The sequence below is a fragment of the Selaginella moellendorffii genome, unplaced genomic scaffold (genome assembly GCF_000143415.4).
Source record: "Selaginella moellendorffii unplaced genomic scaffold, v1.0 SELMOscaffold_36, whole genome shotgun sequence".
NCBI classification, from domain to species: Eukaryota; Viridiplantae; Streptophyta; class Lycopodiopsida; order Selaginellales; family Selaginellaceae; genus Selaginella; species Selaginella moellendorffii.
The window spans coordinates 1,080,014-1,148,828 of record NW_003314297.1 but is presented as its reverse complement, the minus strand read 5'-3'; the positions used below and the strand labels follow the sequence as shown (position 1 = coordinate 1,148,828).

The following is a 68,815-nucleotide window of genomic DNA, read 5'->3' as shown; positions in this document are numbered from 1 at the left end:
GTGCCAACGAGCCTTCTCAGATTACTTTTGCCATGGATGAAGTTCTATTAGATCAAGGGTTTTTGCTATGGAGCTTTTCAAAAGCAGGGTACTGACACGAGCGCACATGAGGGCACTTTTGCTCTTGGAATCTAAACATGTGATGCAGCTGGCTTGTATAGAAATGCACTCGGAAAAGCACGAAGGGTGAACACCGTCTCGGGCGTGAACACCATCTTTGGTATGCTCAATTGTTTGGCCTCGTTAATCTGCTTCCGGCCTTAACAGACATTGCACCGCCATAACTTGGAAACAATGCTTTAAATTCACCCCGTTACAAGGAAATCCATTTGAGGTGGCTCTTGTGTTCTTCAAAATGTTGCCGGGCTGGGCTGACAATCTTTGCGTGAGCAGCAGGCTTTGGAGGATAAAGTTTTCAGCTGAGCGCAAGAACACTGGATGAGGTCAGTGTTTTATGTGATTTTCTATAGCGTGTTTATTCTGGTTGATTTGCAGCATCTACTGTGCCAGGAAAGATTTCATGCACGCTCGGAATGGGTTAGCAGAACTGAAATGGTTGAACAAAAGTGGTAAACTTTGTCAAAGCTCGATTGGAATGGGATTAACCAAATCCTTTCGATCAACGCTACCGACCATCATTTTTGATGAGAGCTTTGTGGCCAGAAAGAAGGTAACCAGTAAGTTTTTCGTTTGAAAACCACCTCCTAGATTTGACTTCACTGCCACGAGATTTTCTTTTTCTTCACCACTTCCATCTGCCAATTTTCATTGAGTTTCCTAGTGACTGACAATGGTGTTCTTGCGAGCTCAAATTCCGCTGATTCCAATCTCCTGGCTTTGTTCTCCTGAGCTGAGTGATCAGCTTTTTCTTATCTCTTTCTTTTTTTTCCAGGTGATAGCACTTCCATGTGCTCCTCCTGCTCCTCGGCAGAGCTATTGTCCTTTGAAAATCCGCTTGATCAGCATTGAAAAGAGCTTCTAGAAGATGGTAAGTCCTTGAAAGCTAGAATAATTTTCGAGTTGTGGAAAAAACATTCTTTTTTGACTCATTTGGAGTTTGACGAAAGAGCACGAGGAGGAGGAGTGTGAGGACTTTGAAAACTTCAATTGCCACTCGAGCTAGAGGCCATTGTGGCCCCAGAACATCATTGCTAGTATCTGGGGGCCATTGCAACCCGAGATTAGCAAAGTTGCCAGTAGCCACTTGAGTTCCAAAAGAAGATAAAAGTAAGTCTGTTTTCACCCTGTTATCATTGCAGTTTGAAAGAGGGGGAAAACTCTTACTCTTTTCTTCTCTTTGCCAGACATCCAGTTATGACGAGACTGTGCTGGATTCTCCTCCTCGCACTCCTCCTCAGGCACTTATTCTTTCTGTAACTCTATCAGCATTTTCAACTTTATGATTGGCAAGGCCGAAATGAGCGTGAAAGGCAAAATTTGGGGAGAAATGCATAATCCAGCACTCTCTTACGTGGCTCCTCGCAATATATAAAGAACTCGTTTAGGCATTCATGTAAGTTATCTCTTGTTTGACCCGCACAAGGCTGATCACAGTGAAAGCATACAGGGGCCCCATATCTTGCTTTGTATCGGTTGGAGTTGTTCAACAACTACTACCAAGAAACTCTTACAAGTGGCATCACTGTTGCACAAGCCATAGAGACTCTTTTTAGCAGGTAAATTGATTGTGCTTGGTATTGTGCTCAGCATTGTGCTTGTGGGGTGAAGAGTTAAGGTGGGTATTCGAGTAAGAATTCAAGAACTCATTCGACTTGAGGATGAGAGAAAAAGATTGAAAGAGGAAAGAAAAAATGAGGAAGACTGGGACTGGGATGATGAGGATGAAAGCATTCGCACAATTCAGGTAAATAATTTCTTTTAAAAAAGAATTTTGGTGATCGGTGTTTTGACAGGATAACGAGTGGCTTCCAGAGTTGTACTCAAATGTAATTGTCCTCAAGGGAAGTCACATAGCCGTGAGTGGACCTGCTTTTCTGGTTGCACTTGTTGGAGGCAATCGCTTCAGGGTATGGTAGAACACAGCTAAATTGTTTCTTATTCTTATTTTCTTTGGCAGCGGCTTACATCTAAAAAACTGGAGGTGGTGGAGGCCGAGATTCAACCTCAGGATCTCTTGATAGTGTCCAGTTGGTCGCTGGAAACGCTGTGCGTCCCCATGATTAAACAAATCATTATGAGGGAAAGAGACAACATTGTAAGTGCGGCAGAGGCCTTGTTGGCTGCGGACCCAGATGAGGAGTCGACCGTCCTTGCTGACATGAATGGTATGCCATGAGAAATCTAAAGGTTTACTGGCTTTATGTTATGAATTAAAGAAAGAAATAAAGAAGTGTGAACCATGTTGAGCATGTGAAGCTCTTTAGGCTCGTTGAGCAAGATCGATAAAATGCTCCTCAGTTCACATGAGTGCTACTTGTCTTGAAACAAGCACAAAGTGTGAGGTATCTAGGTAGTCACTGCATGTGATCCAGGCGACCTTTTGTTGGCAGGAGCCGAGAGATTCTGCAGCAATCTTTGTACCCAACAGCAACCTTCACTTAACTTCAGCCTATCTAAGATCACGACTTGAAAAATATGAACTGATACCATACAGTCCACAGCTTCACCAACAAAACCATCACCTGTCATCTGCAAAAGAGCGCAGTGCATCCTTTCCAAGGGTATGCCCACATGTCAAGAGGCCCTGACAGCGAAACATAAGCTATGGAGGCAAGCTTGAGCTAAAAGCTTATTGGAGTTCGATGCCTTGTGGCTTCTGTCAATCAACATTGCACACTAAAGTAGTTTCCACACACCTTGACCTCACAAGCCTCACGCAGGCCTGAACATAGAACAAGCCAAGAATTATAATATTTTGGGAATTAACTCACTCATGTGCAACTTTTATATAGGGATTAAAGTATTCCTAGTATATCAGCCATTTAAGTAGTGGGGATTAGAATTTATGTTTGATTTAAAACAATGATAAGATATATTCATGTGAGATAAAGATTGGACAAATGAGTGATAGTGATGAATAGTTTTGGATAAGGTTCTTTCAAGTACTTTCACCTATTCAAATTATATATTGAAATTGTTCAAGTGTAAAGATTTAAAGAATTTGACTTTAAAGTTCTTTTTGCCATTGGCAACATTATTATAGTGAGAAAAGTTTAGCTATAAATTTAACACCCTTCTCACAAAGTCACATTTCATGATTGCTACTACTTACTTTATAGCAATTCAAGGTAACAAAAATGAATTCATTTCTTTTGTGACTTTTATGGTTTATAATGATGCCAACCACTTTTTTCTTTAACTTGAATTTTATTTGTTGCAACTAAAAACCACACAAAAGAAAAGTTTTAAAATTTCTTCTCAGAAGGCATAAAACACAAGTTGGTGAAGTTGTTATAAATATCCACACTTCCAATCAAGTTGAGTATATAAGGCTTTGATTCACAAAAAAATTAGGAGTTAAATGGTTGATATTAGTGATTTTAAAATGATTATGAATCAAGTAAGTAGAAACTAGAAGGTTAAAAATCAAGGCTTAGTGATTTTCTCAAAAGATGTCTAAAAAAAGTTTTATTCTTTTGACATTTCCCTACATTGATTTAAACCACCTTCATGCATGAAATTCCTTTATAAAAACTCATGCAAAATCTCATCAAAGTCAATTCCAACCTTTTCATTTGTAATAGCTTTAAAAATAGCAAAATGATCAACAAATTAACCATTGAAAAACCTAAGGAATTTGTGGAAAAAATTTCATTCTAGAGAAAAACAACTTTTACTCATTACATACATACCCAAAACATCCAATATTGGTATTTACAAATGTTAATAAATACCAAAACTTGATCACAAAGACTATATCTTTAAATATCCATACTATACTTATACTCTTCTTAAATCACCTTCAATATCTAGTATGAAGCTAAAACACTAACCAAGAAAAATGATATGAAAAATCAAGCTTTAAAAAGTATTTATCTTCACTTAATATAACAATGTAAATGCTAGCAATATCAATATCTTAACCACACACCTTTTCTGTATAACAATCTATTCCAAGTGTTAATAGATTCATCAACAAGTTAGCAAATGAATGCTATAACACTTTCTATAACTTGATAGGCAAATTCTCGGTCAAACAATAATCAACTCTAAAATAGTTGATGGTGAAAGTAATCTATTTAACTATTGTTCGCATACGCTAAGATAATTCCATTCCATGAAACCATATCCTACCTTATTATTACCTCAAAAACACCACCTTTGCCCCTTGAAGGTATCCACACCTCAAACTTAAAATCAATCTAATATTAAATTATTCAAGGAGTAATAGTAAGGTTTTCTTTGAAAATAATTAAGCATTACAATTTAAACTTTTTAATAGCATGCCTAAACAACATAGTTTAATTTTTCACTACTATCTATCCCACAATTCACCACTTGTAAACCAACATGCAGTGATGTAGGGATTTTCGATTGCATAATGTGAATACGAGTAATGAGATTACACTTTATTCAAATCATGTCCCTAAGAAAAGATTATATATTTAATCCTTTATTTTTGATGAATCTCTTTTCAATCTCAAGTTTGACTAAACCTTAAAATTGCATTCACACTGCCTTTAGTCCAATCTGAGAAAAGTGTAGAAGAAAGTATAATCATAACTACTTGAACCAATAGACTAATCTTTACAGTCTTGATTGATCATGTCTAGGTTTTGCAAATTATCCCTTAAATGCGAGTCTAACGCAACACAACTATACCACCATCCTTTGTGGAATTCATAATCAAGGTGGATAGAGTTAATGATTGCTGCCATGTGATTCCTTTTCGGGTGGTAAGGATAATTGCATTGTTTCTTTCCATGCTTGTACTTCCATTGGTAATAGTTCTGTCATACATAGAATTTCATATGGCATTATGCATTCAGTTTTAAAGTTGTGATGAAATTCACGAAGAGATTTCGAGATACTATGCAATAGTAAATGTTGTAATGATAGAGTTCCAAGACAAAGGTCATATAGCATTCATTACAATTTTGACTTCAGTAAATAGGTATATATATTTCTTCTTTAGATTTTTTATTGACATAATTTTTCTTATGTAAGCAATATGAAGATGTGATAGTCAAAACAACTCTTGCACATATGATTATGGTTGTGTAAAACATTTTTTAAGCAGATGCTAGTTTATAAATTATAGATGGGCTTACAGATGAGGAAAAGATGCAATTGAATATGATAATAGCCAAAGAAAAGAGGTACAAGAAGTACAATAGTTATGCCAAGCTCCCTTGATATATTTACATACACATCTTATTTGAGGTATTTAAATTTGCTAAAGTACTCATTTCAACTTTTTTTTTGCTTCTTTAGTATGATTATAATAAGGACTTCGAGAGATTGAAGAATAAAAGCCTTAATATTGATGTTGATGTTATAGAGGAGTACAAAATCAAGCAAAAATATACACCAAAGATAACAAAGTTAATCAAACTCTTGTATCCAGATCTTGGGGAGGAATGGTTTAATGTTGTGACGAGCTTTAATACAAAGAATCTATAATATAAATAGTGCATAGTCAAAAAGCTGAACATAATAAATTTAGTATAAATTCTAATTTGTACAAGCTAGTGGTGTTCAAAGAGTTAAGAGCAACTAATGGATCATTTAAGGTTGTCTACTTCTCAGTTCTGACTACTAATAAGCTATTTCAAATTTGGTAAAGGAAAAAGTGATGAACATTAAGGTGGTGGAGAAAGTGATTGGGTTTGTTGTAGAGGTGGGTGAAGAATTCTTCTTTAAAGCATATCGATCAAAGTACAAAATAATGTTAAAATATTACAATATTTTGACATTCTATAAATTTGGCTACAACTTCAAGAAGTATCTAGTAAGGCCAAGATTGAAGAAGATGACAATGAAGACCAAAGGGATAAAAAAAATGATGTAGTAATGCAAAAAGTTGGCTAGTGTTTTGCATATAAGTAACGCTTTCATCACTTTGTACTCTTTAAATTTTAATTTTATTTATTTTTCAGGTACTATCTTTGTGGAAGGTGATTTCAAATATTATTAAGCCATGGTTATCCCTACCTTGCCTACCTATATGTATGGGGATGAGAAGTTGCCTAAAATATATTAGAGTCACAAATTATGAGTGGGAAAATTGTCCTTAGTGGTTAAATTTTCACGTTACTATGGTGCTAAAGGTAAAGTAAGAAATGTGGAACTTGCATATGCAAAACTGATTTAAGGAGAAGCAACTTACAACCATTAAAAAAGAATTTTTGATGGAATTTAATGATGTTGATGAGCCTGCCAAAGTGAACATACAGCTAAAAAAGAAAAAGAGAATGAAAAACACCAAAGGCATCTACTATATTTAATAAGCCCATGAAATTTCTTTAGAAAGATGTTACAAAGTTTTGCCATAATTGTGACACATATCAAAAATATAAATTAGTAAAGTCATGAATTTCATCTTATATATCCATATGAACCATTTTAGAAAGAAGACTTAGATTTTGTTAGACCAATCATGACAAACAGCAAGAGAAATGAATATTTGCTAGGTGCTATTAATTATGTTACTAAATGGGTGGAAGAAAAACCATTTAAAAATGCTAATGCTAAAAGCACAATAAATTTCATCTTTGAGAATATAATTTCTAGATTTGGACTACCTTAAGAAATTATGACTGAAAAAGGAACTCAATTCATTAATGAGACAATCAAAATTGTGATTCAAAATTTTTTGGCAATCACTGTACAAGCTGATCTTTCCACCAAGTGCTTAACTGTTGTCCACAAGCTCATCACTCAATCATTATGTAAGCTAATCTTTGTGATGTCCACAAAATTTTATTATACTTGAAGGGGAAGGGGATGAGCATCTTTTGGATTCACAAGAAGCATTAGGAGAGAGTGAAATTTTTCTCCATCATCCTTGAGGCTAAGAAGAATCTGAAAAGCATCAACATCAATCTTGCACAACTTTACTAGCTATTAAACAAAGAAGAGTAGGTGGATTTGGTTGAGCAGATTCATGACAAATTTCTAAATTTCATGCGAGGAGTTCAAAAAATCTTGAGTAGTTGCAAGCCAAGAAAAACTATAGTTTTTCTCTACCTTGCTCCACTGTACAAGCTAATCTTTCCACCAACAATTTAACTAATGTCAATGCTTCCTCCCGAAGTAACACAACCAAACTACAATAATGGTACCAACACTAGCGAGGATGAGGATCTTGTAGCGGTTGAGCTCTCCACTAGTGAGGAAGAAACATTAACTTCACTAAAGAGGCCGAATATGCCATGTTTAAAATAGACTTAAATGGTTACCAAAAATCCCAGAGCCAAACAAGGAAACTAGACAAGTCTTGTGAGCAACCAAGACGATCTACACCAACAAAAACCATGGAGAATGAGGAGAACTAAAAAAATTCCAAACAACAAAGGAGAAGGGAGTGGCACTAAAAACTCCTCCTCTTAAACTCATCGGATGAGAACAACAATGAAGTAGTCTATAATGATGTAAATAGCTCCTTCTATCACAATTTTGATGAGGTGCCACAATTAGACAAGTCAGGGGATTTGACACTCGCAAAAAATTCCTGACTCAAGGGATTGTCCAAGTGAAAGGCCAAGAAGATCCACCACTTGACCAATCATAGCATAACAAACATCAAGAAAGCCACCCTCCAGCAAGTAGCCCTCCTCACTTGCAAGACCCAACACTTGCAAGACCCAACAGCAGTAGGAGTTTCAACCTGAGCTTCTCGACTAGCAATAGTCAAACATAGGAGGAGCACAACACAACAGAGGCAAGTTGCTTTACTTTTGCCATGATGACAACAAATAAAACAATAAAGGATTGAAGGTGAGGATAAAGTGGTTAATGACCTTGTTCTTGCATTAGTCAAGTGCATGGATGGTAGTAAAAAGCCCGAGTGACTAGCAATCACCTTGAGGTCTTTAGCTTAGGAGCTTAATGACATGGGCTCCTTTGTGGCAAGCAAGGTAGCAATGGAAGTCTTCATCAAGAAGTAATTTATTGGAGCTAAAGACCTCTAGGTGATTGCTAGTTGCTCAGGCATTTTACTGCCATCCGTGCACTTGACCAGTACAAAAGCAAGGTTGTTAGCCACTTTGTCCTCACCTTCCATCTTTTATTGTTTGTTTTTGTTATCATCATGGTGGAAGTAAGGCAGCTTGCCTTCGTTGTGTTGTGCTTCTCCCATGCTTGATTGTTGCTGGTCGAGAGAATGTGGAAGCTTGGGTTGAATCTCCTACTACTCAAGTGTTGGTGTAAGCCACAAATTTTTCCTTTCCAATTTGCCAGCTTACCTCGTCTATCCGTCCAACACTGCCTTGGCTTTTGCTAAGTTCCCTTGCCAAGGTTCTCGCCTATGGTACCAGCTCCTACTTGGTTTCAGCTACTCACTGCACGAGCAACGGAGTGTTAGCCATCCTTCCACGGATTCCCAAATCACTCCCAATCCCCCTCCCCGGGTTAGACTGGACTTAAGGTTCGGCTACACTCCCCGCAAGCACAAGCAGCCAAGCACACCAAGCTTCCAGGTTCCTAACATCCCTTGGTACCACAAGACTTGATCATGGGACTGTAAGCCACAAATTTTTCCTTTCCAATTTGCCAGCTTACCTCGTCTATCCGTCCAACACTGCCTTGGCACCGTAGCCTAACGGCCCGGTATGGGTACCCCTCGCCCCCCACATCCATCCCGAAGGAAGGCCCAAGCCCCTAGGAAGGGCGAGGACCAATGAGCCGCATGGTACTCAAGTGGGGCACCACTCCACATGAGCCGGGAGCACCGCAATCGGTTTCCCTTTCGGGAGTGGGAGCTGCTCTTGAGCACTTCCTTGGATGGCCCCTCCGGCACCAGCCAAGTCCATGCTCACTCCCACCCAAGGCCCCTTAGTCCCAGTCCCAACCTCAAGTCGGTTTGGAAGCCCAACTGGAGAGTCCCTTCAAAACTGGTTCCTGGACCTCACTATCCCTACTATACTTTTGGAACCCCCTGCAGCCCCCCCCCCCTGGGGGACGCACGCTTTGGGCTTTCACCCCTTGACCCGTATTAGTATTTGGACTTAGTCTCTGGCTCGATCTCGGATCCGATTTCGGATCCGACTTCGGATTCGGTCTCGGACTCGATCGCGGACTCGATCTCGGACCCGATTTCGGATCTCGGACTCCGTCTCGAACTCGGTCTCGAACTCGGACTCGAACTCGGTCCCCGAGTCGGTCTCGGACTCGATTCCGGACTCGATCTCGAACTCGGTCCTAGAGTCGGTCTTGGACTCGATCTTTGACTTGGTCCCATCCGATGAACTCTTTGTCATTTTGGTCATGCTTTCGGGGTTCCCTTAGCCTACGACACCTCGGCGAGTTGGTTCCTCACAACTCCACCACCCATAGAAGAAGTTCGATGCCCACATCGAACGTCTCTTTTTTATCCTACGACTTGTTGACCATGTCTCCGGGGGCATCCCCCCACTTAGCGGTGTGCCTAAGTTAGCCTCCCCGGCCAAGAGCTCATGACAACGGAATATAGGTGTCCCTATACTCCACCCCTCACCACGCCCTAGTATGGGGTCGGGACTTGAACCCAGCCTTGCTTTACTAGGGGGTTGGGACTCGAACCCAACCTCCGTAGAATACGTCTACGGTTTCGACATCCCCGCAGGGAGTCGGGCGTAGCTCCCTACGCCTGGTCGACCTAGCTAACCCATGCTAATTAGCTCACCTTTGGCGCGCCTTCGGGTCCCAACATGTGCCACTTGCTCAACTTTGCAAATTGATATTTTTAATTGAACTTTGCATAAGTACATAGAGTTCTGCCTTGCAGAAATTCCTCCACTAGATCTCGCGCGTTCGCTAGGTTCTCCTCCGGTTCCCATGTTGCTTCGCAGTGTGGAAATCCTTTCCACTTCACATGGAACTCTCTCACCTCGCGTCCTTGTCGCTTGCTCTTGCGCGCATTGAGGATGGCCTCGACTTCGTATTCCTCTTCCCCTTGGATAACCTCAGGTAAAGGTCTTACTTGGTCTTTGCGAAGCGGATCCTCAAAGTACGGCTTGAGTAAGTTCACATGGAACACTGGGTGCATCTTCCCCATCTCTCGAGGAAGTCGGAGTCGGTAAGCCACTTTACCGATTCGTGCCTCAATCTCGTAAGGCCCCGCGAACCTGCTTAAGGAACTCAAGATCAATTCATTTACAGGAATACATGCATTTTTACCTTTGGGTCAACTTTCGGCTGATCCCACTTGGTAGCCTAAGGTTCTTGGTGTTCAGCCACACCTTCTCCCCAGCTTGGAACTCTACGTCCCGGCGCTTTAGGTTCGCGTACTTGGTTTGCCTTTGTTGAGCCCGTTCCAAGGAATCCCTCACTAGATTCCAAATGTTGAGTCTTTCCGCCGTGAATGCCTCCACTGCGGGTAACTCTCCATGATACTCGGCCACGCCGAGTTCCACAGGACCTTCAATAGCTCGCCCATTGATGACTTCCCATGGACTCACCCCGATACTCGAATGTGGTGAGTTGTTATAACACATTTCCGCAAGTCCCAAATGACTTACCCAATCGGTCTGGTCTCCCGAGACATAGCATCGCAAATAATCCTCCAGCTGCCTATTCACCCTTTCCGTTTGTCCGTCTGTCAAGAAGTGTTAGGACCACCAAACTTGACTTAATACCCCATACCTGTCTGTGGGTGATAGGCTGTGCTGAATTTCAACTTGGTGCGATACTGTTCCAGGAGGGTCCTCCAGAACCTACTAGTGAAGATCTTATCTCGGTCTGAGATAATCTCCTCTGGCCTTCCCCGCACTCGAACCACTTGTTCGAAGAACAGTTTCGCCACACCTTCCGCATCCACCTCCGTTGTGGTGGGTATGAAATGTGCCATCTTCGAAAATCGGTCCACCACCACGAATATCGCATCGAACCCCTCGCTTGGGGGTAGTCCCGTGATGAAGTCCATCGTGAGACATTTCCACGGACGATCTGGAATGGGGATGCTTTGCAACAAGCCCCCACTAGCCTTAGTCACGGCTTTGACCTGCTGACATGTTGGACATGTCTTTACATAGTCTTGAACGTCCTTAGCCATATCTGGCCAATGGTACTTCCTCTTGAGTAAGCCCATCGTCTTGGGCACTCCGCCGTGTCCCGCAAGAGGTCCGTCATGACACTCTTCTAAGGCTACCTTCCTTAGTCCACCTTCTGGAACATACACCCTCGTTTGCTTGTAATAAATGAGTCCATTGCGTTCCGCATAGCCCGTTTTCTCTTCCGTTGGCGGCTCACCTCTCTGGTGAGCTTCCCGTGCCTCCAGATTCCTCAACAACACTTCTTGTGCTAGACCATCGTTCTCATATGCTGTCCGCACATCGTCCCAGAAGGTTGCTGTTGCGCTGGAGATCGCCAACCTCAAGCTCGCTTTTCGACTTAGCGCATCTGCCACGATGTTGCTCTTCCCAGGCTTGTACAGGATCTCGCAATCAAACTCGGCCAAGGCATTGGCCCACCGACCTTGTTTCCCTCTCAGGTCGGGTTGTGACAAGAAGTGTTTCGTTGCCACATTGTCCGTGTAAACCTTGAAGTGTCTCCCAAGGTAGTGTCGCCACTCCTTGAGCGCCTTGACCACCGCAAACAATTCCTTCTCGTGGGCAGGCCACTTCCGTTGAGCCTTGTCCAGCTTCTTCGAGAAGAACGCTACTGGATGGTTGTCTTGCTTCAAAACTGCGCCTAACGCAAAGTCCGAAGCATCCGTGTCTACCTCAAAGTCCTTACCAAAGTCCGGTAATGCCAACACCGGAGCCTTCCTCAACTTCCCTTTGAGGTGGACGAATGCCGCCTCGCATTCCGCTGTCCATACCATCTTCCCTTTTCCCGTTTGATCCGTTAAGGGTAGGGCTACTCTCGAATAGTGTCTGATAAACTTTCGATAGTAGTTGCATAGCCCCAAGAACGCCCTCAACTCATGTACATTCGATGGTCGCTCCCATTCCTGGATCGCTTGGACCTTCTCCGGGTCCACCTTGAGCCCGTCCTGGCCCACCACATGCCCGAGAAACTTTACCTCTTGCTGAGCAAAGTCACATTTGCTCTCTTTAGCATACAGTTTATGTTCCCTTAGTTTCTCAAACACCTTCGCCAAGTGTTCGGCATGCTCCTCTAGCGTCTCGCTATAGATCAGGATGTCGTCAATATAGACGACCACAAAGTGATCCAGATAGGGTACAAAGACGTGGTTCATCAACGCCGAAAACGTTGCCGGCGCATTGCACAGCCCAAAGGGCATCACCAAAAACTCAAAGCTCCCATACCTCGTTCGACAGGTTGTCTTCTCGACATCTTCCTCGGCTACCCTGATCTGGTAGTATCCTGACCTTAGGTCAATCCTCGAGAAGTATTTTGCCTTTCCCAACCTATCGAACAGGTCCTCAATCCTTGGCAACGGGTACTTGTTCTTCTTGGTATACTTGTTGAGCAACCGGTAATCTATGCACATGCGCATAGATCCATCTTTCTTTTTCACAAATAATACCGGCGCCCCATACGGCGACTTGCTCAACCTAACATACCCTTTGCCCACCAACTCCTCTAGTTGGCACTTGAGCTCCTTGAGTTCTTTTTCGTTCAAACGATAGGGGGGACGAACCACCGCCTCAGCGCCCTCGACAAGCTCAATCTTATGTTCTATCGGTCGTGCGGGGGGCAACCCCGCCGGTAGCTCCTCCGGCATGGTATCCTGGAATTGGTCCAACACTCGCTGGATCACTAAAGGCACTTCTTCCGTTCTTGTCTTTTTGTCACTCTTCACCGAGAGTAAGCACAAAAAAGCTGCCTTAGTTCCTTTAGTGAGTTGTCCTCTCGTGGACACCAGGTTCAAGCATGACTCTTTGGCCTTGCTTTGCCCTACCTTTAGATCCTGGGCCTCCACCCTAGACCTTCTTCCTTGGGCATTCGCCAATACCACAAGGTTCCTACCTTGTCCATGCAGGGCTACCACGAACCGATTAAACCAATCCATTCCGAAGATCACGTCAAATCCCGCCATATCCAAGACGGTGAAATCCATGTCCACTTTCCATGTCCCCACTTCGACTCTCGCTTGTCGAAGTACCTCATCGGTGCTTTGGCTACCCTGAACAAACTCTATAGTCCTTGGTTCGCCTAGCCGCTGCACCGTTAGTCCGGCTTGCCGGACTATGTCTGCAGCCACAAAATTATCCGAAGCACCCGTGTCAATAAGGATCTTAACAAAGCTACCTCCGAGCTTCCCTCGGAGGGCTAGTAGATGTCGCGAACGACTCTCTACCAAAGTTGCTCGTGTAATGAGTAACTTTGAGTTAGGGACTGGATCACATACCTCAGTTTGGACTTCACCCGACTTGATGGCCATATTGGCTCTGGCCTTCTTCGGGTAGGGACATTCCCTCGAGAAGTGTCCCGCTTCGCCGCAGTTGTAGCATACGTTGTTTCCCACGCTGCTATACGACTTGACCTTCTTATCCGTGGGTTTGTCCTTTTTCGCTTGACTCCCCCACGTACTCGCTCGCTGGCCACCGGATTTGCCTTTCCGGAACCCCGAGGACTCATTCTTAGAGAAACTCCTTTTGAATTTCCCCTTGCTATACGTTCCCCTTGGTTTGGCCCCTTTGCTAAATGTGGATCCCGACCCCGTCGTGTTCCCCTTTCGCAGGTTATCATTGAAATGCACCTTGATGGCCGCATCCAACGCTTCCTTGTAGTTGGTCGGGTTCCACCTCATCACCTCGCCGCGAGCCCAGGTTTGCAAACCTGATATGAAGGCATGGAACGCATCCATATCCCCCATGTCCGTGACAAGTATCCTCTTTGCCATGAACCCATTCACATATTCCTGGATGGTTCCTGTCTGTTTCAGCCTACTCAGTTCATCCCTCAGATGCAGAGTGGCATTCGGAGGAACATATGTTGCGCGGATCCTCGCCTTCATCATGTCCCAAGTGACCACCGGTCCTTCGTTGGCCTCCGTTGTTCTCCACCAAGACTTGGCATTATCTGCCAAGTATGGTTTTGCACATGGGACCTTCTCCGAGCTTGGTAACCGCAACGCTCGGAAGTAGTCCTCCATATCGTAAAACCAATCCTCCACCACCTTATAGTCATTCACTCCCTTGAAGACCGGTGGGGGCTTTGGTTTGTACTTGGGAACTGCCTGAGGGACTGATTCCACTTCGGTCTGTTCGACCTTGTCTGGTTTTGCCTCAGTCCCGGCCGAAAGATCCGCACCTTCTGCGCTGCCAGCATCCGCAGTCTTTTTCTTTTTCTTCCGCCTCTCGTCACGCTTTAGCTTGCGTACGAGAGTTTCCAGCAGGGCATTGGTCTGTGCCAACTGTCCTTCTAGCACGTCCAATCGAGCCTTGGACGACCGAACCTCGCCACCGGACTCCTGTTTGGAGGTTTCCTCACTGGAGTCCTCCTCATGCAAAGATTCCTCATCCATAGCCTCTTGTTCGACCCGAGGCTCCAGCTCTGGCGGAGGTTCCGTCTCCGCCTGGGTTCGCTTACGCCCTGCCCTTGCCATCTCCCAGCAATCCGCCTCTATCCTTCGCTAGAACTGAGGAAAAGGCTCCGATACCAAATTGTAAGCCACAAATTTTTCCTTTCCAATTTGCCAGCTTACCTCGTCTATCCGTCCAACACTGCCTTGGCTTTTGCTAAGTTCCCTTGCCAAGGTTCTCGCCTATGGTACCAGCTCCTACTTGGTTTCAGCTACTCACTGCACGAGCAACGGAGAGTTAGCCATCCTTCCACGGATTCCCAAATCACTCCCAATCCCCCTCCCCGGGTTAGACTGGACTTAAGGTTCGGCTACACTCCCCGCAAGCACAAGCAGCCAAGCACACCAAGCTTCCAGATTCCTAACATCCCTTGGTACCACAAGACTTGATCATGGGACCCTCTAAATCCCAAGTCTTGAGTGCAACACTTGCTTCGGGACGCCGGGGCGAAACACCGTGGCCTAACGGCCCGGTATGGGTACCCCTCGCCCCCCACATCCATCCCGAAGGAAGGCCCAAGCCCCTAGGAAGGGCGAGGACCAATGAGCCGCATGGTACTCAAGTGGGGCACCACTCCACATGAGCCGGGAGCACCGCAATCGGTTTCCCTTTCGGGAGTGGGAGCTGCTCTTGAGCACTTCCTTGGATGGCCCCTCCGGCACCAGCCAAGTCCATGCTCACTCCCACCCAAGGCCCCTTAGTCCCAGTCCCAACCTCAAGTCGGTTTGGAAGCCCAACTGGAGAGTCCCTTCAAAACTGGTTCCTGGACCTCACTATCCCTACTATACTTTTGGAACCCCCTGCAGCCCCCCCCCCCCTGGGGGACGCACGCTTTGGGCTTTCACCCCTTGACCCGTATTAGTATTTGGACTTAGTCTCTAGCTCGATCTCGGATCCGATTTCGGATCCGACTTCGGATTCGGTCTCGGACTCGATCGCGGACTCGATCTCGGACCCGATCTCGGGCCCGACCTCGGACTCGACTTCGGACTCGGTCTCGGACCCGATTTCGGATCTCGGACTCCGTCTCGAACTCGGTCTCGAACTCGGACTCGAACTCGGTCCCCGAGTCGGTCTCGGACTCGATTCCGGACTCGATCTCGAACTCGGTCCTAGAGTCGGTCTTGGACTCGATCTTTGACTTGGTCCCATCCGATGAACTCTTTGTCATTTTGGTCATGCTTTTGGGGTTCCCTTAGCCTACGACACCTCGGCGAGTTGGTTCCTTACAACTCCACCACCCATAGAAGAAGTTCGATGCCCACATCGAACGTCTCTTTTTTTTATCCTACGACTTGTTGACCATGTCTTCGGGGGCATCCCCCCACTTAGCGGTGTGCCTAAGTTAGCCTCCCCGGCCAAGAGCTCATGACAACGGAATATAGGTGTCCCTATACTCCTCCCCTCACCACGCCCTAGTATGGGGTCGGGACTTGAACCCAGCCTTGCTTTACTAGGGGGTTGGGACTCGAACCCAACCTCCGTAGAATACGTCTACGGTTTCGACATCCCCGCAGGGAGTCGGGCGTAGCTCCCTACGCCTGGTCGACCTAGCTAACCCATGCTAATTAGCTCACCTTTGGCGCGCCTTCGGGTCCCAACATATGCCACTTGCTCAACTTTGCAAATTGATATTTTTAATTGAACTTTGCATAAGTACATAGAGTTCTGCCTTGCAGAAATTCCTCCACTAGATCTCGCGCGTTCGCTAGGTTCTCCTCCGGTTCCCATGTTGCTTCGCAGTGTGGAAATCCTTTCCACTTCACATGGAACTCTCTCACCTCGCATCCTTGTCGCTTGCTCTTGCGCGCATTGAGGATGGCCTCGACTTCATATTCCTCTTCCCCTTGGATAACCTCAGGTAAAGGTCTTACTTGGTCTTTGCGAAGCGGATCCTCAAAGTACGGCTTGAGTAAGTTCACATGGAACACTGGGTGCATCTTCCCCATCTCTCGAGGAAGTCGGAGTCGGTAAGCCACTTTACCGATTCGTGCCTCAATCTCGTAAGGCCCCGCGAACCTGCTTAAGGAACTCAAGATCAATTCATTTACAGGAATACATGCATTTTTACCTTTGGGTCAACTTTCGGCTGATCCCACTTGGTAGCCTAAGGTTCTTGGTGTTCAGCCACACCTTCTCCCCAGCTTGGAACTCTACGTCCCGGCGCTTTAGGTTTGCGTACTTGGTTTGCCTTTGTTGAGCCCGTTCCAAGGAATCCCTCACTAGATTCCAAATGTTGAGTCTTTCCGCCGTGAATGCCTCCACTGCGGGTACTCTCCATGATACTCGGCCACGCCGAGTTCCACATGACCTTCAATAGCTCGCCCATTGATGACTTCCCATGGACTCACCCCGATACTCGAATGTGGTGAGTTGTTATAACACATTTCCGCAAGTCCCAAATGACTTACCCAATCGGTCTGGTCTCCCGAGACATAGCATCGCAAATAATCCTCCAGCTGCCTATTCACCCTTTCCGTTTGTCCGTCTGTCAAGAAGTGTTAGGACCACCAAACTTGACTTAATACCCCATACCTGTCTGTGGGTGATAGGCTGTGCTGAATTTCAACTTGGTGCGATACTGTTCCAGGAGGGTCCTCCAGAACCTACTAGTGAAGATCTTATCTCGGTCTGAGATAATCTCCTCTGGCCTTCCCCGCACTCGAACCACTTGTTCGAAGAACAGTTTCGCCACACCTTCCGCATCTACCTCCGTTGTGGTGGGTATGAAATGTGCCATCTTCGAAAATCGGTCCACCACCACGAATATCGCATCGAACCCCTCGCTTGGGGGTAGTCCCGTGATGAAGTCCATCGTGAGACATTTCCACGGACGATCTGGAATGGGGATGCTTTGCAACAAGCCCCCACTAGCCTTAGTCACGGCTTTGACCTGCTGACATGTTGGACATGTCTTTACATAGTCTTGGACGTCCTTAGCCATATCTGGCCAATGGTACTTCCTCTTGAGTAAGCCCATCGTCTTGGGCACTCCGCCGTGTCCCGCAAGAGGTCCGTCATGACACTCTTCTAAGGCTACCTTCCTTAGTCCACCTTCTGGAACATACACCCTCGTTTGCTTGTAATAAATGAGTCCATTGCGTTCCGCATAGCCCGTTTTCTCTTCCGTTGGCGGCTCACCTCTCTGGTGAGCTTCCCGTGCCTCCAGATTCCTCAACAACACTTCTTGTGCTAGACCATCGTTCTCATATGCTGTCCGCACATCGTCCCAGAAGGTTGCTGTTGCGCTGGAGATCGCCAACCTCAAGCTCGCTTTTCGACTTAGCGCATCTGCCACGATGTTGCTCTTCCCAGGCTTGTACAGAATCTCGCAATCAAACTCGGCCAAGGCATTGGCCCACCGACCTTGTTTCCCTCTCAGGTCGGGTTGTGACAAGAAGTGTTTCGTTGCCACATTGTCCGTGTAAACCTTGAAGTGTCTCCCAAGGTAGTGTCGCCACTCTTTGAGCGCCTTGACCACCGCAAACAATTCCTTCTCGTGGGCAGGCCACTTCCGTTGAGCCTTGTCCAGCTTCTTCGAGAAGAACGCTACTGGATGGTTGTCTTGCTTCAAAACTGCGCCTAACGCAAAGTCCGAAGCATCCGTGTCTACCTCAAAGTCCTTACCAAAGTCCGGTAATGCCAACACCGGAGCCTTCCTCAACTTCCCTTTGAGGTGGACGAATGCCGCCTCGCATTCCGCTGTCCATACCATCTTCCCTTTTCCCGTTTGATCCGTTAAGGGCAGGGCTACTCTCGAATAGTGTCTGATAAACTTTTGATAGTAGTTGCATAGCCCCAAGAACGCCCTCAACTCATGTACATTCGATGGTCGCTCCCATTCCTGGATCGCTTGGACCTTCTCCGGGTCCACCTTGAGCCCGTCCTGGCCCACCACATGCCCGAGAAACTTTACCTCTTGCTGAGCAAAGTCACATTTGCTCTCTTTAGCATACAGTTTATGTTCCCTTAGTTTCTCAAACACCTTCGCCAAGTGTTCGGCATGCTCCTCTAGCGTCTCGCTATAGATCAGGATGTCGTCAATATAGACGACCACAAAGTGATCCAGATAGGGTACAAAGACGTGGTTCATCAACGCCGAAAACGTTGCCGGCGCATTGCACAGCCCAAAGGGCATCACCAAAAACTCAAAGCTCCCATACCTCGTTCGACAGGTTGTCTTCTCGACATCTTCCTCGGCTACCCTGATCTGGTAGTATCCTGACCTTAGGTCAATCCTCGAGAAGTATTTTGCCTTTCCCAACCTGTCGAACAGGTCCTCAATCCTTGGCAACGGGTACTTGTTCTTCTTGGTATACTTGTTGAGCAACCGGTAATCTATGCACATGGGCATAGATCCATCTTTCTTTTTCACAAATAATACCGGCGCCCCATACGGCGACTTGCTCAACCTAACATACCCTTTGCCCACCAACTCCTCTAGTTGGCACTTGAGCTCCTTGAGTTCTTTTTCGTTCAAACGATAGGGGGGACGAACTACCGCCTCAGCGCCCTCGACAAGCTCAATCTTATGTTCTATCGGTCGTGCGGGGGGCAACCCCGCCGGTAGCTCCTCCGGCATGGTATCCTGGAATTGGTCCAACACTCGCTGGATCACTAAAGGCACTTCTTCCGTTCTTGTCTTTTTGTCACTCTTCACCGAGAGTAAGCACAAAAAGGCTGCCTTAGTTCCTTTAGTGAGTTGTCCTCTCGTGGACACCAGGTTCAAGCATGACTCTTTGGCCTTGCTTTGCCCTACCTTTAGATCCTGGGCCTCCACCCTAGATCTTCTTCCTTGGGCATTCGCCAATACCACAAGGTTCCTACCTTGTCCATGCAGGGCTACCACGAACCGATTAAACCAATCCATTCCGAAGATCACGTCAAATCCCGCCATATCCAAGACGGTGAAATCCATGTCCACTTTCCATGTCCCCACTTCGACTTTCGCTTGTCGAAGTACCTCATCGGTGCTTTGGCTACCCTGAACAAACTCTATAGTCCTTGGTTCGCCTAGCCGCTGCACCGTTAGTCCGGCTTGCCGGACTATGTCTGCAGCCACAAAATTATCCGAAGCACCCGTGTCAATAAGGATCTTAACAAAGCTACCTCCGAGCTTCCCTCGGAGGGCTAGTAGATGTCGCGAACGACTCTCTACCAAAGTTGCTCGTGTAATGAGTAACTTTGAGTTAGGGACTGGATCACATACCTCAGTTTGGACTTCACCCGACTTGATGGCCATATTGGCTCTGGCCTTCTTCGGGTAGGGACATTCCCTCGAGAAGTGTCCCGCTTCGCCGCAGTTGTAGCATACGTTGTTTCCCACGCTGCTATACGACTTGACCTTCTTATCCGTGGGTTTGTCCTTTTTTGCTTGACTCCCCCACGTACTCGCTCGCTGGCCACCGGATTTGCCTTTCCGGAACCCCGAGGACTCATTCTTAGAGAAACTCCTTTTGAATTTCCCCTTGCTATACGTTCCCCTTGGTTTGGCCCCTTTGCTAAATGTGGATCCCGACCCCGTCGTGTTCCCCTTTCGCAGGTTATCGTTGAAATGCACCTTGATGGCCGCATCCAACGCTTCCTTGTAGTTGGTCGGGTTCCACCTCATCACCTCGCCGCGAGCCCAGGTTTGCAAACCTGATATGAAGGCATGGAACGCATCCATATCCCCCATGTCCGTGACAAGTATCCTCTTTGCCATGAACCCATTCATATATTCCTGGATGGTTCCTGTCTGTTTCAGCCTACTCAGTTCATCCCTCAGATGCAGAGTGGCATTCGGAGGAACATATGTTGCGCGGATCCTCGCCTTCATCATGTCCTAAGTGACCACCGGTCCTTCGTTGGCCTCCGTTGTTCTCCACCAAGACTTGGCATTATCTGCCAAGTATGGTTTTGCACATGGGACCTTCTCCGAGCTTGGTAACCGCAACACTCGGAAGTAGTCCTCCATATCGTAAAACCAATCCTCCACCACCTTATAGTCATTTACTCCCTTGAAGACCGGTGGGGGCTTTGGTTTGTACTTGGGAACTGCCTGAGGGACTGATTCCACTTCGGTCTGTTCGACTTTGTCTGGTTTTGCCTCAGTCCCGGCCGAAAGATCCGCACCTTCTGCGCTGCCAGCATCCGCAGTCTTTTTCTTTTTCTTCCGCCTCTCGTCACGCTTTAGCTTGCGTACGAGAGTTTCCAGCAGGGCATTGGTCTGTGCCAACTGTCCTTCTAGCACGTCCAATCGAGCCTTGGACGACCGAACCTCGCCACCGGACTCCTGTTTGGAGGTTTCCTCACTGGAGTCCTCCTCATGCAAGGATTCCTCATCCATAGCCTCTTGTTCGACCGGAGGCTCCAGCTCTGGTGGAGGTTCCGTCTCCGCCTGGGTTCGCTTATGCCCTGCCCTTGCCATCTCCCAGCAATCCGCCTCTATCCTTCGCTAGAACTGAGGAAAAGGCTCCGATACCAAATTGTAAGCCACAAATTTTTCCTTTCCAATTTGCCAGCTTACCTCGTCTATCCGTCCAACACTGCCTTGGCTTTTGCTAAGTTCCCTTGCCAAGGTTCTCGCCTATGGTACCAGCTCCTACTTGGTTTCAGCTACTCACTGCACGAGCAACGGAGTGTTAGCCATCCTTCCACGGATTCCCAAATCACTCCCAATCCCCCTCCCCGGGTTAGACTGGACTTAAGGTTCGGCTACACTCCCCGCAAGCACAAGCAGCCAAGCACACCAAGCTTCCAGGTTCCTAACATCCCTTGGTACCACAAGACTTGATCATGGGACCCTCTAAATCCCAAGTCTTGAGTGCAACACTTGCTTCGGGACGTCGGGGCGAAACACCGTGGCCTAACGGCCCGGTATGGGTACCTCTCGCCCCCCACTTCCATCCCGAAGGAAGGCCCAAGCCCCTAGGAAGGGCGAGGACCAATGAGCCGCATGGTACTCAAGTGGGGCACCACTCCACATGAGCCGGGAGCACCGCAATCGGTTTCCCTTTCGGGAGTGGGAGCTGCTCTTGAGCACTTCCTTGGATGGCCCCTCCGGCACCAGCCAAGTCCATGCTCACTCCCACCCAAGGCCCCTTAGTCCCAGTCCCAACCTCAAGTCGGTTTGGAAGCCCAACTGGAGAGTCCCTTCAAAACTGGTTCCTGGACCTCACTATCCCTACTATACTTTTGGAACCCCCTGCAGCCCCCCCCCCCTGGGGGACGCACGCTTTGGGCTTTCACCCCTTGACCCGTATTAGTATTTGGACTTAGTCTCTGGCTCGATCTCGGATCCGATTTCGGATCCGACTTCGGATTCAGTCTCGGACTCGATCGCGGACTCGATCTCGGACCCGATCTCGGGCCCGACCTCGGACTCGACTTCAGACTCGGTCTCGGACCCGATTTCGGATCTCGGACTCCGTCTCGAACTCGGTCTCGAACTCGGACTCGAACTCGGTCCCCGAGTCGGTCTCGGACTCGATTCCGGACTCGATCTCGAACTCGGTCCTAGAGTCGGTCTTGGACTCGATCTTTGACTTGGTCCCATCCGATGAACTCTTTGTCATTTTGGTCATGCTTTCGGGGTTCCCTTAGCCTACGACACCTCGGCGAGTTGGTTCCTTACAGTTGGGCCTTGCAAGTGAAGAGGGCTATTTGTTAGGGGGTGACTTTCTTGATGTTTGTCATGCTGTGATTGGTCAAGTGGTGGATCTTCTTGGCCTTTCACTTGGACAATCCCTTGAGTCAGGAATTTTTTGTGAGTGTCATATCCTTTGACTTGTCTAGCTATGGCACTTCGTCAAAATTGTGATGGAAGGAGTTGTTTACATCATTGTAGACTACTTCATTGTTTTCCTCATCCGACGAGCTTGAGAGGAGGAATTTTTAGTGCCACTCCCTTCTCCTTTGCTACTTAGAATTTTTTTAGTTCTCCTCATTCTCCATGGTTTTTGTTGGTGTAGATCGTGCTAGTTACTCATAAGACTTGTCTAGTGTTCCCTGTTTGGCTCTGGGATTTTTGGTAACCATTCAAGCCTACTTTAAACATGGCATGCTTGGCCTCTTTAATGGAGTTGATGTTTTTTCTCGCTAGTGGAGAGCTTGACCACTATAAGATCCTCATCCTCGCTAGTGTTAGTACCATCATTGTAGTCTGGTTGTGCTACTTCAGGAGGAAGCATTAACATCAATCACACTGTTGATGCAAAGATCAGTTTGTTCAGTGGAACAAGGTAGAGAAAAACTATACTTTTCCTTGGCTTGGCACTACTCAGGATTTTTTGAACTTCTCGCATGAGATTTAGAAATTTGTCATAGATCTGCTCAACTAAATTCACCTACTCTCCTTTGTCTAGTAGCTAGTAAAGTTGTGCAAGATTGATGCTAATGCTCTTTAGATTCTTTTTAGCCTCAAGGATGATAGAGAGAAATTTCATTCTCTCTTAATGTTTTTTACGAATCCAAAAGATGTTCATCTTGTTCCCCTTCATATATGATAAGATTTTATAGATGTAGACATAGTCCATTAGGAATTTGAGAGCTTTGGAGGATTGGATGAACTCTCTTCCACTTAAAATTCCCATGGCCCTTATCATTGCTTCCTCTGTAACTTCGAGTCATGTGTGAGGGAAAATAAATGAATGGGAATTGTTGTCTTATGCTTCAATCATTTGTCTTCCTTACTCAATGGCAATTAACTCTTGGAAACCAACTATGAGAGGGAGCATTCTTTTGCAGTGTGCTTAGTTGACAAGGTTAAGGGTAGTACTCACCTTGATGGGCTCGAGTTCCACAAGCACAGTTACTTTTGGTCACTGCATTTTTAGGGTAAACCCTAGAGGAATTTCTAAAATTCTTAAGTGTTTTGTCTTAACAAAATTTATGAGCTACTTGTGCAACTTATTGAAGTTGACAATTTGTAAAAATTCTTCTATTAGATCTATGATCTTAGCACAACCTTTGGGATTGAGATCTAAGACTAAGTATAGTCCTTCCCATTTTCTCTAGAATTTATTTCTAAAATTGTCAATTTTTCAAAAGACTTTATCTCCATGTTGGATTATATCTTGACTAGTTTTTTTAATCTTGCAATCATGTCTTGTTTTTCTTATGGTTTAAATAGCATAAAGTGCCCATAAAGCATTTACCCTTTCTTCATTGAGTTTATCTAGCATTGCTAGTCTCTTTTGAAATGCTTATTTCTCTCTAAGATTATATTTTATAGCCAATCTTACAATATATTCTATTGGTGTAAGAGCTTCGACTCCATATAAGTTATATGGAGTTAGTGTCATTTTAGTGGAAACTTAATAGACAACTCTATATCCCAAAGAGCATCAAGAATATGATCATTCCAATCTTTTCCATTTTCCTAAATAATCTTTTTTAAGATTGTCTTTAAAACTTTGTTTATAGTTTCTATCTAACTTTGTTTATTAGCATTTTTAAGTGGTTTTGCTTCCACCCATTTAATTAGTAGCAACTAGCAAGTATTTATTTCTCTTGTTGTTTATCATGATTGGTTTAACAAAATTTAAACCCTATTTCTAAAATGGTTCATATGGATATATATAAGATTAAGTTTATGACATTGCTTCTTTTAAGCTAATTTATGTATTTGACATGTGTCACAATCATGACAAAACTTTGTAACATCTTTCCAAAGCATTGGCCACCATAGGCCTAATTGACTCAAGAGCATGACAGCCTTCTATATCAAGTTAGAGAGCTACTCTTAACTTAGGAACATGCCGAAAAAGAAAGAGTTCTAGTAGAGTTCTAAACTTACAAGGATGAACTACTACAACGATTAGGAAAGCAACAACTTCATCAACAAGATTAATCCTTAGTTAATGAAAGGTTAGCATTAAGTAGCAACCAATTGAGCTTTATGAGACATATGCTTATTCAATTGTAGGGGAATGGAAGGTAGGTTGGGATTTTCTCTTACTCAGGAATTTTCTTAAACAAATAGTTATTTCTTTTCATGCTTAGTAGTTAAAGACATGTAATATAAATACCTGGCTGTAGGGAAAGTCATGTATCTCCACACTTATATTACTTTTGATTAAGTTTATGCACATTCTATTTACATTAAAAGTCAAGTGTTCTCTCTCTCTCTCTCTCTCTCTCTCTCTCCACTCATCTAGTGCTATCTTTTACCCACTTCTTTATAGAGATCAAGGAGTGGAATTTTTTAATTTTTTTTCACTATTTTTCTATGTTTTTTTGGTAGGTAACAAGAGGTAGAAAAAGTGTGTACTAGTGGAATTTGATAATAGATTTATTTCTGAGGGACTAAATTGTGGATGTCATTAGTCCAATGTAAAATGCATTATGTGAAGCTCTTTGTTAAATTACATCCATAGTTTTCATGCTTCATATTTTGTTCTTACATTGCAATCAATAGGAAGCAGTCTTTACACATTACTTTAATAATGCACAAAATTGTTTCTAATGCAAAAATATCATACAACTTACTTGTGGTTACTATTGATTGTGGTAGTCTATATTTCAATAGTTGTTGTTAAAGATCTTTGGCTAGCCTATGTTTATTATGGTTAGTTCAACAACCATTATATTATCATACTTGTGAAATTTAACCCTTCTAAAGAACTCTTAATGCAACACTTTATATGAGCTTATGATGGCTATAAAATGGGTATAATATGGGTTATGAATATAATGGGAGTGGCCATTGGATTCTAAGGAATATTTATAGGGAATACTTTGACTTTGTATGTGGAAAAAAAGTTTAACCAAGATTTGGCCAAAATAGTGTTACCATCTAAATTATGCCAAGTTAAATGAGTCCATATACAATCATCTACAAACAGTTTACAAATTGCACACCATATAAAGAGCTTTAAAAAATGAAGATTGTGAGCAGGTGTTTGAAAACTAAAAATTTTCACAAGAATTTTCATTAAAATAATTTTAATAAAGTAAGGAATTCTCACTTGAAAAAAGTAAAAAGCTATACAAGTGACACCATTTGTGCTAATGTCCAATGTAAATAGATGGGCTTAATCGAAAACAACTAAGAAGTTTTTCAAATGTAGATTAGATTCGCTGCGAATATCCGTCTAGGGTTTTAAGGGTTTTTTGCATCTGCACAAGAAAATGGAGGAGAAGGGCATGGAAGAATGTATGGAAGGTATGGAGTCGATCTCGTTGGACAAGGCACCGCTGGCGTATTTCTCCAGCAGCGACTACAGGAGCGCCATGGCGGCCAGTGGGGCGATGTCTCCCTCGGCAGATCAGGAGGACGATGAGGACGGTTTTCTTGGAGCTCAATCAGGGCCAGAACCAGATCCTAGGGTCTCAGATTCATCCAAGGAGGTCCCGATCTCCAGGAACGGGGGAAATTCTTCTCAAGAATTTCTCACAATGGCCGTCACGCAGCCTCAGAAGATCCAAGAATCCACGGGCTCCTCGCTGGTTCCCAACATCTACGTGACCTATCTGGTGGTATCGCACACCAACATTCCCGAGTATGGTGGTACGGAGTTTAGCGTGAGAAGAAGATTTCGCGACTTTGTCACGCTCGCCGACCGCCTCGCGCTGGCTTACAGGGGCTACTTCATACCTCCTCGCCCGGACAAGAGCATCGTGGAGAGCCAAGTGATGCAAAAGCAGGAGTTTATCGAGCAGAGGCGCGTGGCTCTGGAGAAGTACTTGAGCCGGCTCGCGGCCCATCCAGTTTTGAGGAAGTCCGAGGAGCTCAGGCTGTTTCTTCAAACGAATGGGAAGCTACCTTTGCAGCCATCCATCGACATGGCCTCGAGAATGCTGGATGGAGCAGCAAAGCTGCCCAAGCAGCTCTTTGGCGATAGCAGCACCGTGCTGGCTCCTCAAGAGGCGTCACAGCCTGCCAAAGGTGGCAGAGATTTGATTAGAATCTTCAAGGAGCTGCGGCAGTCCGTCACAAATGACTGGGGGGCGTCCAAGCCTCCCGTTGTTGAGGAAGACAAGGAGTTTTTGGAGAAGAAGGAGAAGCTCCAGGATCTCGAGCTGGAGCTTACTGAGGCTTCTCAGCAGGTTTGGGTTCTCAAGGCCAGCTTTTCTTTTTGCTCTTAACTTTCTCATTTAGGCTGAAGCTCTGATCAAGGCACAGCAAGAGGTTGGGGATGTGGTGGGAGATCTCGGACTTGCTCTGATACGCATAGGAAAGTATGAGTCTCAAGAAGCGACTGGCAACGCTCAAAAGGTCCACGCCACTGATGTCAAGCGCTTGGCAACGGCAGCAGTGAAAGTGAGCCGCTTCTACAAGGAATTCAACGCTGAATCTTGCAAGCATCTGGTAGGCGCTGGTTTTTCATCCGGGAAAAATGTGAACTTGAACTTCCAGCCTTGCAGGACCACTTGCACGATTATCTTGGTCTCATGCAATCCGTGCATACTGCTTTTTCGGATCGCTCCAGCGCTTTGCTGACCTTGCAGACACTGATGACGGACCTCTCGGCGATGCATGCTCGCATCGAGAAGCTGAATGCTTCTTCCTCGAAAACTTTCGGGGGCGATAGATCCAGCAACCGGAAGGTGGAGGAGCTGAACGACTCCATCAAGACAGCGGAGAAGAGCCGGGACAAAGCGCAAGAGGAGTACGAGCGAATCAAGGTAGTGTGCCTTGTTGTCTCCCTCGATACAGATCTAACGCGGTCTATCAGGAACGTAACCGGAGTGAAATCGAAAACTATGAATGCGATCGACAAAGAGACTTTTTCAGCATGCTAAAGGGCTTTGTACAAACTCAGGTAAGTTCCTTCTCTTCTCATCCTGTGTGCTTGAATCGTGAGACTTTTGTGTGTAGGTGACGTATAACGAGAGAATCGCCAGTGTGTGGAGTAAAGCCTTTGAAGAGGCTGGTTCCGCCTCTGTGTAAGCTATTTGTTTCGTGGTTTTTTTTGGTTAATCGTCAAATGGAGAAGCAAGAAACTCAATAGAGTGAAAATTCTTCCATTTAGACATATTTTTGTTTACCAGGGAGCATCACACTCAAAGTCATACATTTCATATCGCAAGTAACACATATGCCCCACTTCACCCAAGCAAGCAGCAGCACCAATTGCGAGTGGAACATACTTGTCAAACATGGCTTGGATGTTTCTTATGCATGCCCTGCAGCTATCATACGAGTCGAAACCAACAGGGCAAGAGTAGCAACCATAGGCAATAAATTTTCCACTACCTTCTTGGAGATAGCCACCCAAGATCCTCAAGGTGTACAAGCTTGAATACATGAGCTTTAGATTTGCATGGAAAGGATGTCCCTTGCGTAACCATTTGTGATTGTATCTAAAGGGACTTCCTGCTATTGGACACTTCGGGAAAGTATAAACCTCGGCACAGAAAATTGCCAGTATCAAAAACACTTTCAACAGTGCCATGAGGTTCCGTGACTAAGTTTATTAGAAAATTAAGAATAGATTAGAACCTCAGATTGAACGCCCAACGAACTCCACAGCTCAGAAGCCACTTGTCGATACTTACAACGCTTTTCTTATTATTATTATTATTATTATTTGTTTCACTTTTTTTGGTTTGCTTAAGCAAAGGATTGGGATGGTAATGAATATACCTAAAATATTTTTGGATATTCTAGGATATTCTACCATCTAACGGTTGTCATTCATTTAGATTAATATGTATTTATAATTTATAAACATGTTTATAGTTTATAAACTTACTTAAACTTTTTCTAGTATATTCTTTTTTATTCTATCATCTAATGGTTGATATGCAATAAGATTAATCTTGTGTTTATAAATTACAAACATGATTATAATTATAAACTTTATTTGATCAATTGGATTAGTAAGTAATAATAACACTACTATTAAGCAAAACAACTGTTGCTAGATGCAACACATAACAATTTATTTTTTTTGTTTTGTTTGGAAAGTTATGCTTTTGATTTTAGAGTACAAGTGACTCTGATTTGTGACTCAAACAAAGCGCCCTGGGCTCCAACGTTTGGTTCCAGTGGCATTCCTTGAACCAGTTCCTTTGCGGTATTGAGCTGCCCTGTCCGCCCCAAAACATCCACCATCAGTGAGAAATGCTCCTCCCAATGCTCTAGATTGTGATCCAAGCTCATAGACAAGAACAGGTTACACGCTTGTACTATGTGTCCCTTGTGGTTGCAAGCCACCAAAGAATTGAGAAACGAAATCTCACTCGCTTCCAAGCCATGGACACACATTCCACGAAAAAAATCCATTGCATGTTCACCATAGTAGGCCTCGCCGCCAATCAGTGTGTTCCACGATGCAGTGTTGCGCTCCGGCATTGTGGAGAACAGCCTCCTTGCCTCCTCCAAATCTCCAGCTTGGGAATAGGCTGCTAAAATCACGTTCCATGAAACGTTATCTCGCTCTTGCATGGAATAGAACGTTGTCTTTGCACGAGAGATGTTTCTATCGCCGACATACGCCGCTAGCATGGTATTCCACGTCATTGTGTCCACATCGGGCATTCTTGCAAAAAAGCTCTCCACAGCATCAAAATACCTGGCCACGGCATATCCCGAAATCAAAGTTGTCCACGACACAATGTCCCATTCTGGGCACAAATCAAACCGAGACTTGGCTCCCTCTAAGTCTCCAGCGTTAATAAAAGCCGAAATCACCGCATTGTAGGAGACCACATTTTTCTCGTGCATGGTTTGGAGCAAACGAATACATTCTACCAGATGCCCTCTGTTGGCATATGCCTGAAGCATCACCGTACACGAGACAAGATCCCACTCTGGCATGGAATCAAAAACCCGCTTTGCTTCGGTGAGATCACCTTTCAGAGAAAACGCTTCAAGCATGGCAGTCCAGGCTAGCGTGTTTCTTTCGGGCATTTTGGAGAAGAGGTCTTTAGCTCTAGCTATTAGACCCTTTTCGCAAAACGCGGCCACCATGGTTGTCCATGTAACGAGCGTCGCTTCTGGGATCCATGCAAACATACTCTCGGCGCTGGAGAGATCACCCAAGTTTGCAAATCCAGATATCATGGAATTAAAGACCACGGCGTTCCATCTGGGCATCAGATCAAACAACCTCTTTGCACTGCTCAAATCTCCCTTCTTTACAAACGCCTGGAGAAGTGACGCCCAAGAAACAATGTCCCTGTCCGGCATCGTATCAAACAGCTGTTTTGCCTTACGCAAATGCCCAGCATTAGCATAAGCTGCAACCAGCGTATTCCAAGTCACTCGATCTCGCAATGGCAAGACTCCAAACAGCTCCTCCGCTTGGGCAATACCTCCATTGCGGACGTAGCCCGAGAGCAGGATATTCCAAGAGTGCTGGTTGGGACACTCGAGCGTTTGAAAGGCAGAAAGGGCATCTTGGAGGCTGCCACACCTGGCATATGCTTTGACGATTAGATTCACGAGCTGGACATGGCGGTGGAGTTTCCTCTCAACCAAAGTTCTCTCTAGGTCTTTCACTTGCGAGATGGTAGAAGCACGCCCGATCAAAGTGATAACCTCATGGTCCATGTCCAAAACATTGCAGCTAAGTCGTTAGATTATACCATGACGAACAAAAAGATCTTTGGATTTCTAGAAATCCAAGAGCTAGAAATCCTTGAGAATGGCCTTGATTTGCTCCAGGGTGACGAACAGCACCACCGAGAATGGCGCCTGCCTTGTCAAGGTCGGCAAAAATCCCCTGTAGAGAGCCATGGCGCCCTCTCCCCTCACAGTCTTGATCGCGCAGTCCAAGCTCCCGCTATACCTGGCGTCCCCCGCGCCCACGCTCATCATCCTCGTCTTGATCACGTCCACGGGATTGGACGCCACCGACGCCACAAACCCCGCGACCAAGCTCGCCCCGACGTGCGTCGCCAATCCCTCGCGGCAGATCCCTCTCCCCGCCAGGAACTCCTTGCTCTGATCGTAGGTCGTGAGCTGCGCCGCCGTGACGATCATCGCGCGCTGGATCGTCGGCCCCGACCCCGTCCACAGCGATCCAACCCCTTCCTGCCGCGCGATCCTGGCCAGGGCGTCGCCGACCCCGAGGTATCTCCGCCGCTGCCACACTGGGAGCCTCCCATCGCCTTGCATCCTCACCAGCGCCACATCCGCGGGATTCCCTACCGCTGCGCCGATCCCTCCTGCGATCAGCCCGGCCGCGAACTTCTTGTGGACTGCCAGATCCAGATCGGCATTGCTGGGATCCAATCGCTTCTCTCGCCACGCCTCCTTGATCGCGTCGTAGAGCCCTAGCCGCGTGGTGGAGTAGAGCCCCTGGCGGAGAATGGCCGCCGAGACGCCCGAGAAGAGCGCCTTGGCGCCCTCTTTTTGAAGAACCCTAATCCCGACCGACAGAGGCCCTGTTCTTGCCGCCGCCGCCGCCGCCACTGGCGAATCTCCCGCTGCGATTGGGAGCTGCATTCTCACCTTGATGAGATCCAGTGGATGCGTCATGGAGCCCGCGACGATGGACGCGGCGCCGCCTTCCACGAACGCTTTCCACCCCATTTTTCCTTCCTCCCTCCTGGCGCGACCCTAGAGATCGCGTAGAAGGAGGCGCTCGTCGCTAGAAAATCCAGAGTCTCTCCAGGAGCTACATCGTGGCTCTTCGCATTCTCCCTCGCGAAGAAGAAAAACGGAGAAAGACCACGAGAGATATTCCATTTCCAGATGCGGTATATCCCTCCTAGAGCATCGACTTGATTTGCGGTGGAAGGGATTCGAACCCCGCGTGCTTGTCGTTGTCAGCGATGAACTTCGCGAATCGCAAGCCTTTGCCTTGGTTCTTGGGATCAAAAGGAGGCCGAGGAGCGGTTTTTAGAGGATCCACCATCGACCACACGGCAGACAATCCAGTGTCTTTCTTGTCGAGCTCTGAGAGCAGTGAAAAATCTGGAAGCAAAGATGATCAAACTTCTGCGAGGAGAATTTGATAGCTGTCTTACCATCGGACTCGGCGAACCGGAGCACTGGGCGTAATGCTGCCGAAGGAATGCTGAAGTTTAAGTATGGGATCACTGTGACTCCACCATGTTTTGCGTTACTGTGTCAAGTAAAAGGAAGTGTAAGCTCCTCTCTGCTGGAAGAAAAGAAAAGCGTACCTTGTTACCAAGCCGATCATACGACCTTGGCTGTTAACCACGACGCCACCACTTCCACCGGGATGAACAGCGGCAGTCGTTTGAAGTATCACAGGTGTGTTTGATTCACACTCTTGCGGGTTTGAAACGATCTCGCGGCTATTCACGACTCGTGAGATAACTCCGATTGTTATAGAGGGTCCTAGCTCTGCAAGTTAACAAGAAGGATGTTAACGCCAACGAAAAGCGGTTCTTGCCTGTTCGGGGCCCAAAAAGTCCATGGCCAATCACAGCTACTGCTGATCCAGGAACTGGCTCTGTGGTGTCGACTGGAATTGGTTCGAGCTCGTAAGGCACCGAGGTGAGTTGCAAGAGAGCAACGTCCAGTGGTCCATGCGAGACAAATACTACTGTCGCAAAATGCCAAGAACGTCGCTGTTGGCGCTCGAGACGTACTTGAACGGGTGAATACTGGCCACGATTTGATACGTTGGCCACCTCTAGAAAATCGTCCCGAAGCAAAGGGTTCGACGGATCAACTGTTAACCTTCTGAACCTCCACGGCTCCAAAAGATGAGCATTTGTCAATATAAGGCCCGACTTGTTGAGAAGAGTTCCTGATGCCCAGCTTCCGTTGCTTGTTGTTAGAAGAACTACTGATGAAAGTGCCATTTGAATGTGTTTATTACTTTGCAACTTCTCGTTGTCAAAGATGTTGTACATGACGTTGAAACCAAGTTCTTCCAGTTCTGACACTAGAACCTTGGCTGGTAAGATAAGCTGTTTCAAAAGAAATAAGAGAGAAAGATAAAACTTCTCTACACAGCTTACTTGAACTTCAACTCCAGAACTGCGCTGACGCAGTGGCCTAAGAAGAATCCCAACAAGATTACCAGCAGCATCAAAAACAGGACCACCTTCCATGCCTGTACACAAGAATTTAGTTTGCAATCATCGAAAAGAAGCATTAAAATCGAACGACCTCACACGATATATCATCAGAGCTCACCAGGAAGAGCACGGATATCAGCCATTAAAATGAGCCTAGATGACGACGGCCAGCAATTGGAGACATTGCCAACCGAAACGCTGGCAAACAAATTCCAGTAAAACCCAGTCAGTTGCGGGATGGCTCTCTACCTGTTAAAAAAATGCAGAGGTGATAGCGCACCAAAAGGTGATCCAATTGCGCGGACAAAATCGCCTTTGGTACAAACATTTGAGAGCACCAGTTCCTGCACAGAATTTGTACTTCAAGTTTTAGGACGAAAGACTTGAAAAGAAAAGAGAAAAACAAACCGTAGTATTTGCTTGCACGCTGAGGACAGCTATCCTTGTAAAAGCTGCTGCTAGCGTAGCTGTGGTCTTAGGCACAGCACCCTCTTTGCTGCGAGAAAAATCGCTCTAGAACGCAGCGCAGCTTAGGATATAGGATAAATTGCAAACTTTAACTTACCACTGTGGCATTCTCCGGACGAGATTCTTGAGGATTTGCCACACTCCAGCCCATTTCCCACAACTCATCGCCTCCTTGCACGTCGAGTAAGGATCTCACCGCTTCTGATGCCCGCTTCACAAGCACCTGGATCAAACACATGTAGAACAGACTTCGCGAAGAACTGCTACTGTTTACCAGTTTTAAAATTTGCGCTGGAAGCCAAAGTGGTCTGGATCCAAATTCATTTGAGCTAGGAGGAGCCTGAAACTTTCAGAAATAAGAAGGAAACAAACAACGAAGAAGAAAGAATGAGTGATCACTTGCAGAAGAACTTCTAGAGTCGCGCCTCGAACAAGTTTGATCGAGTCTTGGTCCTAAGAGATCGCTGTGACTCCAATTTCAAAGCCATCACAAAATGTTACCGCAAGATCGCTAGGCGATAGATACGGCTCCACGATCGAAGCGCAAGTCACCGCCACCACGGATTTTCCAGCGATCGGCAGCAGCAAACCGGATGCCGAGAGAGTAGTCTCGCCCGATCTGACAGGGCTCGTGAGGAGAAATCAAAGAAGGAGACACCATACTCTGATGCGTGGAAAGCATGGCGCAGCATCTTCCGCGACTTTGGATCCTAAGAACAGCGAGAATGCAGCTCAAATCCAGCGCGCGCGCGAGATCATCACTTACTGGGCCGCGGATTCGCACCATCACAGCGCAGTGCGCCTCCATCCCCTCGGTAATGATTGATTGAAAGAATTAGGGCTCTTATGCTAGAATTTCGAGATTGGCTATGGCGTCGTGAGAAGAGATAAACGAAATCGCTCAATGGCGTCGGCGATTCTCTCGCTCAGCTCGGGCGCCGCCACGGCGCTGGAATCCTCCCAGGTACGCCTGCCCTGCGCCATCGCCAGGCGTCCCACATTCTCCCTCAAGTCGCAGCCGCGCATCGGCATTGCAAATCCTCTCATCGCCAGCGGGAGGAGGAGCAAACAATCCGCGCTGCTCGTGACCGCCGCATACAAGGGACGGCTCCGCGCGGATCCATCCATGACCGATCCCAACGACGACGTGGGGATGAGCACGGAGGAGATCAAAGAGGCCTACGAATCGCTCTACGGGCCGTCCTGGGAACGAAAGAAGGCGTCCGAGAGCACGGCGGAGGAGGAGGAGGAGCGTGGCGGCGGGAGAAGGCGGCGGGGAGAGGAAGGAGGCCCCGGAGGGATGGGGGGGCGGCGAGGGGGATCCAAGGATGGATTGGAGGAGTCCGTGGTCCAGGTCCGGCGAGTGACCAAGGTGGTGAAAGGGGGCAAGCAGCTCCAGTTCAGGGTGGTATCGGTGGTGGGTGACAAGAAGGGAAAGGTTGGAGTTGGAGTTGGAAAGGCCAAGGAGGTGATCGCGGCTGTCCAGAAATCCGTCAAGGATGCCAGGAGGAACATCGTCACCGTGAGGATGACCAAGTACAAGACTTTCCCTCACAGGTAACTCTGCTTGTTCTTGCTCAGAGTGTGGTGATTGATACTCCTGTCATCCTTGGAGTCTCGGTTTCCTTTGTTCTAACTCTCTCGCCACAGGGTGGACGGGCACTACCACGCAGCGGACGTGATGCTCCGCCCAGCGTCGCCGGGGACGGGCATCATCGCGGGCGGCGCGGTGCGCGTCGTCCTGGAGATGGCCGGCATCGAGAACGCGCTAGGCAAGCAGATGGGGAGCGACAACACGCTCAACAACGCCAGGGCCACACTGCACGCCGTGTCGCAGCTCCGCCACTTCCATGAGGTGGCGGAGCTCCGTGGGATCCCCATCGAGGTGCTCTGGAAGTGAGAGAGAGAGAGCGAGACAGAGAGAGAGCTCCACAAGATGTACAAGAGAGAAACAAAGAATCAAACAACATACATTTTTGTAACAGTGCTGTAGGGTGACACCATTCAACAAATCGAGCTTTGTGGTCTCTAGGTTTAGAGACTTGTACAAACTTTTGGGTGGCGGGGCTTTTAGGGTTGTGAGGAGCGATGGGGCATAAGACCAAGGAGAAGCAGAAGAAAAAGGCGGCTCCACCGGCTAGCCCTGTCTCTCTGACCATCCTCTACTACGAGCTTCGCAAGGACTGGCCGGTGCCCCAGAGGCTTGCCGAGTCGAAGATGGACGATCTATGCAACGACAGTGGTTTTGTAGCTGACGTGGACGAGTGGCTCAACGCCCTTGGCCTCTCGGAAGAGGTCGGCGTGGAGCGAAACCTTCATCCTCATGGTAGGGGAGGCTGGGCCGTGCGTAAGTTCATAGAACAGGGCGGCTTTGTTGCGTACTGCCCTAATGCCAACAGCAAAGATCACACTGGATTACTGTACCGGCAGGCGCTGCGTTCCCAGGAGTATGCGAGTGCCCAGGCAGGCATGTTGCTCGTGGAAGAGGCGGCAGCGCAGGCGGAGGAGAGGAAGAAAGGCAATATGAAGGAGGAGGCAGCGGTAGAGGTGGCGGCGCAGGCAGCGCAGGCAGAGGACGAGAAGAAAGGCAAGATGAAGGAGGCAGCGGTAGAGATGGCAGCTGAGTCTAGTGGTAGCAATTCCGTGACAACACTGATCACTGCCTTCCAGGACCAGATCACTGCTTTGAACGTGAAGATCGCTGCTTCGGACGCGAAGATCGCTGCTTTGGAAGACGAGAACTCGGTGCTGCGGGAGAAGATCACTGCTTTGCAAAACGAGAACTCGGTGCTGCGGGAGAAGATCACCGCTTTGCAAAACAAGAACTCGGAGCTGCGGGGGCAGATCACTTCACTGAATGAGCAGATCACTGCACTGAAAAGGGAGATGCCCTCGATGCCGCCGATCTTGCTTTCGCTCAAAGCCATGTACAAGAGGAAGCTAGTGGAGTCATTCAGAGTGAAAGTAGCAGGCATGTTCCCGGATGCGGTCTGGAACGGGGACGTCCCTGATGTTGGGTGGTGGTGCGGCTTCATCCAGGACCCCACCCGCATTGCAGTTCTCTCTTCGGCATCGGGAATCGGTTTTGATGTGCCGACGCTTGCAAGGACGGGCTACGACCACCGATCAATCCGAGGAGTGGCTCCACATGGGATCACCGAAGAGCCTGAGGTCTATGCCACTTTTGTCTGTCAGTACGGTGGCACTGCGCTGGAGCAGATGAAGAAGATCTATCAGCTGGTCTTCGAGCGAGACGCTGCCGAGGATGCCGTTGAGGACGTGGAGTGCTGCCACTGTCCAGTCCATTGTCCGGCGGTGGAGTAAGTATTAATCTTCCTTTCCAAAAGTTTTATTGATTTTTCTCTTATGCAGGGCGTGAAAACGGGGACTCCTTCCAGAGGACAAGCCACACGCAGCGTCTCAAATCCTATCTTCCATAACTTCCAGCTTTGAGCTTGTTTGCCTTCCTTTTTCGTTTTTATTGATTCTTAAAATACACAACTAATCTGAAGCCAAGCAAAAGATAAAAACGCAGAAAGAAAAACGAGAATATCTATGATCTGATAGAAGTAGTAAAACAGTACTGTCTGGGCAAGTGTGAATTTTTCTTTACATACCAAGGTAGTATTGCGAGCCTGTTCACCCAACCCGGAATTGAAAATCCTGTGCACGCGTCGTTCGTGAAGTGATTGCAGTTCTTCACGATCGGGTACGAGTCGCCATTGTAATCGTTTGCGGGACGTTCTATTCCGGCACCAAGACCCAGGCACACTGACTTTTGAAAAGTAAAACCCAGGCATGTCCTCGGCTAAACACCGCTAGACGGATAGTCTTGGTGTTGAGTTTGGCCGGAAGTTTTCCATGCCGGGGACTTCTCGCTCGTCGCCCGTCACCCCGCAAACAAGGCTCAGAAGCTGCTTGTATGCCCGTGGAGATTTCATGGCCATGTCGTGTCCACACAAGGTGCAAAGAACACTCTAGAGACCTCCTTTGCTTATCTGGAACGCGGTTACGCCACGCATCAATCACTGTGACGTACACAGCGCGGTACGTGCCGCGGGCCGGTTGTAGCACGCTCTTGCTCTTCTGGAATGGAAACGAACAGATAAAGCAAAAACAATCAAGTATACTATAAACAATCCCGAGAAAAAATCACAATCAAGCCATGGCGAGCAGTGAGAGCGCCACGATCGCTGCTCCAGATCCAAGCGAGAGCGGGAAACTTATCGTTCTATAACCAGCGGAACTTTCTTGCCCAGCAACTCCACCCGACGGCGATGGAGATGGAGCGAATGCCTCGTCCTGCGGCTTGATCTCCAGCGCCATCTTGAGCCCCGACTGGCAATCGTTCCCATTGCCGCTCGTGTAGTAATGCATTCCCTGAGGCGGTACCACCTTGAACAAAGTTCTTCCATCATCTTGCCGCGTGGGGAGTCCGAGCACCGGCAAGAAGTAGGACTCGTTGCAAAGCTGGTAGCCGGGCTCCCACACTTCCACCACTGAGTGCTCCGAGGCATTGAACAAAAACCCTGGAAAAATCCCAAGATCATTCCCAGAAATGGAGAGAAAAAATCTAGAGAACTTACTGAAAGAGTCTCCGAAGTAGAAGTTTTTGTTGGCAGTCCACTGCGAGTAATTCACACCCGGAGCCCATCCTCGATCATCTCCAACCGTGTACTCTCTCGGAGTGTAAACCGGCGGAGATTGGACGCTCAACATAAACTTCTTCCCGGCCTTGCAATTGTCCTGGACCGATGAAACGTAATAGTTTTCTCCCACCCATGGCACCACCGTCTCGTTCCACGTCGTCTTCCAAGGAGCCGGGAAAATCTTGGGGAAGCGCAAATCCCACTCGCAGTTATTATAGACAGATTGTGACACCCTGAGGATGGTATCACTCGTGGACACTGTGAAAACTGCGAGAGATTTTGTTGTTTAAGTCAAGAACACACCGAAGATAGGTGTAGAAATTTTTACTTACTCAGTAAATCACCGGCGTGGAAGACTCTGCCTTGAGACCACTGCGTGAAATTCACGCCATTTGTCCAATCGCCCACATAGTAATCCGTTCCTCTGGCAGCAGCACCAAGAATGGCGATCGCGACGAAGCAGCAAGCTATCGCGAGAATTTTCATCACTCTCTCCTGACCAAGGATTGAACAAAGAGAAGTGGGATGAGTGTTCTTGCGGCTCCAGAAGAACTCGTCTCTTTATGTGACGTGGTCCTCGAATTTCAATAGCTTGTCTCTAGAAGATGACGACTGACTTGTTGTCACGGAAATTGCCACGAATAGAAGCTGTGCTTTTCTGGAACGCACAAGAAAATGTAAGAGTAAATGACTACTAGAAACTTCATACGCGGATTCACCAAACAGTCCATGGAAGACCAGCATTAATTATCTAAATATCTTAAAATGTAAAAATCCTAGCTTTAGATTTCAAAACCTTGAACATATTCCGATGATAAGCTGCATGCAAGTAGGAACAATACCTATTCAAGTACACAAGCACAATATCACCAAATTCATGTTTAAGGTCATAAGGATTTCAATATGTCTCTTAGATTAACAAAGCAACATTTTTCAAAAAGTCTCTTAGTCTTTAGAAGACTTTTTCTGTGTTTGGCTTAAAGAATGACTCAAAATGAATTCTTAAAACATGTCATCATCCCATTTTATAAATACCTACCTGTTCACTCCAAAGATAGATCACAAGCCAAAGTTTCTTTCAATCTCCTAATTTCTCATCTAACGTCAGAGCTGCTCCATGCACTGGTTAAGATTGTAGCCATACACCAATTCTACCTCCACATACAAGTGGAACTCAATGCTTTTCCTATTATTAACAATCCTGGGTTCAAGCAAGACCCCTCCAGACAATTTTGAACAACAATCCCTCTCCACAATTCAAAATTCAAATAGCAGGACTCTACCTACATCTTCTCCTCTACACCAATGCTTGTTCGCACACAATTGCAGTGCCAACACACCACACTTCAGGACTACTGCAAGAAACAGGGATTACAGTCAACATCGCTAAAACACAGCTTGAACTGCCACACCAGCTCTACAGAGGGGAAGAGATCATCCAAGTCACCAGCTACGAAGTACCTTGATCTACAACTCCACTGCAAGCGCACATCAGTGAAACAGTGTGAGGCAGCTGCTCAAATAGTTTACTACTCACTGTTTAGCACTATGTCCATGTTGTCTATTTCAGATGGGATACAAGGAAAACATTTTACTATGAGAGTCACCACATCTCTCCTTTATGGCATCACAGCTTGAGGCACTCAACGAAAGTTTCCTTCATCACAACTTCAAAACTGGATGCATAATGCTATATGAAATTCTCTGTATGACAAAAGTACAAGTATGGAAAGAAACAATGCAATTTTTCTTTACCACCTTAAAGGAATCATGTGGCAATGATCATTGACTCTATCCACCTTGATCATGAATTTCACAAAGGATGGTGGCATAGTTATGTTGCTTGGACTGCTCAACCTTAGAAGTCCTATAGTTAATACTTCTTGGGTTGGACTCGCATTTAAGGAATGGCTTGCAGGACCATATTTCACATACATCAATCCTCAACAACAGCTTGAACCTGCACTCTATCATGCAGCCACTCCAATTGCACACTAGATCCTCCTTCGATTTAGAATTGGAGCACATTCTCGACTATGCCTCTATTCCCCAGCTCTAGATTTCCCAAATTCTTCCCAAACCTCTTCGCTGGTGCACAAGCAAATTCATTTGAACGAATTTGCTGTTCATCAGTTAGATCACATCAGGTTGGTCAAATTTTGTGTTTATGTTTCTTACTTTTCCCTCTTCTTCCTTGGGTGCAGTGTGCTGTCCCAGTTCGAGCTGTTCGAAGGCCACACATGAACGTTGGAAGGCAAGATTTCTCTGGAATCCTGCTTTTGCAGATTGGACATGAGCACGTAGAGCGCCAGAGTCCAAGAGTTTCTCTGCGGCACGAGCTGCAGCATCGATGTTCTTGCCGCTGCCATGAACTTTGCAAGCGCTGATCAAGCTCTTCCACGCGAGGAAATGCGGCTGGAAGGGCATCACCAGCAGCAGACCTTCGGCCTCGGCAACCAGCCCGGCTCGTCCCGGCACATCTGCCATTGCCTGGAAGTGAATCACATGGAGAAATGCGGCCACCATAGATCGAAAGTAGTTGAGTGCCACTCGGAGCTTCCACAAGTCAGCTTTTCTCGCCTCGCCCTCCATCGCCATGCTGTCAAAAACTCATCGTGGCCATTCTGTGCGCAGCCATGGATCATCGCGTTCCACGGCACAATGCTCCGATCAGGCAACGTGGAGAAGATCTTCCCGGCCTGCAAGAGCTTCCCCCTTTGAGTGCTCGCGGCAATCCAGCTCGCTGTGTCTCTCACCAGCATGACCGCGAAGAGCTCCCGCGCTGGACGAGGGCAATTGCTCTGGATGTAGCTCCCAGCGTGTTTCACGCGACGCTATCATGCTGTGGCATTTGGTCGAACAAGATGGCATCCATCAACCTCCCGTGCAAAGCAATTGCCGCCACCATTGCCGTCTAAGCGACGAGATCGCGCTGTGGCATCCGTGCAAACATCTTCATGGCTTCTTCGAGGTGGCCGCGGTTGGAGTAGGCCAAGATCATGTCAGTCCACACCACGTCGTCGGGGATGTCGATCGAAGAGAATGCGAGCTTCTTCGAGCTGGTTTCTCTCGGCCAGTGCTGTGATATTGTCGACCACGATGCAACGTTCTTCTGTGACATGGCATCAAACGGAGACCTTGCTTCTTGCAGGCTGGACGTTGCCGCTAGCATTGCGTTCCACGAGATTAAGTTGCGGTGCGGCATTTTACTGAAAAGCTCCTTGGCTTTTTCATTATGCTCAAGCTGGGCATATGCAGTGACAAGAACAGTTCATCCCAGCTCGTTGGTTTCGGGGATTCTCATAAAACACACTTAGCGCGTATTTAACAAGAACTTTTCTTGCATACCCAGTAACCATAACAACCCAAGAAACTATGTTGTGTTCTAGCACTCCATCAAAGACCTGGCTTGCTTGATCCATATGCCCATTATGGGCATATACTGTAAGTAGAGAGTTCGAGAAAACTTCATCCCATTCTGGAACATGATCAAACAATGCTTGGCATTCCTCCAAGTTTCCACGGTTTTCACAAGCCGTCATAACAATCATCCATGCAGAAACATCCCTTGTGGCATCTGATCAAACGGCTCTTTTTCTTCCTCAAGATACCCAGTTTGGGCATAAGCGCCAAGCAGCAAGTTCCAGGAGAATCTGTTGGGCTCGTGGATGCTGATAAACACCTGCCAATGCTCGATCCGCGCTAGCACCTTCCATAGAGTTGGATGAGAAGATTTGCGAGGTTGGATTAGTGGTGGGTGCTCCCAAGGATGAGCGCGTGGCGCCTTGACGCAATTCGATGCAAGCTGTGAGAAGTTGCGCGTAGTCGTCGTCGAGCGACAATGCGCGCTGCTCTAGATCGGCCACCGTGGTGAGCCGGGGGGACAACTGTCCGACCAGCAGGACCGGGCAGCACTGACTGCCGCGTTCTAGAGGCTTGAATGAGTAAGTACCGGTGTTTTCCTGGATAGAGCTTTGATTTTTCAATGCCACTTTTTCTTCAGCTCTCTCCTATTTGAAGGCGCTTTCAAAGAACAAGCCAAACTTTGCAAAACAATCCCTGAGAGGAAACTATCGATCACAGAGCCGCCATACCAGCGCCGTCCTCGAGGGCATCGGTGGCAGGGAGCACCTTTGCAACATGGCGAGAACCGAAAACAACACCAAGCAAGCCTATGAAACAAAGAGTTCAACAAACTCTAGTATATTCGAGAGAAGTGATTTGATCTGTGAGGCCGCTTGTATTTATAGCTCGAGGCAGCATACAATGCTTGAGTGGCGCCTCTTGGGACGGCATCTCTTTGTCCTTTAAAAGTTAGTCGAGGAAGTGGTTCCGTGTTTGTCAATTCCTTTTCTCTTCTGTACTGCTGGGACATAGAACAACACACGAAGTGAAGCTGTGAATCCATACGAGTAAAGACAACATTTTTAGTTTTTTCACAGTTTATATAATATATGAACTCATGCATCACCACGCGCTAGATTTCACTGCCACTGGGAAGAACAAAAATCCAAATAAATAGTTGGATCTTAACGATCTTTAGAACAGAAATGTGTGTTTCATTTCATTTTCGATCGAGAGAGGTTATACGTGGTTGGGGTATGTAATTGCTAGACTTTGTCTTGGACAAATTTGTCTCCACTACTGCGTCATATTTCCATCTTGTTGCTTTTCCAATTTCATTGACAAAAATATATTTAATATTATATAACTTTGCAGAAAACGCACCATGTTTATCATTGACAGTCTCAGGGCACCAAACACGTGAATAGACTCCAAAACATCTTCGTTCACCTTTTCATGATTCGAGATTCGTTCCCGTGGTTCTTCGAGGCAATTCTTCAGTGGAGGCCGCCACCCTCGATGGCAGCTGTTGTCATACCCGTACCAATTGCATTGCGCGCAGCGAAATCCATCCCTCTGAAGCAGCGATGTGCCATCGCCTTGGTGATCCTCCCGACCTCCACTCCCACCGCTAGGTGTGCCTGGGCCTGGTTTTGATGCTCCAATCGAGTCTTATTGCTTGCCGATCATTGGAGCAATCGAATGGAAGTCGAGGGATTTGGAGAAGAGAGGACATTTTATATCAAGTCTTGGACAATTTATATTTTATTGCTGGAACTCATGCAATGCCATGCAGCATCGCACGATACAGAAAACACGTCATCAGTGTCTTTATTCTTGTTTCCAGACCCTTGGCACTGCAGAACGATGAAATCAAAGGCAATTACGATGCTGATTCTTGACTTGGCCTTACCCCGTGAAACTGGAGGTTTCAGTTGCGCCAGCAGCGATTGTTGCGCCAGCTCCAACCCCTCTGGCAACGGTGGCAACTGTTGTCATACCAATACCACCCCGACTGGCAGCGCTGGGCAGCAGCCTTTGCGATTCCTCCCACGTCCACGCCCATGGCCAGCATCATGACAAATATGGCGAGTGCCAAAAACAACACGAAGAAAGCCTTGTTCTCCATGCTTTGCTGCTTGTTCTATTAGAGAGAAGTGGTTTGATCTGTGAGGCAGGAGGGGCTCATATTTATAGCTCGAGCCAGCACACAATGCTAGAGAGTTGTCGTGGGACGGCATTGCTTAGTCCTTATCTAATTTGGTTCCGTGTTTGAGAATTTCTTCTCGTTTCTATAATATCTCTCCAACCCTTCAAATGAGGATCACTAAGTTCCACAAAATCGCCTGCTAAAACTTTACAAGTTCATCTTACAAGACCCTCGGCCGTGTTAAAAACTTTTGCCCAGAATCGCATGTGTGCCATATCATCAGTTGAATATGGGACGGTTGAGCGGCGGCTTCGATTTAATTAATACGACATCCAAGATTTTACAGTGTAGATTGTATATAAAGGAACGGTCCAGAAAATTTTAAATGCACGGTCTAGATTGTACAAGAATGACTACTATTCTTCTATTTGTACGAAAATACCATTCGTTTACCGTACACATTATAAGTACTTAGCTTTCAGACACTTTAATGCCCTAAAAAAGGGGGAAGTAAGCAAGCGCGAGTTTCCTCTGGTAAGCAAGCGAGCTTGAGCTGAAATACTGCGACTTTCTCTGGTAAGCTTGATCTCTGACTATGGCTCGCAAAATCTCCACGCCACCGCCCCCGCCGCCTCACCGGGAGCACGTGAGGAGGACGCCGCCGCCCAAACCATCGCCAAAGAGGGCGCCGACAACTTCATCTCCGCCACCAAAGAGGTCTCCACCGGCGCCAACCAAGAGGCACAGTCCACCAAAGCCCACAGATGGACATCACTCACCAGCAAAGCCACCACCGAGTTCTCCTGAGCATCATGGAGCTGGACATCCACCGCCGAGCTCTCCTGAGCATCATGGAGCTGGACATCCACCACCGAGCTCTCCGCCCACCAAGGAACATCCAGCAGCAGAGCCAAAGAGGCACCATGGACATCGACGAGCTGGTGATGGAGCTGCTACAGGGCCGTCACCTTCTTCTTCGCCGCCCAACAAGGCCGACACTGTAACCTGGCGACCAAGGAGGGCCGGGCCGTCATCGCCACCACCTTCGAGCATAACGTGGAACCCAAGGCCGCCATCGCCACCACCTTCGAGCATAACGTGGAACCCAAGGCCGCCATCGCCACCACCTTCGACCATAACGTGGCAACCAAGGCCCCTTGGCTTGGACACCTCTCCGCCTATGGCGTCGTCAGCACCATCTTCAGCAGCAGCAGCTGCAGCTGCATTCGTTGCATCACCTGGTGTGCTCGCGGCAGGCATCGTTATGCTCCTGCTCGCACTGGTAGCTATCGTCACTGGAGTCTGGATACTCTTGAAGAGGAGAAGGAACAAGGTGCACGGCGACATCCACCACGACGACATCCTGGTGGAGGATGGCCATGAGCCTAGCGATGGCAACAGCGGCAGCAGCAGCAACCAGCGGGAGCACCTCATTACCAAAGTGGAGCCTCGACCATCATCGCAGTTGAATGCCGGCAGGAATAAGGCGGCTGCTGACCCCCTAATTCGCGAGCTCCTGAGGCCACCAAGGCGGCTGCCACCGTCTGCTCTTCCCGCTGGTGCTCGCCACAAGTCTGCATCCGGAAACGATCCACTCTTTCGTGCTGCTGATCCAGTGCATGGCCAGCAAGGAAGCCGGGGAAACGTCATGATGGAGGATCCTCTCGTCGTCTTTCCTGCGTATGAAGTTGACGAGCAGCGAAGGCTGTTCTCAGCCACTCCGGAGGATGATCCACTCTTCTCGTCTGGTGGCTACTCTCATCATCCAGCAGGCGAGAAAATGGCTGCAAACGAGCTCCCAGTGCGCCTATCATCTCGACGCGACCGGGTTCCAGAGCAGTTTCATGGACGGGAACAAGGACGAAAGGTGGCGGATCGTTCTGGCACCGTGTTCGATCCTGGAGATGTCGCAGCACTGGCAAAGAAGCGGGCTGAGATAGAGAAACAAATGCAGAAGTTCATCATGATGGAGCCCCGCATCCGGCCTTTTTCCCACAGGTTAGTAGTCTCTGCACTTGAGCTGACAATATGGACTGATGAAGCTGAATCGATCAGGAAGCGCGATGTGGAGAACAGCCCCGAGATCACGAGCGACGAGAACCTCGTCCGGAAGTTGACAGCCAATGATCCCAAGCGGGTCAAGAGTGATTTGGAGGTGGAGCCATCTGCTCCGGGGCACGCTTCTCTGACAGGTGAAAACGCTGACCAGGTACGAGCCTTTCTGTATCCTGGTGAATTCTTCCACCTCTGAGAGAGACAGGGAACTTTACGTTTCTTCGAAGTCAATTTGTATAGATGCTACTCTTTGATTGCAGACAAAACATAAGAACAAGTAAAAAACAAATAGAATGAAGAGCGAAAGCTCGTCATTTATCTGGCCTTCTCTTCAGTCCCTTCTATGGGCTTGAGTAAGTCACAGGAAGGTCTTCCTGGCCTTTCATCGGGGTACAAAAGTTTAGGAGGAGCCATCAATCATTGATATACAATAGCCAGGATGATCACAAATTTATTTTGTTAATTTTTATTTGTGAGGGCCAAGTGTACAGTTACGATGCCGTATATTAATATTAGTGTAGTGGGATTTTGGTAGCCGTTGTTGGATTGGTTTCAATTTAGACCACTTGCTCCTATATATAAACTAAGGTTTTTGGGCTAATTAATATGCACATTTCTATATTCTCTTTCTATATTCCAAGCACTTACATTGGTGGAGGTAAGGGGCACTTTTGATTGTCCCTGAAGAGTGCTTGGATTTGGGATTTTAGTTTAGATCTAACTTTTGCATTGTTTAACTCTAGTTTTTTCCATTTCCTTTCTTTTGTTCTTTTTTTTCAAGGTTTTGGTTTAGATCTAGCTTTTTGCGTTGTCTAGATCTACCATTTCCTTCTAACTTTGGTTGTTCAATTGCAAGCACATAGCATTAAGGAATTGTACCAACTGCTTCTCTAGAGTCAAAGGAGGAGATTGCTAATCTGCCATGAAGATGAATGAAAAAAAAAGAGCAAAAGAAGAGAAATGACAAAGGAGGAGTTGTACCACGTGCCGTGAATGCCGCCATCAACTGAGTTTCTCCCAAGACAATGGCGTTGTAAGTTGTTGCTCTTGGTGCCAATCCTTGCATTCGGCCAGAGTTCTTTCGCGGGAATCCTGGTGTGAGACACAAAATCCCTAGTCCCCAAAGTAGAGCCGGAGGGGCGCCACGTGGTAGTGGCCGAAGCGAAAGCCAAACGAGCATAACACGTTTGGACTAAAAGCTCCGCCTTGAAAGGTCGAGAGCGGGAGTGGAACCCCTAACAAAGTGCTTGAGGAATGAGCACGAAGCGAGTCATAAGCGAGGCTCCAAAAAGGGACCCAAAAAGGACCAACACATGACACCTGGAAGTGTCCGAGGCAGACCCGAGTTGGAGTCCGAGATGGACCCGAAGTGGAGTCTGAGATGGACCCGAAGTGGAGTCTGAGATGGACCCGAAGTGGAGTCCGATATGGAGTCCGATATGGAGTCCAAGATGGACCCAAAGTGGAGTCTGATATGGGGTCTGAGGTGGAGTCCGAGATGGACCCGAGTTGGAGTCCGAGGTGGAGTCCGAGATGGAATCCGAGATGGACCCGAGATGGACCCGAGATGGAGTCTGAGGTGGAGTCCGAGATGGAGTCCGAGATGGACCCGAGATGGACCCAAGATGGAGTCCGAGATGGACCCGAGATGGAGTCCGAGATGGACCCGAGATGGAGTCCGAGATGGACCCGAGATGGAGTCTGAGATGGACCCGAGATGGACCCAAGATGGAGTCCGAGATGGAGTCCGAGATGGACCCGAAGTGGAGTCCGAGATGGACCCGAAGTGGAGTCCGATATGGAGTCCGATATGGAGTCCGAGATGGACCTGAAGTGAAGTCCGATATGGGGTCTGAGGTGGAGTCCGAGATGGACCAGAGTTGGAGTCCGAGGTGGAGTCCGAGATGGAATCCGAGATGGACCCGAGATGGACCCGAGATGGAGTCTGAGGTGGAGTCCGAGATGGAGTCCGAGATGGACCCGAGATGGAGTCCGAGATGGACCCGAGATGGAGTCCGAGATGGAGTCCGAGATGGACCCGAGATGGAGTCCGAGATGGACCCGAGATGGACCCAAGATGGAGTCCGAGATGGAGTCCGAGATGGAGTCCGAGATGGACCCAAGATGGAGTCCGAGATGGAGTCCGAGATGGAGTCCGAGATGGAACCGAGACCGAGACCAAGTCTGAGTCCAAAACCGGGACCGAGACCGAGTCCGAGTCCGAGTCCTTATACTAATACAGGCAGTTGGGTGAAAGCCCAAAGCGATCGTCCCCCAGGGGGGGGGGGGGGGGGCTGCGGGGGGTTCCAAAAGTATAGTAGGGAGAGTGTGGAGCCCAGTGGAGCCAGTTTGGCCTGGAAAGGCCAGTTTGGCCCAGGAAGGCCAGACCCAGTGTTGGGTGATGAGCTGACCACTGGGAAGTCCAAGACTAGAGTGAACACGGACCGACAAGCGGGGTAGCTTGGTGAAGTGTTCAAGAGCCGGCTCTAGTTCCCCCGGGATATCGACTGGCCGATGCTCCCAGTCCAAGTGTGGGTGGCACTACCTACTTGGATACCAGGCGTGGCTCAACGGAACCTCGCTCTAAGCCCATGGCTAGAGCACCCAAGGGCGGAAGGCGGGGAGAGTACCCAGGTGGCTTGCGTAAGGCCATGGTGTTCCAAAATGTTGTCCCAAAGGCCTAGACTGTGGAAAGGAAGAGTGTAGTCCTTTGGGGTAGTGACCAAGGACACAATCGTGTGGTGAGGAAGTCCCAGAGGACTGTGGGACTTAGTGGTCGGGCCTGTGGCCCTCGATCCAGTGGCAGTGTTGGCAAACACGGCCAAGGGCAGAAAGGGACTTAGTGGGGACTGACAGAGGGATATTGGGGAAGGCTATTCCCCTTGTCGGTGGGCATCCTAAGGATGCTAAAGAGTGGATCTGAGATGACCACTCACGGATGGTTTGCCTAGTCTTGGAGAGCCAAGACTGTGATGCAAGTGGTATTGGACTACCAATGTGGCAAAGGTGTTTGGGCATGGCCTTAGCGTAACAGGCTGCCATGTCGGTGGTACTTTTGAGTGTTGGTCATGGGATCGGACACGTGGAGCACTTGGACCAAGTGCAAATGTTGAGTGGCATGGAGGCCATTCTCGGGGCTAGCAAGTCCCAAGTCCTGAAATGGATTTATGGAGGTTGTGACTGAGACTCCTCTAAGTGGTCAGAGGTGTGGTTAAGTGACTAAAGTAGAATGGAAAATTTAGTCGCTTACAACTTGGTATCGGAGCTGTTCCTTAGTCTGACTTTTATTGGTGCTCAAGTATATCACCATTCATATTCGCATTGGAAGGTCCTAGGATTGGGGTTATCCTTGAGGAGTAGCATGCCGAGAGGACATGGCTCTCCACTCAAGTTCATGCGTGACTTGAGCGCGATGTGGTGGATAGAAAAGGGGCCGGTAAGGGAACGACTTTGGGATCTTGGGAACAGTATATGGTTTTCCTCAGAGAGTTGAGGATGTGATCTAGATGAGCGTTTGACTCAGTAAATGGCTAATGTAGTTGTGGTAAACAACTAAAGTTGGGATCACAGGAAAAATAAGGACTCCAAAGCAATAAGGGAGTCACAAGATTATCTTCATATAGTTGAGGTTGGTGCTCATGAATGTGAGACCAGAAGTAATGACCGTGGGAGGTCAAATACGGAAGAGGACTCAAGTCCCTGAAATGGTAGCCGGGGCTACCTTTAATAAATGCTGGAATAACCTAAGGAGTTGGGGGGTGTACTTAGAGATGAGTTGGTATTCTCATCACATGGACAAGTAGTCCTAAGGGGCAGAGGTTGCCCCAGAGAACAAAAACAAGTGTCAAAGTAACACTTGTGAAAATAGTCCTTTTAAGTAGGACAAGAATGCAAGAAGTGTATTCTAGTGAGTTAGTGCTTCACAAGTGAGACCTTACGGGTCTGTGGATTAACTAAGTCCAAAACTGCTGGATGACTCAAGTAGAGTCAAGGAATGGTCCTAAAAGGACTGATGGAAGCATTTGGACTGAGGTGTGTTGTACCCCACGAAGGATGGGGGGGGATCATAGGATCCAAGGATGAGAACAGAGGGTATCTCATCGATGGCAAAAGGTGCCATGCTAAAGTTATGGGAAAGGTGTTCCCAGAAGAAAACAACTTTGACTTAAAGTTGTGTGTGACCTTTATGGTGCAGTGCTAACAGATGGTTGGCATGATAAAGAGCGGTATTGGTCTTGGCAAAGACATAGATACAAAGAAGAAGTGTCATAGAAGTAAGCTCGTGGAGCCGATGGTGTGGAGACACCAAATGTGCCAAGGTGTGATACCTTGAGGCTATGTTGGTGGGTTCATGAGAACCCCTTGCCAAAGGAATCCCAATGGAAATGGGAATGGCATAGCCTAAGCTGCAGAGCATGCAATTGGAGTGTGGTGACCCAGATAATGATGGAGGTGTGGAAGCACCAAGCAATGAGTTGTAGGACTTGACAATTATGAGGCAACTAAGCAAAAGGTGCAAAATAATTGGTTAAACGGGTAGAAGGTAGCTACCTAAGCCTTCTTAATGGCATAGGGAAGTTGGATATACTCTTATGGGGGATAAGTTGCTTATGTTGTGATATAGTAAGTCCATGTCATAAAAGGAAATACTCATTGTCAAGGAAGACGTCATTGGGACACCTGAACACTCTAGAACACCAGGAGGTGGTGTTTAATGTCGTGAGGGTAATAAATAAGGCCCAAGGGACTAAATCCCTAGCGAATGATGGATAGAAGGTGCTATCCAAATGTCCAAAGGTGGCAGAGACAGGAGAAGACTGTCTACTCGAATTGGACAAAGCCAAAAAGGGAATTTTTGCAAGGTTAGTGATGGGCATGTAAAAACCCGTAAGCAATAACGTAATCTCGTTGTATGGGATTATAGGGTGAGCATACCTGGATTGAGGAACCACTCCCTAGGCTATCGGGTAGATTCATCCCTAAGAATACTTGCTAAGGCATGATAGAAAGTGCAAAGCTATCCTCCTGGTCTGGAGGAGAATGACCGAAAGAAAGGTGTGAAGCCAAAAGCAAGAAGTAAGGGGATAGAACCAAACCATAGGAATCGAAGGGCATAACCAAGGTTGGTTATGCCTGCTGGGAGTGGAGAATCAAGTGGGGGCTCGAGGGTGTTGCCGCTAGCAACCGTGATGCCATGGAGAGTCTAAAATATGGAATTGTCCATGATAGACTATATGGTAATCGGAAAGCTTGCAAAAAGGAAAGCCTTAACAAGCTAAGGGACAGAGTTCCTTCAAGGTTCCTAAAGATGATTCTAGGTAGCTTAGTACCTAGAAAGGCCAAGCGTAAATGGTCCAAGGAACGCGCGAAATCAGAGTGGCGCAACAGAAGCGTGGTCTTGAAGCTTGCCATAAGGCAAGGCTATCAAGGTTAAGGAAGTAGTTCCCGAGTGTTCAAAGAGAGGGCTTTGAACGAAAGTCGATGACCAAGGGCTTTCACGCTTGTGCAGGAACCATGTTACAGTGGTCGGAGGACTTGCCAAAGCGAGATTGGCAAGTCAGGGGAACAAATACCCTAGTTGAAGGTGATAACTTCAAAAAGGGTGGGCCATGGGGCCAAGCATGGAGGAGTCCATGCATGATCACAGGCTTGTCAAGTGAGAGGACTTGGCAGTGGGGAGGAACTAGGTTTCTAAGCTGTGATCTATAGCGCGCTTTGAGTATAAGTTGGTGCACCGGCGTGGGGAGTCACGCCAGGCATCCTGGGTGATGCCGTCGATAGATGCATATACAGAGGTTGGGTTCGAGTCCCGACCCTCTAGTGCTTGGGTTCGAGTCCCAACTCACTAGGGCGTGGTGACGGTTTGGAATATGAGGACACTCATTTTTCGGTGGTCATGGACTCTCAGTGTGGAGACTGGCTTGGGCACACCGCCAAGCGAGGGATGCCTCGGAGTCGTGATGCACGGTTAGATTGCTTAGTGTGAAAGCTCAGCATATCTAACTTCAACGCTTTGGTGCAAGTGGCACCAAGGACGTGGTGAGTCAGATGGGGACACCTAATCTCAGTTGCTATGAACCCTTGGCTGTAAGGGCTGGCTTGGGTGCACTGCCAAGTGTGGGGGATGCCCCCGGGGTTATAGTCAACAATTTGAAGGTCTAGAAGACCAAGTACCTCTTGGCAACTCTGTTAAGGTGCCAAGGTGAGATCACTAGGTGATCGTATGGCCAAATAAGGACAAGGTCCTTGGTTGGCTAAGGAATGAAGTTCCTGGTTCAAAATATTGAAATTGAACTGTTTAAGGTGGTGTGGCTTGGTCATGATGACCAAGTGGGAAGAGCACATAATGGAAATAAACTATGTCTGTGCGATGGCATAGTGAGTCTAAGGAAAGTAGTCTCTATAAGAGACCCATGGGAGGGTCACGAAGTTGGGCAGTGGATAAAGCCCATAGTAGAAGATGCTAAAGAGACATACTAGGGGTGAACATCCTCCGGACTTGGCAAAGAAGAGTCTTTGCTATGAAACCGAAAGGATACCTCAAAAATGGAGGTAGCGATCCTATGTTGCTGGGTGCAACAATCAAGGATAAGAGCAAAGGACTAGTGGCCAAGTTTGGGCCATGGAATGTAATGGAAGGGATCCAAATGGCAAAGTTAGCCAAGGAACACTAATGTGTTTGATGCTAACGGCTTGTGGGAAAGGAAGTGGACTTTCAAGGATGGATTCTTAAGTGCTCCAATTTGGCGAAGTAAAAGCTCACGGTGAGGGAGCGGCAAAGTAGCCAAAAGATAGAGCCATAGACAGCCCTAGCACACAATATGATAACCGGAACTCAGTGCTCAAAGGTGGCATGAAATCGAATAGAGGATGATGGCGCCCTCAAGTGGAGAACTTCCTAGGATGAGGAAGTGGAGTTGCACAATGTGTGCAATGCAAGGTGTCTGAGACACCTAGGAAATTGACTTCGAGAAGTCAGAATTAAAAGTTCCAAAGTGCAAGGGTTATAGTGCTGGAAAGTGAGACCACTTGAGAATGAGTAGTGGGATCGAGTTAGAGAAGGTGTCTCTAACAGGTTTAGTGAGAACTAAACCAATAAAAGGAGAGAACCACAACAAGTGGTCAAATGAGCTTCTAAGTTGGAGAGGCTATGCTCCTTAGAGGATGGACAAGGCATGGTGAGCCTTTCGTGTCAAACCATAGATAGATATTGGCTGGGTGCCAAGGATGGAAATGGTAACACATGCGGGTGTTACTTTATGAAAGGGTTTACCGTTCGATGAGGACATCGAACTTCGTCTATGGGTGGTAGAGTTGTGAGACACAAAATCCCTAAGCCCCAAAGTAGAGCCGTAGGGGCGCCACGTGGTAGTGGCCGAAGCGAAAGCCAAACGAGCATAACATGTTTGGACTAAAAGCTCCACCTTAAAAGGTCGAGAGCGGGAGTGGAACCCCTAACAAAGTGCTTGAGGAATGAGCACGAAGCGAGCCATAAACGAGGCTCCAAAAAGGGACCCAAAAAGGACCAACACATGACACCTGGAAGTGTCCGAGGCAGACCCAAGTTGGAGTCCGAGATGGACCCGAAGTGGAGTCCGAGATGGACCCGAAGTGGAGTCCGATATGGAGTCCGAGATGGACCCGAAGTGGAGTCTGATATGGGGTCCGAGGTGGAGTCCGAGATGGACCCGAAGTGGAGTCTGATATGGAGTCCGAGATGGAGTCCAAGATGGACCCGAGTTGGAGTCCGAGGTGGAGTCCGAGATGGAATCCGAGATGGACCCGAGATGGACCCGAGATGGAGTCTGAGGTGGAGTCCGAGATGGACCCGAGATGGAGTCCAAGATGGACCCGAGATGGAGTCCGAGATGGACCCGAGATGGACCCAAGATGGAGTCCGAGATGGACCCGAGATGGAGTCCGAGATGGACCCGAGATGGACCCAAGATGGAGTCCGAGATGGAGTCCGAGATGGAGTCCGAGATGGACCCGAGATGGACCCAAGATGGAGTCTGAGATGGAGTCCGAGATGGACCTGAGATGGAGTCCAAGATGGAGTCCGAGATGGAACCGAGACCCAGACCGAGGCCGAGACTGAGACCGAGACTGAGTCCGAGTCCGAGTTCGAGTTCGAGCCCGAGTCCGAGTCCGAATACTAATACAGGCAGTTGGGTGAAAGCCCAAAGCGATCGTCCCCCAGGGGGGGGGGGCTGCGGGGGGTTCCAAAAGTATAGTAGGGAGAGTGTGGGGGTTGGAGCCCAGTGGAGCCAGTTTGGCCAGGAAAGGCCAGTTTGGCCCAGGAAGGCCAGACCCAGTGTTGGGTGATGAGCTGACCACTGGGAAGTCCAAGACTAAAGTGAACACGGACCGACAAGCGGGGTAGCTTGGTGAAGTGTTCAAGAGCCGGCTCTAGTTCCCCCGGGAGATCGACTGACCGATGCTCCCAGTCCAAGTGTGGGTGGCACTACCTACTTGGATACCAGGCGTGGCTCAATGGAACCTTGCTCTAAGCCCATGGCTAGAGCACCCAAGGGCGGAAGGCGTAAGGCCATGGTGTCCAAAATGTTGTCCCAAAGGCCCAGACTGTGGAAAGGAAGAGGTGTAGTCCTTTGGGGTAGTGACCAAGGACACAGTCGTGTGGTGAGGAAGTCCCAGAGGACCGTGGGACTTAGTGGTCGGGCCTGTGGCCCTCGATCCAGTGGCAGTGTTGGCAAACATAGCCAAGGGCAGAAAGGGACTTAGTGGGGACTGACAGAGGGATTATTGGGGAGGCTATTCCCCTTGTCGGTGGGCATCCTAAGGATGCTAAAGAGTGGATTTGAGATGACCACTCACGGATGGTTTGCCTAGTCTTGGAGAGCCAAGACTGTGATGCAAGTGGTATTGGACTACCAGTGTGGCAAAGGTGTTTGGGCATGGCCTTAGCGTAACAGGCTACCATGTCGGTGGTACTTTTGAGTGTTGGTTATGGGATCGGACACGTGGAGCACTTGGACCAAGTGCAAATGTTGAGTGGCATGGATGCCATTCTTGGGGCTAGCAAGTCCCAAGTCCTGAAATGGATTTATAGAGGTTGTGACTAAGACTCCTCCAAGTGGTCAGAGGTGTGGTTAAGTGACTAAAGTAGAATGGAAAATTTAGTCGCTTACACCTGGGGATGATGTGTACCATTGATTCGATCACTTCACGGTGATTGCCATATATCATTCTTGGGATGATGCTTGACGGTTTCGTGAGTTTCCCACGTGTCTCCAAAGGACAGCGTTGCAGTGGTACAATGGTTTGAGTGCAACCACTCATGGGGATTGGAGTGTTCTCCTAGACGTCTTCAAACGCGCCTTCGGACATGCTGATGATTGTGATGATGCTTTCCAACAATTGTATCGTCTTTCCCAAAAGCCATCTGAGTCGGTGATGCAATTTGGCATTCGTTTCCGAAGTCTTTTGCTTCGTGCGGAGCCAAATATATCGGAGCGGATCAAGCTAGGAATGTTGTGGCCAGCACTTCGTCAAGATTTTGTCGGACTTGTGCATGCACTTGCTCCTGCCACCCTTAATAATGCTCTTCGCTTGGCACAACGTTATGAGACGTCACCTCTTCCACTTTTCGCTGCACGTCCTTCCGCTCCACTTCCTATGGGTGATGGTCCTGTTCCAATGGAGGTTGATGCTGTTGCTACTCGAGTCCAAGGACAAGTGCGAGGACGTGGTTGTGGCTGTGATGTTCACTGCTGGGCGTGTGATGAAGTTGGTTATACTTATCGGCGTTGCCGTCGTTTTCCGGATTGGTGACCTCCATTTCCTGGGTGGAGACCTTGGTGTCAGCAACGTCTCGTGGGTGTTGCTGCAGTGGAAGGTCAAGACACCGAGATGCATCCGGGAAACGAGGAGTCGCGCGAGTAACGGAGGGACCTTGCGCGAATAAATCAGTGACCCCTCCATCTTTCTTTCGGGAGTATCATCAAGGGGTTCACTCGGCACCGGTTCATCCAGTATTTACTTTCCAAGCTCATTTTTATAACAAGAGGTCTCCTATTATTTTCTCCGTGTTGGTTGATACAAGTTCGAGTTTATTTTCTATTGCTCGACCTGTTGCCACTTGTTGTCGTCTACACTTGCGTCGTGCAGCAGAACCAGTTTTCATTCTTTATGGCAACGGCCGTACACATGCATGTGCACAGGATGAGATGGACCTTGTTGTGCGTGTGGGCGATCTCGAGCTTGAGTTGCAGCCGTTGCGGGTGGTGCCGAGTCTAGCTTTTGACCTCATTTTTTGTATAGATTGGTTGCAATGCAAACATGCCAAATTTGACTTTGAAGCTTTTCCCCCTTGTTTCATACTTCCTTATGTTTCATCCATTCCTCTCACTTCCATACCTTTTCGTCCCTCTACTTCTACCTCTACTTCCATTACTTTTGTTCCCCCACTCTTTCCTTCTGTGTTTCCATCTTGTTCTGCTTTTCCCTTTTCCGATCCCTTCGACGATCTTTGTGTTGCAGCAATTGACCGGCTCATGAAGGAGTATTCTGATCTCTTTGAATTTGACCTATCGTCTGGGGCCAAGATTGCTACACGTCATCCGATTCCAACCGGGGATGCTCGTCCAATCAAGGTTCCTGTTCGTCGTCGGTCACCTAAGGAGATCAAGATTTTACAAGCAAACATCAAGGAAATGTTGGAGAAGGGTGTTATTCAGAAGTCACGGAGTCTTTAGGCATGTGAACCTCATCTTGTGATGAAGCCTGATGGGAGTATTCGTTTTTGCATCGACTATCGTCCATTAAACGAAGTGATGATCCCAGATGTGTATCCTCTTCCTCACATTGCTGATCTCTTGGATCGTCTGGGGCGAAGTCGTTAGTTCACCAAGCTAGATCTTGCTTCTGGGTATTGGCAAGTATCGATGGCCGAGGAAGATATTCCTAAGACTGCTTTTTGTACACCATTTGGTTTGTACGAATTCTTGGTGATGCCATTTGGTTTAAACAATGCTCCAGCAACTTTCCAGCGGATGATGGACGAGGTTCTTTGCAATATGCCGGAGGTGACTGCTGACTTCATTGATGATGTCTTGATCCACTCGGAGGGGACGTGGGAGAAGCACGTTCGTGATGTTTGTAAAGTGTTGGATCGACTACGCGACATTAGTTTAAAGCTGAAGCGGTCAAAGTGTGTGTTTGGGTCCAAGGACACAACTTATCTTGGGTACTGTATTTCTCGTGAGGGTTTGCAAGTTGATCCTGACAAACTTGTGGCTGTTCTAAAGTTCCCTACTCCAAAGTGTGTGAATGATGTGCAGCGCTTTTTGGGAAAGGTGTAGTATCTCGGTCGTTTTGTGGATTATCTTTCCGATCGCACTACACCATTGCGAGCGTTGCTGAAGTCATCAATGTCATCTTTCATTTGGTCTCCGGATTGTGAGCGGGCGTTCATGGATCTCAAAGAGCTATTGACAACTCCTCTGGTTTTGGCATATCCTGACTACACTCGACCTTTTATTTTGCACGTGGATTGGTCTTGGAGGTGTGTTGATGCAAGAGAGCTCGAATGTGCCTAGTCAGCACCATCCCATTGCATACATAAGTTGTACATTACAACCAGCGGAGATGAACTACTCCACAATGGAGAAGGAGTGTTTAGCAGTAGTCTGGGGTTTCAAGAAACTTCATACATATCTACATGGTTCTTAGACGTTACTTGAAGGTGACCATGCTGCTATTACTTCATTATTGAAGCGGAAAAACCTGGTTGGTCGTACGGCTCGATGGGCTTTGAAGCTTCAGATATATGATTTCGATGTTATTCATCGCCCAGAGAATTCTATGGCTGATGCTGATGCCCTTTTTCGAGCTCCTCTTCCTTCTCCACTCACTTCTCATGTTTCTGACGAACTTGTTGTTCCAACATCTATGGATTTTCTAGATGAGGATTCTATGCCGTCGGCGGTTGCTGTCCTTGAGTGTCCACAAGGCACAGAGCAAGATTTACCTTTTCTTGATGAGGTTCGCGAGGCTCAAAAGACTGAGCCGTGGATTTAAAGGCTTCAAGATGGGTTTGAGAATCTTGCATCACTTGTTGATGAATTGCCTTTCCGGCATTTACATTCTCAATATCGCCTTGAAGATGGCCTTCTTTATTTTGTGGGGATGGATCCTGATGATCATTTACGGCTGGTGGTGCCTTCGGTGTTTATTCCGTAGTTTCATCATGCCTACCATGATTCTCCTATTCTAAGTGGGCATATGGGACACCGTCGTGTCACCAAGAAGCTGCGCAAGTCTTTCTATTGGCCGGAGATGCGACGTGATATTATCCGGTATGTGTGTAACTACGTTTGGTGCCAAGCTCGTAATACTCCCCCTCGTGCTGCAGAAGGACGGTTGGAGTCAATTGCAGTTTCCCATCCGTTTAAGTTAGTGGCGTTTGATCTTATGGGACCTTTCCACGGTCGATTGCTGGCAATAAGTATGTTATTATTGCTTCTGACTACATGACTCATTGGGTGGAAGTTGGTGCTCTTGCTAGCGCCTCTGCAACTGCTGTTGGATAGTTCCTCCTCAATCGAGTGGTGTTCTAGCATTCTTGTCTAGAGCAGATTCTTTCGGATAATGGTCCCGCATTTATGGCTGAGGCATTTCATGTTTTGACGTCTCGATTGGGGATATGCCACACTTTCACAAGTGCTTATCATCCACAATCAGACGGTCTGGTGGAACGGCTTGTTCGGACATTCAAAAGGATGATTGCGAAGTATGTGAACTTTCAGCATTCGGATTGGGATGGTTATTTGTCGTCTCTTCGGTATGCATATGTTATAGGGGTGCAGAGTTCTGTTGGTGCTTCACCATATAAACTCCTATATGGTCATGATCCAATATTACCAACAGAGCTGGGTTTACCTTCGCAATTGCCACGAGCTACCGATGCTAGATCATGGGATTAGTATTTGACGAGCATTCTTCCACTTGTCCAAGCAAAGTCTGCCGAACACTTAGGCCACATACAAGTGGGACAACAACAGGGTTACAACTCCTATCATCGTCCACCTGTGGAGTACAAAGTGGATGATTTGGTGTTAGTCCGTTTTCCCCATCTTACGGTATCTGGTTTATCTAAGGGGCTTCTTGCGCAATGGAAAGGACCGTATCGGGTGTTGTGGCAAGTTGGACCACAAGTTTATGAGGTTCGGCATGACGTTCAGCAGGCTGATCCTCCAGAGATTGTGTATGTGCAACGGCTGAAACGCTTCGTACAAAGGGATCAGAAGGAGTTAATACCACCTACAGATCCACCGATGCCTCCTCTGTGAGACACAAAATCCCTAGGCCCCAAAGTGGAGCCAGAGGGGCGCCACATGGTAGTGGCCGAAGCGAGAGCCAAACGAGCGTAACACGTTTGGACCAAAAGCTCCAACTTGAAAAGTCAAGAGCGGGAGTGGAACTCCCAACGAAGTGCTCGAGGAACGAGCACGAAGCGAGCAAAAGGCGAGGCTCCAAAAAGGGACCCAAAAGGACCAACACATGACACGTGGGAGTGTCCGAGATGGACTCGAGTTGGAGTCCGAAGTGGAGTCCGAGATGGACCCGAGTTGGAGTCCGAGATGGACCTGAGTTGGAGTCCGAAGTGGAGTCCGAGATGGACCCGAGTTGGAGTCCGAAGTGGAGTCCGAGATGGACCCGAGATGGAGTCCGAAGTGGAGTCCGAGGTGGACCCGAGATGGACCCGAGTTGGAGTCCGAAGTGGAGTCCGAGATGGACCCGAGATGGAGTCCGAGATGGAGTCCGAGATGGAGTCCGAGGTGGACCCGAGATGGACCCGAAATGGAGTCCGAGATGGACCCGAGATGGAGTCCGAGATGGACCCGAGATGGAGTCCGAGATGGAGTCCGAGATGGACCCGAGATGGAGTCCGAGATGGACCCGAGATGGACCCGAGATGGAGTCCGAGATGGAGTCCGAGATGGAGTCCGAGATGGAGTCCGAGATGGAGTCCGAAGTCGAGACCGAGACCGGGACCGAGACCGAGACCGAGACCGAGACCGAGATCGGGACCGAGACCGAGGCCAAGGCCGAGACCGAGCCCGAGGCCGAGTCCGAGTCCGAATCCGAGTCCGAGTCCGAGTCCGAGTCCGAGTCCGAGTCCGAGTCCGAGTCCGAGTCCGAGTCCGAGTCCGAGTCCGGAGCCTGAGAGGGTGAAAGCCCAAAGCGTTCGTCTCCCAGACCCTGGGGGGTTTGGTGAGCTCCAAAAGTATAGTAAGGGGGAGGACTGCAGTGGAGCCAGTTTGGCCAGGAAAGGCCAGTTTGGCCCAGGAAGGCCGGACCCAGTGTTGGGTGATGAGCTGCCCACTGGGAAGTCCAAGACTAGAGTGAACACAGACCGACAAGCAGGGTAGCTTGGTGAAGTGTTCAAGAGCCGGCTCTAGTTCCCCCGGGAGATCGACTGGCCGATGCTCCCAGTCCAAGTGTGGGTGGCACTACCTACTTGGATACCTGGTGTGGCTCAACGGAACCCGCTCTAAGCCCATGGCTAGAGCACCCAAGGGCAGAAGGCGAGGAGAGTACCCAGGTGGCTCGCGTAAGGCCACGGTGTTCCGAAATGTTGTCCCAAAGGACCAGACTGTGGAAAGGAAGAGGAGCAGTCCTCTGGGGTAGTGACCAAGGACACAGTCGTGTGGTGAGGAAGTCCCAGTGGACCGTGGGACTTAGTGGTCGGGCCTATGGGCCTCGATCCAGTGGCAGTGTCGGCAAACACGGCCAGGGGCAGAAAGGGACTTAGTGGGGATTGACAGAGGGATATTGGGGAAGGCTATTCCCCTTGTCGGTGGGCATCCTAAGGATGCTAAGGAGTGGATCTGAGATGACCACTCACGGATGGTTTGCCTGGTCTTGGAGAGCCAAGACTGTGATGCAAGTGGTATTGGACTACTAGTGGGGCAAAGGTGATTGGGCATGGCCTTAGCGCAACGGGCTGCTATGTCGGTGGTACCTTTGAGTGTCGGTCATGGGATCGGACACGTGGTGCACTTGGACCAAGTGCAAATGTTGAGTGGCATGGATGCCATTCTCGGGGCTAGCAAGTCCCAAGTCCTGGATTGGACTTATGGAGGTTGTGAATGAGACTCCTCCAAGTGGTAAGAGGTGTGGTTAAGTGACTAAAGTAGAATGGAAAATTTAGTCGCTTACAATTTGGTATCGGAGCTGTTCCTTAGTCCGACTTTTATTGGTGCTCAAGTATATCACCACTAGTGTTGGCATCGGAAGGTCCGAGGAGTGGGCCTATCCTTGAGGAGTAGCAAGTCGGGAAGACATGGCTCTCCATTACAGTTCATGTGTGAACTTGTAGACGAGGTGGTGGATAGAAAAGGGCCAATAATGGAACGACTTTGGGATCTTGGGAACAGTGCAAGGTTTTCCTCATTGAGTTGAGGATGTGATCCGGATGAGCATTTGTCTCAGCAAATTGGCTAAGGTTGTTGTGGTAAACAACTAGAGTTGGGATCACGGGAAAGATAGAGACTCCAAAACAATAAAGGAGTCACAAGATTATCCTCATATAGTTGAGGTTGGTGCTCATGAATGTGAGACCAGAGGTAATGACCGTGGGAGGTCAAATACGGAAGAGGACTCAAGTCCTTGAAATGGTAGCCGGGGCTACCTTTAATAAATGCTGGAACAACCCAAGGAGTTGGGGGGTGTACTTAGAGATGAGTGGTATTCTCATCGCATGGACAAGTAGTCCTAAGGGGCAAAAGTTGCCCCCAGAGAACAAAATCAAGTGTCGGAGTAACACTTGTGAAAATAGTCCTTTTGAGTAGGACAGGAATGCAAGAAGTGTATTCCAGTGAGCTAGTGCCTCACAAGTAGGACCTTAAGGGTCTGTGGATTAACCAAGTCCAAAACTGCTGGATGACTCAAGTAGAGTCAAGGAATGGTCCTAAAAGGACTGATGGAAGCATTTGGACTGAGGTGTGTTGTACCCCACGAAAGATGGGGGGGATCATAGGATCCAAGGATGAGAACAGAGGGTATCTCATCGATGGCAAAATGTGCCATGCTAAAGTCGTGGGGAAGGTGTTCCCAAAAAAGAAAACAACTTTGACACAAAGTTGTGTGTGACCTCTATGGTGTAGTGCTAACAGATGGTTGGCATGAGAAAGAGTGGCATTGGTCTTGGCAAAGACTTAGGCACAAAGAAGAAGTGTCATAGAGGTAGGCTCGTGGAGCCGATGGTGTGGAGACACCAAATGTGCCAAGGTGTGATACCTTGAGGCTATGTTGGTGGGTTCATGAGAACCCCTTGCCAAAGGAATCCCAATGGAAATGGGAATGGCATAGCCTAAGCTGCAGAGCATGCAGTTGGAGTGCGGTGACCCAGATAATGATGGAGGTGTGAAAGCACCAAGCAATGAGTTGTAAGACTTGACAACTATGAGGCAACTAAGCAAGAGGTGCAAAATAACTGGTTAAATGGGTAGAAGATAGCTACCCAAGACTTCTAGCATAGAGAAGTCGGATATACCCTTGCGGGGGATAAGTTGCTTATGTTGCGATATAGTAAGTCAATGTCATAAAAGGAAATACTCATTGTCAAGAAAGCCATCATTGGGACACCCAAACACTCTAGAACACCAGAAGGTGGTGTTTGTTGTCGCGAGGGCAATGGATAAAGCCCAAGGGACTAAATCCCTAGCGAATGATGGATAGAAGGTGCTATCCAAATGTCCAAGGTTGCGGAGACAGGAGAGGACTGTCTACCCAAGTTGGACAAAGCCAAAAATGGAATTTTGGCAAGGCTAGTGCTGGGCATGTAAAGGCCCATAAGCAACAATGTAATCCCAGTGTGTGGGATTATAAGGTGAGCATACCCGGATTGAGGAACCACTCCCTGGGCTATTGGGTAAGTTCATCCCTAAGAATACTTGCTAAGGCATGATAGAAAGTGCAAAGCTATCCTCCTGATCTGGAGGAGAATGACCGAAGGAAAGGTGTGAAGCCAAAGGCAAGTAGTATTGGGATGGAACTGAACCATAGAAATCGAAGGGCATAACCAAGGTTGGTTATGCCAGTTGGGAGTGGAGAATCAAGTGGGGGCTCGAGGGTGTTGCCGCTAGCAACCGTGATGCCATGAAGAGTCTAAGTTATGGAATTGTCCATGTTAGACTATGTGGCATTTGGAAGGCTTGCAAAAGGGAGGCCTTAGCAAGCTGAGGGACAGAGTTCCTTCAAGGTTCCCAAAGACGATTCTAGGTAGCTTAGTACCTAGAAAGGCCAAGTGTAAATGGTTCATGGAACGCGCGAAATCAGAGTGGCGCAGCAGAAGCGTGGTCTTGAAGCTTGCCATGAGGCAAGGCTATCAAGGTTAGGGAAGTAGTTCCCGAGTGTTCAAAGAGAGGGCTTTGAACGAAAGTCGATGGTCAAGGACTTTCACGCTTATGCAAGAACCATGTTACAGTGGTCGGAGGACTTGCCAAGCGAGATTGGCACATCGGGGGAACAAATACCCTAGTTGAAGGTGATAACTTCAAAAAGGGTGGGCCATGGGGCCGAGCATGGAGGAGTCCATGCATGATCACAGACATGTCAAGTGAGAGGACTTGGCAGTGTGGAGGAACTAGGTTCCTAAGCTGTGATCTGTAGCGCGCTTTAAAAATAAGTTGGTGCACCGGCGTGGGGAGTCACGCCAGGCATCTTGTGTGATGCCGTCCGTAGATGCATATACGGAGGTTGGGTTCGAGTCCCGACCCTCTAGTGCTTGGGTTCGAGTCCCAAATCACTAGGGCGTGGTGATGGTTTGGAATATGAGGACACTCATATTTCGGTGGTCATGGACTCTCAGTGGGGAGACTGGTTTGGGCACACCGCCAAGCGAGGGATGCCTCGGAGTCGTGATGCACGGTTAGATTGCTTAGTGTGAAAGCTCAGCATATCTAACTTGAACGCTTTGGTGCAAGTGGCACCAAGGTCGTGGTGAGTGAGATGGGGACACCTAATCTCAGTTGCTATGAACCCTTGGCCGTAAGGGCTGGCTTGGGTGCACCGCCAAGTGTGGGGGATGCCCCCGGGGTTATAGTCAACAACTTGGAGGTCTAGAAGACCAAGTACCTCTTGGCAACTCTGTTAAGGTGCCAAGGTGAGATCACTAGGTGATCTTATGGCCAGATAAGGACAAGGTCCTTGGTTGGCTAAGGAATGAAGTTCCTGGTTCAAAATGTTGAAATTGAACTGTTTAAGGTGGTGTGGCTTGGTCGTGATGACCAAGTGGGAAGAGCACCTAAGGGAAATAAACTATGTCCGTGCGATGGCATAGTGAGTCCGAGGAAAGTAGTCTCTATAAAAGACCCATGGGAGGGTCACGAAGTTGGGCCGTGGATAGAGCCCATAGCAAAAGATGAGTGGCCAAGATAGGGTCGTGGAATCCCTTGGAAGGAATCCAAGTGACAAAGTTAGGCGAGGAACACTAATGTGTTGGACGCTAACAAGTTGCGGGAAAGGAAGTGTGTTTCCAAGGAGGGATTCCGAAATGCTCCGATTTGGCGAAAGTGGAAGCTCCAAGGGAGGGAGCAGTAAGGTAGCCAAATGATAGGGCCATGAACAGCCCTAGCACAAAGTATGATAACTGGAACTTTGGCACGAAATAGAAGAGAGGATGGTGGTGCCCTCGAGTAGAGAACTTCCTAGGATGGGAAGTGGAGTTGCACAAAAGGTGCAAGGCAAGGTGTCGGAGACACCTAGGAAATTGACTCCAAGAAGTCAAAATTCAAAGTTCCAAAGTGCAAAGGTTATATCGATGGAAATTGAGACTACTCGAGAAGGAGTAGCGGGATTGACTTAGAGAAGGGTCTCTAAGAGGTTTAGCGAGAACTAAACCAATAAAAGGAGAGAACCGCTACATGTGGTCCAATCAGTCTCTAAGTTGGAGAGACTACCCTCCTTAGAGGATAGGCAAGGCATGGTGAGCCTTTGGTGTCAAACCATTGAAGCATATGCAAAAGGCATGGTGAGCCTTCAATGTCAAACCATTGAAGCATATGCAAAAGGCATGGTGAGCCTTCAATGTCAAACCATTGACAAATATTGGCTAGGTGCCAAGGATGGAAATGGTAACACGTGTGGGTGTTACTTTATGAAAGGGTTTACCGTTCGATGAGGACATCGAACTTCGTCTATGGGTGGTGGAGTTGTGAGACACAAAATCCCTAGGCCCCAAAGTGGAGCCAGAGGGGCGCCACATGGTAGTGGCCGAAGCGAGAGCCAAACGAGCGTAACACGTTTGGACCAAAAGCTCCAACTTGAAAAGTCAAGAGCGGGAGTGGAACTCCCAACGAAGTGCTCGAGGAACGAGCACGAAGCGAGCAAAAGGCGAGGCTCCAAAAAGGGACCCAAAAGGACCAACACATGACACGTGGGAGTGTCCGAGATGGACTCGAGTTGGAGTCCGAAGTGGAGTCCGAGATGGACCCGAGTTGGAGTCCGAGATGGACCTGAGTTGGAGTCCGAAGTGGAGTCCGAGATGGACCCGAGTTGGAGTCCGAAGTGGAGTCCGAGATGGACCCGAGATGGAGTCCGAAGTGGAGTCCGAGGTGGACCCGAGATGGACCCGAGTTGGAGTCCGAAGTGGAGTCCGAGATGGACCCGAGATGGAGTCCGAGATGGAGTCCGAGATGGAGTCCGAGGTGGACCCGAGATGGACCCGAAATGGAGTCCGAGATGGACCCGAGATGGAGTCCGAGATGGACCCGAGATGGAGTCCGAGATGGAGTCCGAGATGGACCCGAGATGGAGTCCGAGATGGACCCGAGATGGACCCGAGATGGAGTCCGAGATGGAGTCCGAGATGGAGTCCGAGATGGAGTCCGAGATGGAGTCCGAAGTCGAGACCGAGACCGGGACCGAGACCGAGACCGAGACCGAGACCGAGATCGGGACCGAGACCGAGGCCAAGGCCGAGACCGAGCCCGAGGCCGAGTCCGAGTCCGAATCCGAGTCCGAGTCCGAGTCCGAGTCCGAGTCCGAGTCCGAGTCCGAGTCCGAGTCCGAGTCCGGAGCCTGAGAGGGTGAAAGCCCAAAGCGTTCGTCTCCCAGACCCTGGGGGGTTTGGTGAGCTCCAAAAGTATAGTAAGGGGGAGGACTGCAGTGGAGCCAGTTTGGCCAGGAAAGGCCAGTTTGGCCCAGGAAGGCCGGACCCAGTGTTGGGTGATGAGCTGCCCACTGGGAAGTCCAAGACTAGAGTGAACACAGACCGACAAGCAGGGTAGCTTGGTGAAGTGTTCAAGAGCCGGCTCTAGTTCCCCCGGGAGATCGACTGGCCGATGCTCCCAGTCCAAGTGTGGGTGGCACTACCTACTTGGATACCTGGTGTGGCTCAACGGAACCCGCTCTAAGCCCATGGCTAGAGCACCCAAGGGCAGAAGGCGAGGAGAGTACCCAGGTGGCTCGCGTAAGGCCACGGTGTTCCGAAATGTTGTCCCAAAGGACCAGACTGTGGAAAGGAAGAGGAGCAGTCCTCTGGGGTAGTGACCAAGGACACAGTCGTGTGGTGAGGAAGTCCCAGTGGACCGTGGGACTTAGTGGTCGGGCCTATGGGCCTCGATCCAGTGGCAGTGTCGGCAAACACGGCCAGGGGCAGAAAGGGACTTAGTGGGGATTGACAGAGGGATATTGGGGAAGGCTATTCCCCTTGTCGGTGGGCATCCTAAGGATGCTAAGGAGTGGATCTGAGATGACCACTCACGGATGGTTTGCCTGGTCTTGGAGAGCCAAGACTGTGATGCAAGTGGTATTGGACTACTAGTGGGGCAAAGGTGATTGGGCATGGCCTTAGCGCAACGGGCTGCTATGTCGGTGGTACCTTTGAGTGTCGGTCATGGGATCGGACACGTGGTGCACTTGGACCAAGTGCAAATGTTGAGTGGCATGGATGCCATTCTCGGGGCTAGCAAGTCCCAAGTCCTGGATTGGACTTATGGAGGTTGTGAATGAGACTCCTCCAAGTGGTAAGAGGTGTGGTTAAGTGACTAAAGTAGAATGGAAAATTTAGTCGCTTACATCCTCCTGACGTTCCTCTGGATCCCGGCCCATCTTCAAGAGAACCCTGATGGTCTTCCATTATCCCGAGAGGAGGGGATAATGTGAGGGCCAAGTGTACAGTTATGATGCCGTATACTAATATTAGTGTCGTGGGATTTTGGTAGCCGTTGAATTGGTTTTAATTTGGACCACTCGCTCCTGTATATAAATTGGGGTTTTTGGGCTAATTAATATGCACATTTCTGTATTTCCTTTCCATATTCCAAGCACTCACATATTTTGTTTTTATGAAATCTAAACTATCAATGCTTGAGTCAGTGATAATATTATTGCACTAATAGATATTAGACAACACCAAAATTCATACAATGGTTTTCCTCATGCAACTGAAATCAAATTTCACGGTGGTTTTGGTCACAGGCCCCCAGAATGGCCATTTTGAAACAGTGTTTGTCATCGACGATGTTCTCCCTCACATGACTCCTAGATTGTGGGAAGAGCCAAAGGATGTACATCAATGACGATTCCACCAACACCAACATCACAACCACTTTTCTCTGTGGTTTTTCAGGTCCAGACTTCCATAACCAAGCTTCCAGAGATTGAAATCCACGCTGCCGAGTATGAATTCCCAGACGAGGCTTTGCCAACCGACTCCGGCTATCTCCCCATTGACGGTCTCGCCTCTTTTACGTTTACTACGAAGCGAGCAAGCCAGACACCGAGCTGGAAATCTCACCGATTATGGTGTGGCTCAACGGCAGACCCGGTTGCTCCAGCTTGATCGGTTGCTTCTACGAGCTCGGCCCATGGATTCTCCAAGAGAACTTCAGCTTGCAAAAAAATCCAGGAGCGTGGAACCGAAGGTATCGTAGATTTTTTCGAAGTGACCGAAAGTTTTGTTTTGAACATATTTTGTCTATCCAGGTGTGAAATCCAAAAATTCTTTTGTTCGTCACGGTATAATCTAAGAACTTAGGTGCAATGTTTTGGACATGGACCATGAGGTTATCACTTTGATTGGGCGTGCTTCTACCATCTCGCAAGTGAAAAGAGGGTTAACTCCACCGCCATGTCCAGCTCGTGAATCTAATCGTCAAAGCATATGCCAGGTGTGGCAGCCTCCAAGATGCCCTTTCTGCCTTTCAAACGCTCGAGTGTCCCAACCAGCACTCTTGGAATATCCTGCTCTCGGGCTACGTCCGCAATGGAGGTATTGCCCAAGCGGAGGAGCTGTTTGGAGTCTTGCCATTGCGAGATCGAGTGACTTGGAATACGCTGGTTGCAGCTTATGCTAATGCTGGGCATTTGCGTAAGGCAAAACAGCTGTTTGATACGATGCCGGACAGGGACATTGTTTCCTGGGCGTCACTTCTCCAGGCGTTTGTAAAGAAGGGAGATTTGAGCAGTGGAAAGAGGTTGTTTGATCTTATGCCCAGATGGAACGTTGTAGTCTTTAATTCCATGATATCTGGATTTGCAAACTTGGGTGATCTGTCCAGCGCCGAGAGTATGTTTGCATGGATCCCAGAAGCGACGCTCGTTACATGGACAACCATGGTGGCCGCGTTTTGCGAAAAGGGTCTAATAGCTAGAGCTAAAGACCTCTTCTCCAAAATGCCCGAAAGAAACATGCTAGCCTGCACTACCATGCTTGAAGCGTTTTCTCTGAAAGGTGATCTCACCGAAGCAAAGCGGGTCTTTGATTCCATGCCCGAGTGGGATCTTGTCTCGTTTACGGTGATGCTTCAGGCATATGGCAAAAGAGGGCATTTGGTAGAATGTATACGTTTGCTCCAAACCATGCACGAGAAAGATGTGGTCTTCTACAATGCGGTGATTTCGGCATTTATTAACGCTGGAGACTTAGAGGGAGCCAAGTCTCGGTTTGATTTGTGCCCAGAATGGGACATTGTGTCGTGGACAACTTTGATTTCAGGATATGCCGTGGCCAGGTATTTTGATGCTGTGGAGAGCTTTTTTGCAAGGGACACAATGACGTGGAATACCATGCTAGCGGCGTATGTCGGCGATAGAAATATCTCTCGTCCAAAGACAACGTTCTATTCCATGAAAGAGCGAGATACCATTTCATGGAACGTGATTTTAGCAGCGTATTCCCAAGCTGGAGATTTGGAGGAGGCAAGGAGGCTGTTCTCGGCAATGAGTCCTAGATCCACCTCCTTGACGGAGAAGAGTGAATCTCTAGTGCAGTACCTCACGTCGCAGGCCGTGATGACATCGATCCCGGCGCCAATGCACGCGCCATAGATCATCGCGATGACTGGCTTGCGGCAAATCTCGGGCGAGAGATTCGGCGCCTACATCAGGTGGTTCCAAGACTCCCTCTCGGCGGCCGCGAGCGCCATCGCCATCGCCATCGCCATGGGCCGAGGAAGAGGAAGAAGAGGATTTGGTGCTGAGGATGTTGGTGTCGATACCCGAGCAGAAATTGGAGCCATTCCCCGAGAGCAGCACCACGCGCACCTGTGGATCATCGTCCAGTGCTCGCAGCGATCGGGAGCTCGCGGAGGACGGCGTCGTCCAGGGCATTGCCCAGGTTGAGGAGGAGACGTGCTCCTCCACGCCCATAGCCATCA

General features: G+C 48.1%; 7 protein-coding genes and 1 long non-coding RNA gene across 8 annotated transcripts in view; 3 read left to right on the top strand and 5 right to left on the bottom strand.

The window, feature by feature from the left end:
• Positions 1–25,680: 25,680 nt before the first annotated feature.
• On the top strand, positions 25,681–27,842 carry LOC9658171 (sorting nexin 2A). Its single transcript, XM_002978202.2, has 5 exons — positions 25,681–26,624; positions 26,677–26,886; positions 26,943–27,203; positions 27,254–27,340; positions 27,397–27,842. Exons 1-5 carry the CDS (start codon positions 25,707–25,709, stop codon positions 27,466–27,468), a joined length of 1,548 nt encoding a protein of 515 aa, XP_002978248.2. The 5' UTR covers positions 25,681–25,706; the 3' UTR covers positions 27,469–27,842.
• Positions 27,843–28,488: 646 nt separating this feature from the next.
• Positions 28,489–30,075, bottom strand: LOC112349134 (pentatricopeptide repeat-containing protein At1g62260, mitochondrial-like). The gene has a single exon (XM_024682934.1). The coding sequence runs from the start codon at positions 30,073–30,075 to the stop codon at positions 28,489–28,491; it is 1,587 nt and encodes a 528-aa protein (XP_024538702.1).
• Position 30,076: 1 nt separating this feature from the next.
• LOC112340399 (mitochondrial uncoupling protein 4-like) lies at positions 30,077–31,101 on the bottom strand. The gene has a single exon (XM_024683041.1). It carries the CDS (start codon positions 31,057–31,059, stop codon positions 30,154–30,156), a length of 906 nt encoding a protein of 301 aa, XP_024538809.1. The 5' UTR covers positions 31,060–31,101; the 3' UTR covers positions 30,077–30,153.
• A 94-nt stretch (positions 31,102–31,195) lies between these two features.
• On the bottom strand, positions 31,196–33,847 carry LOC9653264 (glyoxysomal processing protease, glyoxysomal). Its single transcript, XM_002978011.2, has 14 exons — positions 33,757–33,847; positions 33,654–33,700; positions 33,492–33,609; positions 33,390–33,443; positions 33,265–33,330; positions 33,088–33,213; positions 32,931–33,035; positions 32,772–32,866; positions 32,641–32,720; positions 32,463–32,557; positions 31,889–32,411; positions 31,653–31,839; positions 31,497–31,594; positions 31,196–31,443 (listed from the first exon to the last, which is right to left on the bottom strand). The coding sequence occupies exons 1-14, from the start codon at positions 33,796–33,798 to the stop codon at positions 31,238–31,240; spliced, it is 1,842 nt and encodes a 613-aa protein (XP_002978057.2). The 5' UTR covers positions 33,799–33,847; the 3' UTR covers positions 31,196–31,237.
• Positions 33,845–34,974, top strand: LOC9653263 (30S ribosomal protein S5, chloroplastic). Its single transcript, XM_002978201.2, has 2 exons — positions 33,845–34,547; positions 34,641–34,974. Exons 1-2 carry the CDS (start codon positions 33,895–33,897, stop codon positions 34,888–34,890), a joined length of 903 nt encoding a protein of 300 aa, XP_002978247.2. The 5' UTR covers positions 33,845–33,894; the 3' UTR covers positions 34,891–34,974.
• A 2,122-nt stretch (positions 34,975–37,096) lies between these two features.
• LOC9653262 (lamin-like protein) lies at positions 37,097–38,205 on the bottom strand. The gene is made up of 3 exons (XM_002978010.2): positions 37,972–38,205; positions 37,577–37,906; positions 37,097–37,519 (listed from the first exon to the last, which is right to left on the bottom strand). Exons 1-3 carry the CDS (start codon positions 38,123–38,125, stop codon positions 37,149–37,151), a joined length of 855 nt encoding a protein of 284 aa, XP_002978056.2. The 5' UTR covers positions 38,126–38,205; the 3' UTR covers positions 37,097–37,148.
• A 4,526-nt stretch (positions 38,206–42,731) lies between these two features.
• Positions 42,732–43,130, bottom strand: LOC112349206. The gene is made up of 2 exons (XR_002993320.1): positions 42,897–43,130; positions 42,732–42,840 (listed from the first exon to the last, which is right to left on the bottom strand). It is a non-coding gene; the product is annotated as an uncharacterized LOC112349206 (long non-coding RNA).
• Positions 43,131–66,730: 23,600 nt separating this feature from the next.
• Positions 66,731–68,815, top strand: part of LOC112349149 (pentatricopeptide repeat-containing protein At2g35030, mitochondrial-like) — a 2,309-nt gene continuing 224 nt past the window's right edge. Inside the window, exons 1-2 of the mRNA XM_024682963.1 lie at positions 66,731–67,081; positions 67,143–68,815. The exon at positions 67,143–68,815 is cut by the window's right edge and continues 224 nt beyond it. Of these exons, the coding sequence (XP_024538731.1) occupies positions 67,554–68,486 (933 nt within the window). The 5' untranslated portion in view covers positions 66,731–67,081; positions 67,143–67,553 and the 3' untranslated portion in view covers positions 68,487–68,815. The remainder of the gene's footprint in view (positions 67,082–67,142) is intronic.

What these genes read in the sequence shown, in the direction of transcription:
- LOC9658171 (XM_002978202.2), top strand. Translation starts at nt 25,707, where the DNA reads ATGGAGGAGAAGGGCATGGAAGAATGTATGGAAGGTATGGAGTCGATC. An exon ending in AGGAGTACGAGCGAATCAAG is followed by an intron (nt 27,204 to 27,253) that starts GTAGTGTGCCTT and finishes GCGGTCTATCAG; the next exon opens with GAACGTAACCGGAGTGAAAT. An exon ending in AGGGCTTTGTACAAACTCAG is followed by an intron (nt 27,341 to 27,396) that starts GTAAGTTCCTTC and finishes TTTTGTGTGTAG; the next exon opens with GTGACGTATAACGAGAGAAT.
- LOC112349134 (XM_024682934.1), bottom strand. Translation starts at nt 30,075, where the DNA reads ATGGACCATGAGGTTATCACTTTGATCGGGCGTGCTTCTACCATCTCG.
- LOC112340399 (XM_024683041.1), bottom strand. Translation starts at nt 31,059, where the DNA reads ATGGGGTGGAAAGCGTTCGTGGAAGGCGGCGCCGCGTCCATCGTCGCG.
- LOC9653264 (XM_002978011.2), bottom strand. Translation starts at nt 33,798, where the DNA reads ATGGAGGCGCACTGCGCTGTGATGGTGCGAATCCGCGGCCCA. An exon ending in GTTCTGGAGTTGAAGTTCAA is followed by an intron (nt 32,412 to 32,462) that starts GTAAGCTGTGTA and finishes CTTTTGAAACAG; the next exon opens with CTTATCTTACCAGCCAAGGT. An exon ending in ATGATCGGCTTGGTAACAAG is followed by an intron (nt 31,595 to 31,652) that starts GTACGCTTTTCT and finishes TACTTGACACAG; the next exon opens with TAACGCAAAACATGGTGGAG.
- LOC9653263 (XM_002978201.2), top strand. Translation starts at nt 33,895, where the DNA reads ATGGCGTCGGCGATTCTCTCGCTCAGCTCGGGCGCCGCCACGGCGCTG. An exon ending in TACAAGACTTTCCCTCACAG is followed by an intron (nt 34,548 to 34,640) that starts GTAACTCTGCTT and finishes CTCTCGCCACAG; the next exon opens with GGTGGACGGGCACTACCACG.
- LOC9653262 (XM_002978010.2), bottom strand. Translation starts at nt 38,125, where the DNA reads ATGAAAATTCTCGCGATAGCTTGCTGCTTCGTCGCGATCGCCATTCTT. An exon ending in CCACGCCGGTGATTTACTGA is followed by an intron (nt 37,907 to 37,971) that starts GTAAGTAAAAAT and finishes AATCTCTCGCAG; the next exon opens with TTTTCACAGTGTCCACGAGT. An exon ending in CTACTTCGGAGACTCTTTCA is followed by an intron (nt 37,520 to 37,576) that starts GTAAGTTCTCTA and finishes GGATTTTTCCAG; the next exon opens with GGTTTTTGTTCAATGCCTCG.